The sequence below is a fragment of the Solanum dulcamara genome, chromosome 9 (assembly GCF_947179165.1).
Source record: "Solanum dulcamara chromosome 9, daSolDulc1.2, whole genome shotgun sequence".
Classification (NCBI taxonomy): domain Eukaryota; kingdom Viridiplantae; phylum Streptophyta; class Magnoliopsida; order Solanales; family Solanaceae; genus Solanum; species Solanum dulcamara.
In genome coordinates this window covers 65,457,424-65,529,512 of record NC_077245.1, presented here as the reverse complement: position 1 = coordinate 65,529,512, position 72,089 = coordinate 65,457,424, and the positions used below count along the sequence as shown (strand labels likewise).

The following is a 72,089-nucleotide window of genomic DNA, read 5'->3' as shown; positions in this document are numbered from 1 at the left end:
TACCTAAAAATATCACCACACACCCCTAGTTTACCCGACCCATCACTAAAGATTCAACTACCGGGGTAGAAACACAACAAGGGGATCACACACATAATCAACGCCTACATCAAAATAAGTTAATACATAAGAGTAGGTAGACCCTGGATCAAATAATGCTGAAGTAGAAGGATGGCAAACCGGGATACTTGTAATCACTGCATCAGATGCATCTGCCTCAGATCTACCCAATATAGCATAACATAATCTACGGTCACCATAAGCCTGTAAACTACCATGAACACCACCTCGAGCTCCACTATTGGAACCTTGGATGCCACTTCTAGCACTTTATGAAGCACCTCGATCAGGTGGGTAGGGGTAGAACGAACAACTGATTTCCTGGGATGGATAGTGGAAGAAGCACGTCTGGGCAATCCTTTGACTTATGCCCAAACTCCTCATAAACAAAATAGCCTCGAAGACCCAAACCTCATGGAGGATAACCTAAAATATTATTACGTCCTTCGAAACTCAAAGAAGCACCATAACTAGCCTAACCTCATATGGATCACGTGTACAATCAACACCATAAATCGCTGCATGCACTGGCCTACCTTGATAACCTTGGGTGCCTGGACTTGAAGACTGCCAGCCTTTGGAATGGATGGCCACTGAACTGACCCTGTCGACAGAACCTCTTGGCCCCACCTTGCCTAGAATGTCAGAAACTCTCAATCATCCTGGCATGATTAATAATACGCTGAAATATACCCTCTAATAACAAAGAGAGGTTGTAGCCTCCTAAAGATAATCGGCGAACCCCTTCACCAACTTATGAATCTACTCAAACTCGGTAGGAATACTCGACAATCAACATAGAAAAATAAGACAACTCATGAAAATAAGCCCCCTACTCTAATACTAATGGGGAGCCCCTCTCCAGTTTGTCGAACTAATCCCTGCACTGATCAAGGAGGTTATAAGGCAAAAACCTCTCAAGGAACACCTCAGTAAATTACTCTCAACTTATTGTAGAAGATAAATAGGTTTACGAGCAAGAACTGACCTCCACCACTCCTTATCCACTCTCGCAAACTAGTATAAAGTGTAAGTTATTCCATGTGCTTCTAGGATACCCAAGTTGAACAACTTGTCTTGGCACTCAGTCAAAAAGTCATATGCTTTCTCTCCGATCGTACCATCAAATATGGGAGGTTCCAATCAAAAAAACCTCTCAAAACTCTTATGCTCAAATACAAGCATGACAGCACTAGCAGAAACTGGCAGAGCTACAAATCTCGAAGGGAAATAAAGGGCACCAAAGAAGAACTAGGAGTCTAAAATCCCACAGTAGGCCCCTAAACTGGCGGTATAGCACCAACTATAATAGGAGATACTAAAGTACCTAAAAGAACGCCAAGAGTAGCGGCACCATCCAATTTACCCAATAATCGGACAAGTAGCTCTTGAAGCATCAAAGCACTTTCAGAAACCACGGGAAGCTAGCTTGGACTCTACTCCTTAGTGTGCTACTCAAAATCCTCCGCATGCTCATATAAAAGGCTCGGGTTATGGCTCCCTAACTCATCCTCGATCAAGTGTTGTTCCTCTCACTCGGCCTCGACCCCTAACTACACCATATACTTTTCCTCACTTGAGGACTAGGGCTCAAGTAGCAGGTACAGTCTCACCCTCGGTGACTCTGGCTCTAGTCCTCACCATCTACACAGAAGGAATAAATTAGAAGTATATAATATTTGATATAAATAAATCACACAAAAGAAAGGAATTTCTCCTATTAAGTAACTTGTAGCCTCTCAAAGATAACTACAGACGTCTACGTACCAATTCGTAAGACTCTACTAGAAACCTTGATCTTTAACTTATGAGACTGGCATCCTAGCGCTCTAATACCAATCTGTCACGACCTAAAAACTGAAGTAATAATGACACACATCCCAAAACCCAACCTAATGTGTAAGCCTAATAAAAATACTTATACGAGACTCTTAAAAGGGAAGTCAGTACATAAAAGAAATGAATAGAAGACAACAATGAAAAATATCTCAAAACTTGGTGTCATAAGTGTAAAGAGCATCTAGTACAATACTCGAATCTGATATACATCATAAGTCTTTGAGTAATAGTAAAGATTGAAAAGAAAATATAGACTAATGGCAACCCAAATCTTAGGATCTCACCATAAGTATGATATCACACTATCTGCTAGAAAAATCAGTTGCCACGTGGATTATCCTAACTAGTATCTGCATCAAAAGGGACACAGAAATAGGGGTGAGCCACATGTACTCAGTAGGTCTGACCAACTGAATATAAGGAATTAATCAAACTTACGCAATAAAATAAGAAATGTTTCCACATCATACAAAAAATTCTTATTCCGGCATTGGTGCCCCTAATTTAAATAGAACGGTGTGACTAAAGTAAACACATAGAGACAACTTGATATAAGATATAATTAAATAAGTCAAACAATCCAAGGAGCAATACAATTCAATGCAATAAGATAATGTAATGATGTGATAATACCGTGGAATCAAGGTTGTCGCACAACCCGTTTTATACACCTGTCGAGCTAAGGCTTCCAAACAAGGACCCATGAGGGACTCGCAATCCATATACCAAATCCAAATCTCAATATCTCATCAACTTTCCCCTAAGCTCGTGGTCAAAGATATAAAAAGGTGTCACATTTTCTTTCTCAAAAAGAATTTCCACATTTCTCAACTTCCCAAGATCAATGATATGTTGAATGAGGATGAATAAATTACAACACATATGGCATGGAGGCAATATTCAACTGAACATGTAAAATATGGTTCAAAGTTCTCAAAACATAACCTAAGCATGATATACACCCTCAAATAGATAGCATTGGGAGGCGATATATTAAAATATAACTTCTCCCTTTTTGAAAACGTTGCATTACTCATGTATGATCAAAAGCCCCAACTCAACCCATCAGGCGGGCATTATAAGTCAAATAGCATCTACAAGCCTCTTTCACAGGCAAAACATGAATCACATACTCTCAAAGTAAATAAGATAAAAAATAAGCCCCACACGGGATAAACAATATAATAAACCTCCACCAGGCAAAACAGTATAAATAAGCCCCCACCCGAGCATCACACTAAAATTAACAGTCCCAAATATATTATGAACCCATCCCAAACTCTATAATAAATGAATGACTAATTATCCAACCCAGTCTTAAAGAAGAATAGCCAAATCTACCTCGAAGACTGAAACTTCACTAGAACACTCTAACCGGAGCTCAACTCACAAATACCAACTCCAAAATGATCACCCACTATTAAAATGGAAAGAGTTCATCTAAAGGAGTCTAACGATACCCATTACGAGGTTTTAGAACTGGGTTAATATCATCCAAAATATTTTCAAAAATGAAAAGGACAAATCTTTATTTGAAAATCATGTTCTACATAACAAGTGGAGTTCATGGTTGAACCCCATTAAAATTGATCAATAAATGGACTAAAAATCATCAAATCTTTTAATTTTGAAATTTGGAAGAAAAAAACCCCCAAAACCCCTTTGAAATATTGATTTGGAATGAGTTTTGAATGTCAAATTGATAGAAATTGATAAGTATGGATTAAATACACTTACCCAAATGATTTTATCCGAAAAATCCCCTTTCAAATTGTCTCCCTAAGTTTCAAACAAAGCAAAAATTATGGAAATGAAAAAATGGGACTAATTTCCAAAGTGAAACTATTATAGGCAAAATTCATTCCCCGTGAACACGGACACTTAATTTCACAAACGCAAAGCATACTGAGGCGACTCTCCGTGAATACGGTGAACAGTGTCGCGAATGCGGACCATAAGGAAGTCCTGCATCGGAACGCGGGCTTCATGCCATGAACGCTAAGTACAAACTAGAGACCCTCCATGAACGTAGGCCTGGCCACCTCGATCGCGGAGAAGAAAGGGACTTGCACCAGAACTGCAGTCCAAGCTTTAGGAAAAAGTCTTTGAATGGATTTTCGAAATTCATTGGAGGTACGATAAAAATAATTATGATATGCTACCACACTAAATTTGATATTTTGGACTTAATAGAATCGTCAGATTTTTAAAAAAAAGGTTGTTTTGATGAAATCACTATCTCGGATCCATTTTTTACCTAAAACTCAACTTTTAGCCTAATTTTCCAAAATGAAGACAAAGGTATCGAGACTCTAAGTAAATACTCAACTAGAACAAACTTGACATTTCGGACGCAACGAAACTGACAAAATTTCTATCCGATGCTCAGAACTCAATATGTTGACAAAAGTCAACTATTTCAATAAAACTCCCACTCAAGGCCTCAAATAGCTATAATCACACCCGATCGCATTGAGAACCATGTCAACCATCCCCACATCACCCATAGAGTATGAAAATGCTAAGTGGAAGAGAAAATGGTCATTTCTCACATAAAACCAATTTTTCAAAAATTGAGACATTACACAAATATACAAAATTATTTATTGCTTCGGGCCAGAGAATCTAAGGCATATTAGATGTACCAACATAGTCAATTTAGTTTTCAAAATATGTTGATTCTTCCTTTCTACGACTCTATTTCATTTCATAGTATAAGGACAAGTGCGTTGGAAAATAATTTCTCTGTTTATGAAAAACTCAACAAGATTAGTATTAGTGTACTCTCTACTGAAATTAAAATAAAATATCTTTACAGTTCTATAAAATTATGTATGAACATACTCAACAAAATTCATAATAAGAGTCAGAACTTCAAACTTATTTTGAATAAAAAAACACTCATGTGTATCTAAATAAATGATCAATAAATAACATAAAGTACTTATATTCTATCCTTGACAAAAGAGGAGAAGGACCCCAAATATAATTATGTACTAAATTTAATGAATCTTCATAATCAGATGAACTGGATGAAAAAGGGAGCTTGTGACTTTTCGAACCAACACAATAAGAACATGCTAGAGGGAGACTGAAATAAATGCCATGTGCTACTGAAAGACATAATTTAAGCATGTGTTGAAGTCGAGAGGAATGAAGATGACCCATTCTATTATGCTAAAGAGTGAGCAACTTATTCTAGCGAGAAACATCTGTTGCAGAGATCGAAACAAAATAATGATGCAAGTGATGATGAACTGACTCTAGTTTAAACAATTTGTCAATTCTACATTTTGTGGCAATGGTTATCCCTATTTTCAGATTCTGAACAACACAATCATAGGGTAAGAATTTTTTAACACAATTTGATCAACTAGTTGATCAATCAAAACCAAATTCGCCTTCAAATTTGATAAATAAAAAACTTTAGACAAATTTTCAATAGAGCCAATAGCTGAAGAGGGAAATATATGCCAGTTTGCCAAGTGAATAGCATATTTAGAAATATTATAAGATAATAAAAAATTTGAAACAAATCTCTCGTCATATGATTGAAAGCAGACTAATCTAGATGTCAGGTAGTTTTAATAGAATTACTTGTACCTAAGGATGCCGAGAGTGAACTTGAGATGACTCTGAAAAGGGCAGTTTCTATAAGTCTCGAATAAGTCTTTCAAGATCATGGCTAACAGTGAAGGAACCAAATGGTACAGTGACGTATGTCTGGTATGCTTGGTGAGCAAGTCGTGAATAATTTAGATGATGACGACAATCTAAAATATGATGGCCAATAATGTTGAAGTAAGCACAACACTTTTTCTTTTTAGGACAATTGATTTCTATGTGACCAAAGTCGTGGCATTCATATCACTCTCACTTCTTTTAGTATTTTCATTTGAACCAACAACATTTGCTTTTTTGCAATTAATGCAGTAGTAGGTAATGCCATAGATTCCATGGTAGGTTCAAGCATGGTCTCTTCAGGCAACACGACTGCAAACACAATATCAAGAGCAGGTATGACTTCTCTGTTCAACAAACTACCACGAATCGACTTAAATTCAAGGTTGAGTTTCATTAAGAACTGCATCATTCTTGTCTTTTGTCGTTCTCCTAACACCTCTTTGAGCCTACCGCAGACATATATTTTGCTCAAAAAATTCATCTTTTCAAACCAAAGCAACTACAAGCCAAAGTAAAAGAAGCAAACATTCTTGTCCCTCTTGTGTATATTCGTTAATGTTACGTTCCACTTCAAATTTCGTTTGATAGATAGGTCGAAAGTGGAGCACATTTATGAATCAAAACTAAATAGTCTAAGTCTCATAGCGATATCATCATGTACAGAATTAAAAAAATCCAAGCGATTGCCTTTGCATTATTCAACTTTCAAAAATCCAACTCCTTTGCATCTATTGGCGAACGAGCAATTATCTTTGCATTATTTAATTTCTAGAAATCCAACTCTTTTACATCTATTAGCAGATCAGCAGAATCATTTATGTTATGCCCTGCACTTTTGATACATGGGAACATCTATTTAACTTCTCTTAAACTACTATGTAATTCATATTATCTATAACGTTATCAAGTAACTCTAAGGAAGGGAGGATGTGGTGCCCCATAATAGTGGAGGTTGGAAATAGGGTTATAAGGATTTGAAAGAAGTTAGAGGCTAAGTAATGAGTCGTGTAACTCAACTTACTTGCGTAAGCTATTAATTTGGATGTCTTGCATAACTAAGCTACTTGAGTACATATCGAGCTTACATGGCAAGAATTACATAAGTTCTTAAAGTGAGACGAGATTACGCACCCACAAAAAAAGAGTAAGTAGGTGATGCACCTACTTGGACTAAGTAGGTGATGCACCTACTTGGATACGTGAAAGCATGTGATGAAGACACGTGGAAGCAGTGACACACCTACTTGAGGTGGACCCCCACCATGCCACGTGGCAGCCTAGGATTGGATGCATGGTGTGAGGTGGCACCCCTAGGGTATGGACACGTATCACCCTTAACAGCTGTCACGTGTCACTTACCAAGGAAGGATATGTAAAGTCAAAAAATGACTAAGGATTTCATTTCTTGTCTTCAAACATGGAAAATTTGAGAGAAAATTTAGAGAAGCAAGAAAGGGAGCTACGGCCCTAGCCTCTACAAGGTAAGCCCTCCGATTTTATTCCGTAAATTAATTATATAAGGTGTTCTTCGACTAAATAAAGATGTTTAACAATGTAAAGTACTTGTTGGGGCAGCTAGAGGATCTTAACGTGCACATCACACGTTTCAGCCAAGAACTAAGTCTCCAATTCATAAATTTCAGCAAGATAAACAGCCAACTTGTCAAGGTAAGCCTTGGGTATACTCTACACCTTTTGGTAGGTATTTGGACTTGTTACCACTTAGAAAATATGAATTAAAGGCATGGAATTATATGTGTTGATGTTGAGCTGTGTGGAAGCCGTGTGGGGCTATTTTGAAGCTATTCTAACGGGTTAAAGTTTGGCTAGTGTTGTTGTTAGTGTGGTGTGGTATTTAGAGGTGATTTGTATAGGTTGCAGGGCTGGAAACATGATTAAATATGGATATAAGTGCTGCTGGTTGCAGCCACGTGGTGCTCCTTTCCGTATGGTTATGATTTTATGAAATAAAGATTGAAAACCGTATTTTGAAGTCGTAGTTTTGAGCGGGCTATTTGGGACTTGTTTTGAATAATGTTGAAGTAGTTTTCTTGTATATGGTTGCTGGTTGTTGTTGTTGGTATGTATGTGTTAATTGGAGGTTAAATTGGAAGTTTGGATTGGGCAAGTTATAGGGGACACGCTGCTCGATTTCCGATAACTTCTTAACTAGTCGACATACTAGTCGAGAAGTGTGAACTAGAAAATGATTCCTATGGATAACTGGTTATGGCCTTAGAAGCTGGAAAGTCAAAGATTATTAACATTAGTATTATTTTTGTGTTAAATAGGTTAAAAAAGTAACAAAGCAGGCTTGGTTGCGGTTGGTCTACCAAAGGTATGTGAAGCTATCCTTCTGTTCTCTTAGCATGTCTTAGCCATAAGTGGTTGATATATGAAATGTGGGGATAATTCCATTCATAGAACCCCAAGTATGATTCGTAAATCTTATTCACTTCTTGATGTTAAAACCTCTGCAATAGTTGAGTTATTGCCTTGTAAGTCTTCTATATGATGAAAAGTAGTGTATGTAAAGCCTATTCCTTCTTTTTTTGGGCATATCTTAGATATAAGTAACGAATGATATGTATATGAGGCTTGGGGTAATTGCATTCATAAGTTCTGGACATGATCCATGACTTCTGATCACTTCTAGATGTTAAAAATTCTTAAAGTAGTTAAACTCTTATTCCTCGAGTCTTCTATATGATTGGATAGTGATTGGTACGAAAAAGTTCCTTTTTGTTTTTAAAGGCTCTAAGATAGACAATGCTCGAACTTTTATAAGATGTTTCATACTATAGTAACACATGTTTATTCCTGAGACTCCTTTTAATATGATCCCTAGTGACATCTAGAGGGTACTTCAGATAATTCCTACCCTGATTTCCAGGTGAGGGGTCACTTGATGACTTCATTGAGTCTCAGATAATGATTTAAATTTTGTATGGTTTCTCACTACTCTGCTCGTGTATACTGTAACACATCATTCGCCGAGTCTCGGGCCGATTATAGATTCATGCACAATTTTCTTGCATTGTTCACCGAGTCCCATAATGGGCCAGGTATGATATATGTATAAATGGATCAGGTCGTACATACATCGGCATTATTTTACTATGTAAGGATCGGGTCATACATTCCTCGGCATATATGTATATGATGATATAATAATATGAAATTGAGGTGATGGCGCCGAGCTCCAAGTTGGGCGGGACAGATGTATGAAAAATTCACCGAGTCTATAATGGACCGGATATGATATATGATATAAGCATGCATGATTTTATTTTAAAAAGCACAGGTATAAGTGTGCACTACTCTATTCACTGAGTCCCTTATTGAAGGGCCAAGTATGATATATAGACATACGAGGATGTCATGACATAATTATAACACTGAGTCCCAAAATGGGCTGGGTATGATACATGATAACGACATGCATGATTTTACTGCACAAGATGTAGGTACAGTAAGTTATAGGTATCATACTTGTTTCCTAAACCTCTATTTCAGACGTGATCACATTTATGATATGTTATATGTCGTACTGACCCCCTCTCTTTAGGGGGCTGCATTTCATTCCCGCAGGTACAAACACGTATTTTGGAGGTCCGCCAACTTAGGATTTTCACTCAGTGATTTTGAGAGTGCTTTATTGTACCGGAGCCTAAACTGTTGGCACTGCTCTTTGATGTATATGTTCGTGTATTCAGGGGTACGATGGGGGCCCTGTCCCACCATATAATATCGTGATATTCGTAGAGGTCTGTAGACATGTGTGTGTGGATTATATGTGTAAGTTTGGTTCAGCTGTGTCTACATGATGTATTATAAGTGTTAATATGTTATGGCAGCCTTATCGAATTGCATGCCCTTTTATGAGATAATTAATGTAACTCATCATGAGACAAATAAAAGCGGCTATATGTATATGAAAATGTATAACTCATTTGGGTTCCCATGTATTGTATCACTTTGATTATAGTTTGGTTGGACTATACTTGATAGTTATGTGTATGGGGGTCCAGGTTGGACCCCAGTCACAGCCTATGAAGTTGGGTCGTGACAATTTAACTACCCAAAAAATGCCTTTTTCTTGAACAAAAATTTTAAAGTGGAATTTTCACATAGAAAAATTGGAACCATCTAAATTTGTGGAGAGCAAATCATGCGAGGATGATTGTGAATTCATTGAGAAGACATAATACAACAAAGAAAGAAAAAAAATTACAGAGTACCTGTGTAGAGAAAACAGAGAGCCAAGAGGAATATAGAAAGGTAGCAAGGTATTTATGTTAAGAAAATAAAAAGCACGGAAAAAAATTAGACGATGGCTCTTGATACCGTGATAGAAGAACATAAGATTTTCTAAATCATATTCTCTATTGATAGAATGATACAGTGGAAGTGTAATAACTTTTCCCCATTGGTAGAAATAGGTCAATGGGAAAGGATTTCGGGCTAGAAAACTTCGTGTAGTTACTTCGGAAAAACTTAGCCTAGGCCAGACTTGGACAAATTCTGAGTCAGGTGAAGTCTATGATGATCATTTGAATGATGGGAGGTCATAGTTATATTGTATATACTGATAGCCAGGATGATACAGAGCATTTAGGCTTCGCAAAATTGCATTCGGATGAGTAAAACTCCCGAAATCGAAGTTGGCGTGAAGGGTATATTTTAATACATCTTTGGAAAGGGGTGTGTTGTGAAATGGGGGCTTGGAGCACAAACTCTGATCTCACTATTTTCGCATATCCCGCCAAAGCAGGAATGTCACGACTTAAATCGTGACAAAGTCCAAAAATGATCTTTTTCGGCAAAATCAGTTTCTAGGACTTTTAAAGGCTACCTAGGGTAAATTCTATCAAGTTTTGACGGATTTCCATACTTAAGGTAAGGATTTTACTCCCTAAATTCATACTTTAATTCCTAAAACCTAGAAAGTATGGTGGGTAATCATTGGGGGAGGGTTTGAACTGAAAGCCTATGGCAGAAAATAGCACTAGGGTAAGGTTAGGATCATAGATTTAGCCTAGGGTGTGAATTTTATTATATTTCATGATAGTTAGGCCATTGTGTTTATCCTTTATATATATTTAGTATTTTCTAGACCAAGAATGAGAATAACGAACTCGAAAAGGAAAGGCTCTTGCATTATAAGGTTATTGAAGCGTGAATTTGAGATAGGTGATGGTCTAGTTTTTCGTATGTATTTCATATACTTGTTAAATTGCTTCATGATATGCATGTGTTTATATGAATAGGAAAATATGCTAGATTCTTGTGAAATAATCACTTGCTGGCCTATTTTTGTGATAAACCTATTCTTGGCAATATAAATGTTGTAAGTACTGAATGTAATTATGATTGTGGTATGCTTGGATCGGGTGTCACGTTCCAACATATAATTGGATTGGGTGTCATATTTCGATACATAATTGGATCAGGTGTCATATTTCGATACATAATTGGATCAGGTGTCATATTTCAATATATATTTGGATCGAATGTCACGTTTCGACATAAAATTAATTGTTTGTAGATCCCCTGAGAGGACTTCTGTGTGAAGTTATATTATGTGGAGGATATTGAGTTATAATATTGCTGAATATAGTTGAACTTGAGATTAGTTGACTTATTTTGTATATGTATATTCCTATTATGTTGAATTTACTTATCTATGATCCGCTTACTGGCTAACCGCATGATTCTAGCTGTACACCATTGTTTTTGTGTACTAATACTACTCTTACTCTACCATTTTATTGAGTACAAGGAATATTCAGCCGGATGCAGAGAGACCTTAATTAGAAGAGTGAGCTTGTTCGAGTTCAAGGGGTGAGCTGTTTGTTTCAAACTGTCATGCACTCTTCTATGTTCTAGTCCCTTTTCCAAGACTAAGATTTCAAACACTGTTATAGTATTATCATTTGGTTTTTGGGAGTGTTTCCCTTCTTATTGACTATTAGTTAGAGTTTTGGTACGGACGACTTTCAGTTCCTAGAGTATTTACTTCCGCATATTTTGGGTTGATAACTAGTTGGTTTCTGAGTTTATGGGAACTCAGCATTTATCTTTGATTTAAATTTGCTTTTGCATCTTTAGGCTTGTGTATACATTACGATTATTATTGATGGGCTGTTATAATTATTCTTCCACTAGAGAGTTAGAGTGGGTACTAGTCACGGTGGGTCAAAGTCATAAAAAAGTTGGTATCAGATCCTAGGTTCATTGATCTCATCGTACCAAAATGAGTTAAGTAGAGTCTTGCGGAATGGTACAGAGACGTCTGTACTTTTCTTAAAGAGGCTACCAGATTTTAGGAAAAGTTTTACTATTTTCTTTCCTTCGTGCTATAACTTGATTCCAATTAGTATCTAACCTCTTTCACTCTATTGTCTATAGATGGTCAATACTTATTATAATGGTGTCAGGCCTGTAGCTCCAGTCGATCTAGAAGAAGAGCCAATCGTTCAAGGGCGTAGCAGAAGAAGAGGCAGGAGAGGGAGTTGAGGCAGGGGAAGAGAGAGCAATACCTACCAGAGTGGAGATCTCTATTGAGGAGGTGTTGGTAGATGAGGGCCCTCCTACTCCCTAGAATGATTTAGAGGGAGAGGAAGAAGCTGGAGAAGAACAACTGCAGGCTGAACAGGAGGAGGACGCCTAAACTAGGGCTGTTGGTATTCCCCTCTAGATCCAATATTAGCTCAGCTGATCATGGCCTTCCTGAGTGGGTTGGCTGGCACTGGCGCCATCCCTACCATGCCTGTAGCACCTGCTCCTATTACTCATCTGTTTGTTGTCGCAACTCAGCCAACAGATGAGGTGGTATGCACAGATGCATTTTTCAAGCCACTAATGAGCCTTGTGATGACTGGTACTGCGCATGACATGCTCACCAAAACTTAAACCTCCAGTCTTCCATGGTACTGAACATGAAGATGCCTATGAATTTATTCTTGATTGCTATAAGAGGTTGCACAGGCAGGGTATAGTGCATCAGAATGGAGTGGAGTTTATGACTTTTTAGCTGCAGGGTGAGGCCAAGTAGTTGTAAAGGGTTTATGTGGAGTGTTGTTCGTCTGTGTTTCCCCCACTCACTTGGGTTCAGTTCTATGCTCTGTTCCTAGAAAAGTATATGCCCCATACTCTGATGGACAGAAAGAAGGATGAGTTTATAGCCCTTGAGCAGGGAGGGTTATCAATGGTTGCTTATGAGGCCTAATTTCATGCATTATCCAGGTATGCTACTCTGCTGGTCACTATAGAGAAGGAGATGATTAGGTTGTTCGTGAAGGGATTAAACCCTGAATAACAGGTACTTTTTATCCATATGACTTTGTCTGGTGGGAGTTTTAACAAAGTCACAAACTTTGTTAAGAAGGTCCAAGGTGTGAGGAAAGATAGGTAGGCCAAAGCTTTGGCTAAGAAGTCAAAGAGTGCAGGTAACTTACAGGGATCCTATTCTAGAGGGTCAGGCGGGACGGTGACTGCTGCTCGGCCAATTCAATCAGTACTGTCCATTTCTATTGGCAATTTTTCAAGTAGTCTACAGCAGCATCCGCCCCATGAGGGTCAAGGAGCATCATTCCCAAGTAGACTCCCATATTTTGATCGCGTCTATTTTAATTATATAGATCCTATCCATATACGAAGGGAGTTCCCTCACCTTCGCGGGGCAGTTTCAGCCCTACAACATCCTAGAGCAGTGGTCCCAGCAGCTGGAGGGAGAAATGGTAGAGGACATCCACAGGTTGAGCGAAAAGGCAATTTGAGATGCCGTGGGGACTAAGGTAATAGTAGTCCAGATCAAGGAGTATCCCAGACAGGCAGAGAGGTAGCCCACAAGATGATCAGGCTCACTTTTATGCATTTTCGGGTAAGATCGAGGTAGAGGCTTCAGACATAGTTATCACAGTACTATTCTTGTTTGTGACTGGATGGCTACTATTTTATTTGATTCGGGTTTCACTTATTCTTATATGTATGTGAATTATGCCTTAGGTTTTGATGCACTGTGTGATATATTGGATGCCCCTGTTCATGTTTCTACCCCTGTTGGAGAGTCAGTTATAGTCACTCATGTGTATCGTGCTTGTTCTGTTGTGTTTATGGAATACCAAACTTGGATTAACTTAGTGATCTTAGACCTGACAGATTTTGATGTGATCTTAGGCATGACTTGGTAGTCCTCCTACTTTGTTGTACTTAATTGCAATGCAAAAATTATGGCTCTAGAGATCTCAGGGAAGGAAAGGTTAGAATGGGAAGGGGGTACAAGCCTAAGCCAGATAAGGTCATATCCTTTCTCTAGGCTAGAAAAATAGTGGGGCAGGGCTGTTTGTCTTATTTGGACCATATCCTAGATGTGGATGTAGAGTCTTCTTTATTGAGTCTATTCCATTAGTGTGTGAGTTTCCAAAAGTTTTCCCGTCAGACTTGCCTAGTATGCCTCCTAATCGAGATATAGATTTCTGCATTGACCTAGAGCCAAGTACCCATCCAATTTCCATTCCTCCATATCATATGGCTCCAATAGAGTTGAGAGAGCTAAAGGCTCAAATTCAGAAGCTTCTTGACAAGGGTTTCATTGGTCCTAGTGCTTCCCCTTGGGGTGCTCCGGTGTTGTTTGTCAAGAAAAAGGATGGTTGTATGAGAATGTGTATTGACTACCAACAACTGAATAAGGTTACCATTAAAAATAAATATCCTTTGCCTCATATTGATGATCTGTTTGACCAGTTACAAGGTGCTTCACTCTTCTCAAAGATTGATCTCAGATCTTGATATCATCAGTTGAAAAGTAGGCTTGAGGATGTTCCCAAAACAACTTTTAGGACCAGGTATGGGCACTATAAATTTTTAGTACTGTCATTTAGGTTGACCAATGCACCTGCAGCTTTTATGAGTTTGATGAATGGGGTATTCAAACTGTTCCTAGATTTATTCGTGATAGTGTTTATAGATGATATATTGGTGTATTCAAAAAGTAAACAGGAACATGCAGATCACCTACGAATTGTGTTAGGTGTTTTGGAAAGACAAAAGTTATATGCAAAATTATCTAACTGTGAATTTTGGCTGCCTTTAGTTGCTTTTTAGGCCATATTATTTCAAAAAAAAAGGGTAATAGTGGACCCACAAAAGATTGAGGCAATTAAGAACTGGGCTAGGCCTAGTTCCATGACCGAGGTTAGAAGTTTTATGGGACTAGCTAGTTATTATCGTCGGTTCATAAAAAACTTTGCTTCTATTTCCACTCGCTTGACCAAGCTGACTAAAAAGGAGGTGTCATTTGAGTGGACTGATAAGTGTGAAGAGAGCTTCCAAAAGCTCAAGACTCTTCTAACCACAGCACCAATCCTGACCCTGCCGGTCGAAGGTAAAGACTTTATTATTTATTATGATGCTTCACATTTTGGTTTGAATGTTGTGTTGATACAGGATAAGAATATTGTAGCATATGGTTCGCTTTAATTAAAGGTGCATGAGAGAAACTATCCGACTCATGACTTGGAGTTGGCAGCGATAGTGTTTGCACTGAAAATCTGGAGATATTATATGTATGGCTTCAAGTGTAAGGTGTTTACTGATCATCATAGCTTACAGCACGTGTTCACTTAGAAGTACTTGAATTTGAGAAAGCGAAGGTGGATGGAGTTGCTTAAAGACTATGATATCACTATCCAGTACCATCCAAGTATGGCTAATATGGTAGTAGACGCATTGAGCCGGAAACCGGTGAGCATGGGTAGTTTAGCTTATTTAGGGGCTCTTAAGAGGCCCCTGGCTAGAGAGATTCAAGCCTTGGAGGCCAGGTTCATAAGACTAGGCATCTCAAAGAAAGGTGGAATAATGGTCGGAGTTGATCTAAGGCCCGTTTTTATAAAAGAGATTAAGACCAAGCAATTTGAGGATGAGAACTTAAATGAAATTAGAGGAAAAGTGTTGATGGCCAAGGCTCAAGACTCAACACTTGATGCAGGTGGGTTTCTTCACTTTAGGGGAAGGATTTATGTTCCTCGGGTAGATGGACTAATTCAGAAGATTTTGTCTGAATCTCACGGTTCACGATACTCTATTCACTCGGGAGTGACTAAGATGTATCAAGACTTGAAATGGTTGTATTGGTGGCCTGGTATGAAGAAAGACATAATCAATTATGTAGCCAAATGTCAGAACTGCCAACGAGTGAAATATGAGCATCAAAGACCTGTAGGTTTTCTTTAAAAAATGCTCATTTTTGAATAAAAGTGGGAGAAAATAGCCATGGATTTCGTAGTGGGACTTCCCAGAACCTTAGAAAAGTATGACTCCATTTGGGTGGTAGTTGATAGGTTAACAAATTCAGCACACTTTATTCTGGTTAGAGTGGACTATAATGCACAATAGCTGGTCAGGATTTATGTAAAGGAGATAGTAAGGTTGCACGGGGTGCCCCTTTCTATCATTTCAGACTGTGGTACACATTTTACTTCCAAATTTTGGGGTAAGTTGCATGAAGAGTTGGGTACTCAACTCACTTTCAGCACAACTTTCCATCCATAGACAGACGGGCAGTCAGAAAGGACTATCCAAGTGCTAGAAGATATGTTAAGGGCATGTGTGATAGATTTCAAGGGATATTGGGACAAGTTTTTGCCCTTGTATAAGTTCTCTCACAATAATAGCTACCATTCCAGTATTGATATGGCCTTATTCGAAGCCCTGTATGGGAGGGAATACAGGTCTCCCATAGGGTGGTTTGAAGCTGAGGAAGTGAAGCCATTGGGGGTTGACTTAGTGAGGGATGCTCAGAATAAGGTAAGAAACATCCAAGCTAATCTTCTAGAAGCTCAAAGTCGTCAGAAGGAGTATGCTGACCGAAAATTAAGGGATATGACATTTGATGATGGTGAACAAGTACTTCTAAATGTGTTACCCATTAAAGGGGTGATGAGATTTGGCAAAAAGGGCAAATTTAGTCCTCGTTATATTGGCCCTTTCGAAATTCTTGATTGTGTAGGGCTAGTGGTGTACAAATTGGCCTTACCACCTAGCTTGTCTGGGTTACACCCAGTGTTCCATATGTCCATGCTGAAAAAGTACCATGGAGATAGGGACTACATCATTAAATAGAACTCGGTGTTATTATACAATGAACTTCAATATAAGGAGGAGCTAGTTACAATTCATGATTATGATGTCCAAAAGTTGAGGACTAAGGATATCAATATGGTTAAAGTGCAATGGAAACATTGTTTGGTAGAGGAAGCTACTTACGAGACAAGTATCCTCAACTGTTCGACGAAACAGGTACTATTCTATCTTTACTTTAGCCCTGTTTTCCCTAATTAGTCACTCGGGGACGAGTGATGGGTAAATTGGTATTGTAGCAACTTGTCCCTGTCGTTAGGAATAGGCCAATGAGGAAGGATTTGGGGCCAGAAAACTTCGGGTAGTAACTTCAGAAAAATATAGCATAGGCCATACTTGGACGAATTCTGAGTCAGGTGAAGTCTAGAGTGATCATGCGAATGAAGGGAGGTCAAAACTCTAATTTGATTGGATAGGCCGATATCTAAGATGATACGGATCATTTATGGCTTTATAGAATCGCATTCGGGTGAGTAACTCCTCGAAATTGAAGTTGGTGTGAAGGGTATATTTTAATACGTCTTTGAAAAGGGGTGTGTTGTGAAATGGGGGCTTGAAGCACAAACTCCGAGCTCATTGTTTTCGTATATCCTGCCAGAGCGGGATTATTCCCACCAAAGCGAGGCCGCCAGAGCAGGATGGGTCCTGCCAAAGCGGGACAGTCGCGACTTAAATCGTGACAAAGTCCAAAAATGATCCTTTTCTGCAAAATCAGTTTCTTGGACTTTAAGAGGCGACCTAGAGCGAATTCTAGCAAGTTTTCACGGATTTCCATGCTTAAGGTAAGGATTTTACTCCCTAAATTCATACTTTGATTCCTAGAACCTAGAAAGTATGGTGGGTAATCATTGGGAGAGGGTTTGAACTGAAAACCTATGACGGAAAATAGACCTAGGGTGAGGTTAGGATCATGGATTTGGCCTAGGGTGTGAATTTTATTATATTTCATGATAGTTAGGCCATTGTGTTGATCGTTTATATGTATTTATTATTTTCTAGACCAAGAACGAGAAGAACGAACCCGAAAAGGAAAGGCTCTTGCATTGTAAAGTTGTTGAAGCGTGAATTTGAGGTAGGTGATGGTCTAGTTTCCCGTATGTGTTTCAGATACTTGTTAAATTATTTCATGATATGCATGTGTGTATATGAATAGGGGATTGGAAACATGCTAGATAATGTGTGAAATGATCACTTGTTGGCCTGTTTTTGTGATAAACTTGTTCTTAGTGACATAAATGTTGTAAATAGTGAATGTAATTATGACTGTGGTATGCTTGGATCGGGTGTCACGTTCCAACACATATTTAGATTAGGTGTCACGTTTTGATATAAAGTTGATTGTTTGTAGATTCCATGAGAGGACTTCTGTGTGAAGTTATAGTATGTCGAGGATATTGAGTTGTAATATTGCTGAATATAGTTGAACTTGAGATTAGTTAACTTATTCTGTATATGTATATGCCTATTGTGTTGAATTTACTTGTCTATGATTTGTTTATTGGCTAACCGCGTGAAAAAAAATTCTACCATTCAAGAAGGTTAAAGTTTTGAAACTTTAAAAAAAAATTAAGTGTGTCTTGTTGGGTTAGGTTGAATTCGAGCTCAAAAGATGTTGAATTTTGATATCTAGCTCGGAGCGATGCTACTATTGAAATTCAAGGCGATTTCTAAAAAATTGAAGAAGTTAGAAATTTGGAGTTTTTGGTGTTTTTCATGTGTTCTTGAAAAAGAAGAAGCAAAAAAGTACATTTGATTCAAAATTCCAATAGAAAAGTGTTATAAGTTGTTTGGCTGGTTTTGAAAATCGGAATTTTAAAATAATGACATAGGTGAGCATTTTCTCAAACTGCAATGGCATAGATGAGCCAAACTTTTAACGAATGACATAAATAGGTTTTTTCTCAAAGTTTGATGGCATATTTAAGTCTTTTTCCCTTTTTTTAAATAGTGGACAAGTAAAAATCAACAGAGAGAGTATTAGGTCTTGAAAAATAATTTTGAAAATAAATAATTAATATTAAAGGTAAAACATGAAAAAAAAATATTTGATATGTTAGAAGTGATAAATAAAAATAAAAAATTATTTTTGAAATAATGTACAAATAAAAGTGAATAGAGAAAATAATATAGACCGGATAGAATAGTTTAAAATTTTAAAATCATTGTCTGAATTCTTGAAAACAGATACATTTAATTCACATAATTCGAATATATCATTTTTTTTACGAGAAGGTACAGCTAACCTGAATTGAACCTTATAATGTAGTGATAGTCACTCTCTCTTTTTATCTCCTAAAAAGCATAGGATAAAAGTACATTTTTTCCTCTTCATATCCATTTATAAAATTATATTAAGTATATTACTAATTATTATTATTATTCTTCGATACCACAAGAATACTATTTATTTAATCGATTAATTTGAATTCGCTATTTTAAGAGAAATTTTTCTGTTAGTACAAATTTTCTTATTTTAAAACTCAACTTGGAGCTTTTAATTAAAATTAATGTAACTGTATTCATTATCCAAATTTTTTGAGCCCAAACTCTATAAAAACAAGGATATTTCATCTGCATGCATATTCTTAAGGAATAAATACTGTGATCATTTTAAAATGGGAAAGGTGTAGTGACTCTTGAAAAATACCAAAAAGTTACTCCTTTTTTTTAATTATTATTATTGAATTTAGAAAGAGAATCTAAGTTTGAAATTTAAACTCCCTCCATTTTATTATACTTGACGTCCTTAAAATAAATATTTATTTTATTTATTTATTTTAATAAATTGTGAGAAAATTACTTTAAAACTATATAAAAAATAATTAAATAAAAATTTTGAAAATATTATTATTAAAGTTATAATTTTAGCTAATTCTTTTTAAAATATATATTAAATCAACGGGACTAAATAATACTCTCTTCGTCCAATTTTATTTGTCAGGATAATGTATTACTCAACCCTCAAGAAAAATCAATAAGGGGTGCAATTTGACTAATATAATCCTACTATAAATATTCTTCAATAATTATGGGAATTAGTCTCTATTAATGGATTATTAAAGTTATACAAAAAATATCATTGATTGATGTGTTATGTATTGAATGATAGACAAAGAAAGTTTAGCAAGAAGTAATCTTGTAACTTTAAAATTGTAGTAATATAGTAGAGTTGTAGTAATTACTAAGGATAGAGTTGGAAAAAAAGTGAATAATTATTTTTTGATTGAATTACGCAATATGACCATTCGACAAAAAATATTAAAATAAAATTATCATTTATTGTATAAACATGTATAGTCAATGAATATTTTATGTATAGTCAAGCTATATTCAGTTTTTGATAGTATTATAATATATATTTAGTGTATAATTCATGTATAAATTTGTATATTTATTATGATTTTGATTATTTTTATGTAAATAAAATATGAATATATTTTTTGTAAACTAATTAATTTATTATATATATTTAAAATTATTTCATGTTTAAATTGATAATTAATTTAAGATAATTATTTTTAATATATTTAACAACTAAAATAGTACGAGGGACTATGAAACGAAGGTAAAGAAGGAGTTTGTGAAAAGTTTAAAAAGTAGTAAGGGACGAAGAAATTTGTCAGTGTATTATTTTTTTAAAAAAAAGTGAACGTGCACTATTTCAGTGGTAAAAGTTATGCACACTCTCGGTCACAGCGCGTTGTTGACACGCAACACAAAATCTTGACTAGATCTTTGGGGATGTTAAATGGATAACGACACTTGTGTCATTAAATAATAATCAATCTATTATCTCTCTCTCTTTTATTTTATGGTTAAAATGTATCAAGAAAATGAAAAGGAGGTTTAGTACTAATGGAACTTTGGACTAAAATCAAAAAGTTTTACTAGAATGAATTATCCAACAACATAATCGTGGTTTAATAAGTGATATAAAGAGAGTGAGAGTATGCAAATTTTATTTTTACTTTTATATATGATAGATTATGATGAAATTAATGAAAAAAAGAATCTCACTAATCATGTAGATTAGTAAGATAATGCAGAATAATTGTAAATTGTAACAACAGAAAATACGCCCTAAACTAGAACCATGTCCTTTTATAGGGGAAGTGAGAAATTGACAGAGTGTCTACTAATATTTCACGCTAATTCTTGATCTTCGTACTCTCTTTATTCAGCGTTATATGTGAGGTGAAAAGATGTTAAATTTTATCTAATCATATCTCATTAATTTTTTATCAGTGCATCTTTATCTTTTCTTAAATCTATCATAATTAATTTTTACCACATTCTTTACTAGAGCCTCTATACTTCTTTTCATATGCCTGAACTATCTCGATCTAGTTTCTCATCTTGTTCACAACAATGATCACTTTCATTTTGCCCAATATATCTCCATTTCTAATTTTCTCTCTCCTAATATATCCATACATCCCTTTAAGTGCCTTCACTTTTGCTACTTTCCTCTTTATTTATGAATTCTAGACTAATCAACATTTTACTCATATAACATTGTTCATCTAACAATCCCACTATATAATTTACCTTTAAATTTTAATATTTCTATCTTATCAAATAAAATATAATATGTAATATGACCTCCCTATTTTTATCGTATCAAACAAAATGCTTCAAAGTTGAAAGAAAAGAAAATGTTTGTTGGGTTGGTGGGTGGGAGGGGGGGAGGGAACATTTCCCTGTGAAGCAGATCTGAATAGTCAGCATTGTTTTGTCCATTTGCTATAAAATAGCCCCACAAAATATAAGGGGAAGATAAAGACTAGACTTGAGAAATAAAGCTAATTTACTCTCTCCCCCCAATGCTAAAAGTTGTGGTTCTTATTACCCCTGCTGCACCATCATCAAGGCAAATTATTTTTTATTTATTTATTTTCATTCGATATCAATTTTTATATTAAAATTTAATTAAATTAAAATTTATATTAAAAAGTTTTACTTGTCATTTGACCCCAAATAGTTTTTGAAAAAAATTTGATATCTAATGTTTAATTATATAATTTATCATTATTTGGCAAATGTTTAGAAAATATCTCAAGTTTTCAAGTTCTAAAAAAAATTAGAATTTGAGTCAAGCTTTAATGTTTGAAAAGTTTTTTAAAATTTAAAAATTACCCCAAACTTTATATTTTATAAAAACACTCATCATTTATTAATTGCAACTAATATTTATCCACCAACTTATTCCATTAACATCGTCAACCAATATCATTAATTAATATCTCTATCTACTAATAAAAATGAAAGCTTGTCGGAAAGAGTGTTTCTAAAATGTGGAAAATTGTATTATTTTATTTATTTATCTTAACAAATTAACAAATTTTATTATTTTTCTCATACTTTTCGTAGTACTAAATAACTAGATAATTTAATAGTAATTAAATTTAAAGTTTTTAAAATATCATTAATAAAATTAATTTAATAAATTACACCTCTAATTAAAAAAATTCTAACTAGAGTGTCAAGTCAACAGAGCTTAAGTAATATGAAATAGAGGGAATAGAATCCAAGAATCCAAAGTACTTATTGGTTCGACTAATCGAAATTTACATTGCATAAGATTTATTTAGGAGGAAAAGAGCTTGTTGCTATAAATTACACCATTCACATAGATCCAACTTGAAAAGATTAAAAAAAATTATTTATTCCACAAACCTTCGTTGATTAATTCAAAACAATTCCATATCAAATATTACTTGTTTTACCAAATTAAATTTATTTTATGATATTTGAGGTTTTACAATAAAAATAAGTAAATTATTACTTTTTCGGGTGTACCCTTACTATTCAATTAATGAAATATTAATCAAGTAAAACATTTAAAGAAAAATAAGGACTAATGAAACTTAATATTTTTTTTAATAATTGACATTAATAAACATCTTTCTTAGAGAGTACACCCCACATAGACCTTACCGATGATATATTTTAAAGTTGTTTGTTATCACTTAAGTCGTGATGATACCCAATTGTCCCAAATAGGACGAATTAAGAGATTTGATAAACATATTTAATACTATAATAACTATTGAAAACTATTTTAGTTTAAATGAAATAATTAGAATAAAACAATAACAAAATATGATATGTAGTGGAAGCCAAATCATTGTTGTGCCCCAAGGGTTGGTGCTATTGGTCATGATCAATTAAAAATGAAACTATAACTATATAAGAGTTAATATAATATCCGTTGGATAGAAAATTACAAATAAAATGAAATAAAGGAGAAAATTTGTACGTGTATATAAAGTACAGAAGTATAGTATGAATATACCAACACGTACTAACAAGTATCATAGATCACTCTCAAATGAATAATAAGTGTTATATAAAATAATTATTTCGTTCAACCTATGCAATATATCATAAGGGAAACAAGTATTTTTCAAAGTAAAAAGCATCATTAAGTTACTAATATAAATAAATCATCAAAGATAAATATGTTCAATTACATCAATGATCTATTAGACTCAATAATCCTCAAATTACATATTAGCCCCATATCGTTACATCAAAATCCACACGATTTTTCAATCTCCACATCACATCTCCATAAGAAATATTTTATCAAATGATACATCAAAGTCAAATTATGAACTTTGTGCAGAAATAGATGCTTTTCTAACATGTAAACCAACACAAATAATCAACAAGGCATAATTAATATGCTTAAATCTTCACAACATAGATATGAAAAGTAAAATTCACACTAGCATCTCAGATAAGCCCATTTAGCTATTTGATAAGTGCATATATGGTCATCATTATATAAAACTCAAAACAAAGAGTTGAACAATCGTATTGTTTGATGCCTAGATCCAAAACAAATAATACCATTAATGAGTTGTGGTGTTGTATATGTTGTTATTGTCATTTCTCGTGCAATCTTTAGCGATAGCGGAACAAACATCAACGTTCAATCATATTTAAACAAATGTCATATTTTTGAAATGACAACAGAACAGATATCAACGAGAATATTGAGTTTATATGAAAGTGCAGACAAATATTAATGGTCAACCACATTTAGACAATAGCCAAATTTTCGAGGTCAAGATAAAGAAGATACCAATCGGAACACTAAGTTTATATGGAGGTTTAGACAAACATCAATGTTTTAACTATATTTAGACAACTGTCATATCTTCGAGATGATGGCAAAGCAGATATCAACGAGAACCTTGAGTTTATATGAACGTATAAACAAACATTAATTTTCAATCATATTTAAACAAATGTCATATCTTTGAAATGATGACATAGCAGATATCAATGAGAACACTGACTTTATATGGAGGTGTATGTAATATTCTAAGCAAATAACAACTATTTATTTCAACAAGTATCAGTACTATTGCATGTTAATGAGATGTCGCTTCTTGTAGTCACCTTACAAAACACAACTATTTGTTTTAACGTGTATCATAAGTTGCAAATTGGATTTTAAACAAGTATAACAAGCATTGTAATGTTGAGATTGATAATAACTTTTAACATAATATTTCAAATACAATAATAATTCTTTATTAGAATCACTATAAAAATCTATTAGTACAAGTAATTAATACCTTAAAAAGTGTAAATTAACTCAATTTATAAAAATTTAGGAATAGAATCACATAAAAAATATTAGTAGGTACAATGTGTATAATTAAAGAAGTTGACATATTTTAAATAGTTAACCTATTAACATAATGGACATTGAGAACACGTAAATATTTTTTCAAAGTTTGAACTGAAAACGTTTAGTAAGAATACTTCATCATTTGATCAATTATAATAAATCATAATCAAATATCTAAGTGAATTTACTACACGTTCAAAAGACTGTCGATATATTAAATTATTATAAAATATAGGAAAAAGACTCATGAATACCCATCACATATGGAAAAAAGGCTTATAAATACCCTCCTCTCATGTTTTAGTCTAAAAATACCATCAATCTATTTTTTTGGCTCAGGAATACCCCCTGACCTATTGAAAATGACTTAAAAATACTCTTCTTCCACATTTTAATCTAAAAATATCTTCAATCTTTATTTTTTGTTCAAGAATACCTCATTCCACCTTTTAGTTAAGAGGGGTATTCTTCATTATTTGGTGGAAGGAGGGATATTCTTGAATTACAAATAAAGGTTGAGGGTATTTTTAGATCGAAATGTGAAAAAAAATATATTTTTTGAGTCATTTTTAATATGATAAAGGTATTTTTGAGCCAAAAATAATAGAGTGAAGAGATTTTTAGACTAAAATGTGAAAGAGGATATTTATGAATCTTTTATCATATGTAAAAATATTTATGAGCCTTTTCCATAAAATATAAGACGAACACATATTAATATTGACCTTTATATTTCAAAAAATCAAATAGTTAAACCTCATATATAACGAAATTTTACACAATATATGCAACTGATTTTAAAATATAGTTGCAAATATCAAAATTTATATAGGACTCTACTAGATATATTCAATTCTAATGGGACTCCACAAGACGTAGTCAATGCCATTTAGTGTCCTTGGAGGTTACTCAATCCTAGAGTCTAGACCATAATTCATGCCTATATAAAATGTATTATATTCCCATTAAAAGTCATCTCGAATATTCCATAAATTCTTGGGTATTTATAAAGATCAAAATCTCTAATATTCCATAAACTCTTGGGTATTCATAAAAATAAAATCTCGAATATCCCATAAATTATTGGATATTCATATAGAGATCAAAATATGATGAACCCGCCTTGATAATCAAATTCTTCATGAAGATCCACAAATCATTTCATGAAGATCAGGTCCAAATCATCCTAATTCAAGAAATACGTCACGAAGGCCCTTGAATCACGGAAAAAATCTAAAAAGAAGAATCAAAGGAACAAACAAATTTGTACCCATATTGTTTTTTAATAAAATTATATTTTTTTATATTTTATTTGTAAAAAAGATAGTTCAGTGCACTAAAACTCCCGTTATGCGTAAAATCCAGAAAAAAGTTCAACCACAAAGGTCTATCACTTTAAAATTTATTGCAAATAATAGTCTTTTAAGTACATTTCCTCTAAAATACTCCTTCAAATTATCAGACAAAATATCAGACACTTCACGTTTATCATTGTCTCATTATCTAATCCGTTTGAAAATAAGCATACCTTTCTTTTTCGAGTTGTATGTGACTAATTATTTATGCCATGATAAATCAAATTAATAATTTAACTTGCGCGCATTTAAAGGTGTGATCTAAAATTTAGTTACTTCATTTCATATTAAGTGAATTTGTTAGACAATATACATATATTAAGAAAAATATTTAAGGATATAATTTGAATTATACTTTTTACTATTATCCTTTATAAAATCATAAATATAACTTTGCAGTAGTGTGATTTATCTCTTAGAAAATATAAAACTTTAATAAATAAAAGGGAAAATATAAAAAAAAAATTCAAACATTTATCTTGAATTTTGAACAATTCAATTATTTTAAACAATAAAAAATACCTCAAAAATTCACTTAATATGAAAAGAAGGGAGTATAAAATTTGTAAAAGTTATGACTTATAAGGGTTCCATTATAATTAAAAAATATTTTTTTATTTATTTATCTAAGTTTAGCATGAAAACTATTCCATATCAATATTAGTAAATAATAACAAATATCCGATAAAATAATAACTCTAGGTTAATTGGGTTGAACACTATCGTAAAAGAAATTAACAAGTCTACTATTTCTTTATTTCAATTTATATCTAACATTATTTTTTAGTCGGTTTAAAAGAAAATATTTTTTTAATAATATTTTAATTTTAATTTTTCATTTGATAAATTTAAGATCATAAAATTAAATGGTATTTTGATTCTATAAATATTTCATTTATAGATCGTCACAACAATAATAATAACAAATTCAATATAATCCTATAAAATAAAGTTAAAGAGAATAAAATATACGTAATATCTTTCAATAAATCCTCAATCTTTAGTTTATGATCATATTTTTATTTTTTAATTTTTTCTTATCTCAAATCAAATTTAGACAAATAAATCGAGATAGAAAAATGTGATCTACTATTAAGGTCTATTATATCATTCTCAAGTATCACGTATGTAATGATTGCATAAATATAACTATCAAAACCCCCTATCATTAACTTTTGTATAAACATTGTGTTTAAATCTTGGACACCTAATAATTTCCCAAAATACACACACCATTCTAATAAATCCTCAAATCATACAAAGGTTCTTTTTTTTAAATCTTTTTTTTCTTACTCACTATTTAAAAGTCCACTATCCTCTATCACTGTCCTTTCTCTTTCTCTCTCTATTTCTTGAAAAAAGTTTCCAACTTTGGGGCAAAAACCAAAGTAGTGTAGTAGTAGTAGTGAATGTTCAAAAAATTGCCATGGATGGATATGAAGCAACAAAGATAGTTTTGTCAAGAATTCAAAGTTTGGATCCAGAAAATGCTTCAAAAATCATGGGGTATATTTTGATACAAGACCAAGGGGAGAAGGAGATGATAAGATTAGCTTTTGGTCCAGAAAACCTTTTGATTTCTTTAATAAATCAAGCAAAATCTTGTTTAGGACTTTCATCAAACACTTCATCTGCAATAACTTCAATGTCAAATGCTTCAAAGTTGTTGAACCCTTTTCATCAATCTTCACCAAGAATCATGATTCCCAACAATGGGTTCCCTTCTTCTTCACCATCTTCACCTTCTCCTTGGTCTACTAGTGGGTCACCAGTTTTCTCTAGAAGCCCTAGACCAATGGCTTCACCAGCAGCAGGAGGAGGAGGAGGAGGAGGAGGAGGGTCTAGTTCACTCTCTTATGCTGCTGTTGTGAATGGTTCTACTAATTCTGTTTCTGGGTCTTCAACTACTTCACTATCACTTCCTTTTTATGACCAAAATAATGATGAGTATGGTAATAGTGTTCAGGTTCAAGTTCAAGAACACTTGTCTTTTCTTGATGAATCATTGGATCCAATTATGAGTCCTAGTGGAAGAAGTGATTCTTTGGTTTTCCCTTATGGGAACTGTGAGGAAACCCCTCATCTTCATCGTAGGAGTTGTTCAGTCAATGATGTTTTTCTTGGTGGTTCAGATGATGGTGGTGGTGGTAGTGGGGGGTTTGGTTGGAGGCCTTGCATGTATTATGCTAGAGGGTTTTGCAAGAATGGGAATAGTTGCAAGTTTATGCATAGTGGCTTTCCTGATTCTTCTTCTTCCTCTGATGCTGTTGTTGGTTCTCCTAGTAAAGTTGACTCTTTTGATGATTTTCTGAGGATGAAGGCCTTACAACAACAGCAGCAGCAACAGAGGTTTGCTGCTGCCTCTTTTATGGCTTCTGGTGCTCATCATCATCCAATTGCTTACAACAAGTGCATCAACATCTTGAATGATAACCAAAGGTATTTCCATGGGCCTTTAGTTGAAAGTTATTGACTTTAGAACTTTACTCTACCTTGTTATGAACTTGTAAATGTTTCTCTTGCTAGTACTTTTCCTGAACTTGACTTTTTTTTTTGGTAACCATTTTCTGGTGTTCTGAATGTATTCATGGTATTATGCTGCTGTTTCTTATCTAATCTTAAGCTTCATTTGGTGTGTATTTGTGTTAAAAAACATTTCAATAGCAACTCATTGTTTAAGGCTAGGTAGTTATGCTCTAGTACATACTGCTTAGGCTTTTGGTTGGGACATCATTTGGAGGTTGAGATTCGGAATATTGGTTGGACTGGACATTTGAGGTATCTTCATGTGTATAATCTGAACTGCAGATCGGCTGCCGCAGCATTTATGATGGGAGAAGAATTCCACAAATTTGGTAGGTGCCGGCCTGATAGAAATGATTTTTCAGCAATGGCACTGGGTGGTATCTCGAATTCGAGTTCACGACAAATTTACCTAACATTTCCTGCTGATAGCACATTTAAGGAGGAGGATGTGTCTAATTACTTTAGGTACGTGCCTATTGTGGAATGGATTCTTGAAATCTTTAAATGTAATGAAAATTAATGGTTAATCATCTGTGTAATTTGTTTTTGAAGTATGTATGGGCCAGTCCAAGATGTTAGAATTCCTTATCAGCAGAAGCGAATGTTTGGATTTGTTACGTTTGTCTACTCAGAAACTGTTAAGATGATCTTGGCTAAAGGAAACCCACATTTTGTGTGCGATTCTCGGGTACTTGTAAAGCCCTACAAGGAAAAGGGAAAAGTCGCAGACAAGTATGTAAAGATGATTACCCTGTTATGTTATTTCGAGTTATTGCATCTCCCCTTACTCATGGCTAATGATGTTTCACTGTTGATTGAACTATAAAGGAAGCAACTTCAGCAACAACAACATCCAATTGATAGAGGAGAGCTGTCGACCTGTTTAAGCCCATCTGCTCTTGAATCTAGGGAGCCATATGACCTTCCCTTTGGTAAGATATATGATCTAAATTTCTATTTTTCTTGTCAATAGCAGGATGGGTTGTTTGACACTTAAAACATATCTCTTCATATATAGGAACAAGAATGTTATATAATTCGCATGAGATGATGTTGAGAAGAAAAATAGAGCAGGAGGCTGAATTACAGCAAGCCATTGAACTTCAAGGCAGAAGGTTAATGAATTTGCAACTGCTGGACCTGAAGAGTCAACATCGCAATGATCACTTCCCACCCAGCCTCTCTCCTGGTCTTCCGACGGCCTCCCAGATGCAGTTTCACTCTCAAAACAATCACAATCTTGTTCCTGTGTCGAGTGACATTGACCAAGAAATCCCTGCAGGTTTACTTTTAAGACATTTTATTTTTCTTCTTTCGCTTAATAGATCTAGTGCTTACTGATTTTATTTCTTTTTATAGAAAGCAACGATACCCATGTAGCTACCAAGGCCCCCCCTAATGCAGCTGATGAGAAGGTGCCTCAAGAAATGCTGCCTACTGATTTTGGGAATGGAAGTAGCAGCAAGGAACAGACCGCCAATACCGACTACTCTAATCTTCAAGAAAGGTACTGAACAACGATATCTGTAATGGAATTTCAAGATTATTACAGCATAAATTCCAAGTTCAAGATGGCAATTGAAAGTCGCTTATTCCTTTTTCCCGATTGATGATGTCAAATTTTGCTGGGATTGGTTCTAATGTATTGCAAATTAGTGTTTTTGGATTCTGTCTAATGTTATTGACTTTTGTTTGGTATTGAAACAGTTTGGAGCACATCCTTCCCGATAACCTTTTTGCTTCTCCTACAAAATCAGCTGCAGAACACCAGGCCTCATTCTCCACTGATTCAGCTGAAGCTGGCGTTAGTTCCCCAATAACTACTGCTACTTCTAACAATAATATTCCTATGCTACCCACAACATCTACCCTCAACATGGCCTCTCTTAAATCATGTTACTTCCACATGTCAAGGTACTTGATCTCCACATCTTTTCTTCTTTCACTATCTTTACATTTTTAAAGAAAGAGTGAAGGAACTTAATTTGAGGTGGTCATTGACCAGGTTTACTTCTGGGCAAGAAGCCATTGAAATGTAGGTGTTAAGTGTTGTGCATGGCTAGCTAGGAGGGATTAACTTAGGTTGGTGAAAGAATCTGTTGTTACTTTTGGTTTCCAACTTTCTTGCCATTTTAGCTCTAAATTAGATTCTCTAATGTTGTTTGGTTCGTTTATGCAGGATCGTTGAGTAGTCGCATACACAAGAAGTAAAAGTCCTCTAGCTGTATAGCCAAACAATACCCACAACAGAAGGAAAGATCGATCCATCGGTAAGGAAGATATCCTCAAGATTGTTGTCATCATCAATACCATACTACTTACAACAAATACATAATGTATACGTAAAGGACAGATGAACTGATTAATGGGAGTGGGGTCTCTCTCTCTATTTTGTACCCTCTTTGTAGTTGTGTGCTGGACCACACTGAACAATAACAAAAATTAAAGGCAGGCTAGTAGTAACCCTTAGTTGTGAATTGTGATAGTAATTTTCTCCCCCCTCCCCTTCCCCCTCGGTCCTCTGCTTTTACTGTTGTAACTTGCTATGATGTAAAAATTAAAGTCGAAAAATGAAAATGCCTTTTAGATCATCACTTTCTGTCAAATGGGGTTCCACATTTAGCTTTCTAGATTTTCAAGAATGCGGTGATACTGAATACCATCTACTTGGTTGAACTAGGAAACTACAACATATTCCGTGAAATCCAAGTGGGGGTCTGGCGAGGGTAGGTATATGCAGATCGTGGAGATAAAGAGGTTACCTTGTACTCGAACAACAAAGTGATCTAGGAACTCAATAGGGAATTAAAAAGTGAACACTTATGTATGTAGAGATAAATATTAGGTAATCAGAGTTACCTTTGGTAAAAAGTGGTAGGTACATGATGTAAGATGGTTTGGACACTAATCTTACCAAAAGGAAGAGAGGGTGGGGGGTTAAAGAAAAGTGTGTTCTTTTGTGCTATCAAAGGCTACTTTAAGGGGGGACTCTTTTGTCTCATTTTATGGTTTCTTTTAGGTGGACATGAGGGTTGAAGGGCCATACTATCACATGGCTACTGACACCATTTGAATGGTATCAAGGGTACCTACCCCCACTCCACTACTTTCACTTTCACTCCCCATAGCCTTGTTCATACTTAAGTGTGTCTTTGGCCTTTTGTTTTTATGGGTACTGCTGCCCCCGTTCTGTTTTGGCATTCTTTCCTATTGATCTATTATGTACATGTGCAGCCAAATTTGGATAACTGCTAGAATAATATTGACTTCTAATCAAGCATTATATAGAGTCTAAGTAGGATTTGTTTATAAAAATAATACAACATAAAAGTGATTGATGTTTGTAATTGTTTTTCTTTCTAATTTGTATTCTTTTTGGGACCCTCATTTGGAGTTGGTGGAGATCATCTTTGAGTAGATATTCATGTTTCTGTCTCTTTATTTTCTATGGTGTTAAGTCCAAGATAATAATAATAGATAAATAATAAACTTAGAAATGTGAGCTTCAACGAAACCACATGTCCCATACAATTATGTTATATGGTTTGTACATAAAGGTATCTTGGCCTAGTTGAAGTTCATATTTGGGACTTTTACTTCAGTACTTTGTGATCTTTCTATGACACTTCCAATTGATGAAAGTGACTTGAATTTATTGATAAATGAAAGAAAGGATTTATGAGCGCGAAACCTCGAAAGCCTATACTTGATATGTCATGTAATTCGTGCAAGAGACATGAAGTACAAACTTATTTTGAACCTACTAGTCGTAATGTTAAATTTGGCTAATTTTTGGATTTGACAAAGGACTATTAATTCATAGATATTATTCTGGGACACTAGGAATATTCGATTTATTAAGTGAAGTTGTTAATTTAGTAAAACCACGGGGACAATAATTGAGAAATTTCTTTCTATTTGTGGGACATCTGAAATTAAATGTATAGAACTTTTCATATGTGATCAAGTGAGTGGCACATCAACACGTTTACACCAAAAAGAATAATATTAAGTGTTGTGATTAATTGGATTAAACAAACAGAAATGTCCTTTTTGGATTTAGATGACACATCTTTCAATTTGGGAAATTACACGGTGTTGAACTTTTGATTCCTGTCTTCTTTATGAATAAACTTTTAAGGTCAAAAGTAAGAATTAAGTTTAGTTTTGCCCACGGAACAAGCCAAATTAAAGGTTATTTTTGTAAATCACCCGCGTAAAAATGTTTGATATCTATATGAGAGAAGGTCAAGAGGAACGAGTTCATTATTTATTAAACTTAGTCGAATTAGTTAATCTTTGAGGGATTTCTCGATCATCAACCTATTTATTTATACTCATATAAAGGTAAAAGCCTAACAATCAATCTTGAGTAATACGCTCATCTGCTACAATCAATCAGCTTTAAGCGAGGTGTCAAAAAATAGACATGCTACGAGATAGCATTTTCAGTACCCCAAACGTACCATCATTTTACATTGAGCTGACGGTTCAAATTTTGGGCTTATAAAAGGAGGCTTCAGTTATTTAGAGGCCATAGTACCTCCTTCTTGTACTATTCATTTCCCTTTCTACAAATTATTTACTTGTATGAAGTCACGATCTTGCATTTTAGCCAAAGAAATTTCAATTTAATCAGCCATAATCCACTTATCTTTAACTCATTTAGACAAATGCATCTATTAAATGAAATGACAACTTTTTTGGAAAACAATATTTTATTTGCTTATTTGAACTGTATCGAGATTTAAAGTTAAGTTTTACTTATTCAAATTCTTTCTTTTAAGGTTTATAATCAATACTAAAATAATCAAGTAAGAATTAATTATTAAAAAGAAAATGTTAATAATACTTAGAATAATTGCTTCTTTCTGAAGATAAATGTGAGCGGTACAAATTGAAGAAAGAAGATGAAGATGAACAGTAAACAGAAGAGAGAAGAAGCAGAGAAACGAAAGAAGAAAGAGTAAAGTGAGAGATAGAGGAGATATTTTTATTTCTTCAGCTCAGCCCTTCTAATTACAATTAGTGTGTATATATATACACTTTGTTATACTAGTTAACTCAAATCAGTTACACTAACAACTTTAACAAATTGTTAGATACACTAACTAATTTTTGATAAAATGACAATTCTACCCTCCAACTAGTTAACTTCTCACAATACTCCCCTTCTAGCTAGGAGGTGCAAATATATTCAAAACTCCTAGCTTGGATAGAAGATGTTCATGCTGTATCCTGGACAATCCTTTAGTTAATATATCTGCAGGTTGTTTTTGAGTAGGTAGATAGTCCACCTTGATCAAACCTTGTTGTAACCTCTCTCTAATGAAGTGACAATCCATTTCTATATATTTTGTTCTTTTGTGATAGACTGGATTTGCTGCAATTTGGATTGCAGCCTTGCTGTCACTGTAAACTTGTACTGGCAGCTCAATTTCAGCTCTTACTTCTTTCAGCATTCCAAGCATCCATATCAATTCTGACACAGTGGAGGCCATGCTCCTATATTCAGCCTCAGCTGAACTCTTTGATACTGTTGTTTGCTTCTTGGCTTTTCATGAAACCAAGGATTTTCCAATCACAATCATGTACCCTGTTACAAATTTCCTGGTGAGTGGGCAGGAGGCCCAATCAGCATCATAAAAGGCAGTGATCTTATGGTCTGAGTTACTGGAAAGTAGTATTCCTTGTCCAGGTTGCTTCTTCAAGTATCTTACCACTCTTAGTGCAGCTTCCATGTGGGATTTTTTTGGTTGGCTCAGGAACTGACTTAGTGTCTGAGTGCTGAAAGCAATATCTGGTCTTGTCATATTGAGATATAATAGTTTTCCTATGAGTTTTTGATAACTGACCTGATCTATTAGAGGATCATCAGTTGCTTCTTGCCTTTTCTTCACATATTGATCATACTCCCTTGATGTTAGTTTGACATTAACATCTATAGGTATTCCTGCTGGTTTAGCTTCTCCCATTCCAACTTCTGCTATAAGCTCAAGGGCATATTTCCTTTAATGCATTAGTATCCCTTCTGTGGATCTTGTAAATTCAATTCCCAAAAAATATTTAATCCCCTAGGTGTTTCATCTTGAAGGCCTTTTGTAGAGCCTCCTTTGTGTCTTCTATTAACTTCAATGAGCTTTCAGTGATCAGCATGTCATCCACATACACTAGTATAAGTATAATCCCTGTTTCTAATTTGCTGATGAATAGTGAGTGGTCATATTGGCTCTGTTTAAATTTAAGGGAGATAAGGGCCTTAGTGAGCTTATGATTCCATTGTTTTGGGGCTTGCTTCAGTCCATATAGGGACTTTGTCAATCTACACACCTTCTCCTCTTGACTGACAAAACCCTGAGGAAGGTGCATATAGATTTCAGCATCAAGGTCCCCATGAAGAAATGCATTGAACGCATCCATTTGATGGATGTACCACTGTTTGGAGGCAGCAAGAGCTAGAATAAACCTCAGTGTAACCATCTTCACAACTAGAGAAAATGTCTCTTTGTAGTCAATACCTTCTTGCTGACTAACCTAGCCTTGAATCTTTCTACTTCACCTGTGGACTTGTATTTGATTTTATAAACCCACCTACAACCAATAGGTCTTTTACCTGCAGGTAAGGTAGTGATCTCCCAGGTGTTGTTGTTTTCTAATGCTTGAATCTCTACTTGCATAGCATCAACCCATCTTGGATCCTTGATGGCATCTGTATAGCTGGTAGGTTTGGTTATATTTAGGGAAACAAAGTCCCTCAGCCATGTTGGAGATTGCTTAGATCTTACAGATCTTCTAGGAGCACTTGGACCTTCAGTAAGGGTTACTTCTGCAATGGTTGATTCCTCAGAGCCGGCACCATCAACAGCATGTATTTGATCCTCAGAATGCTCCATAGTAGTATGCTCATATCCTACATCAAGGCTTGGATTCTGATCAATATTGTTAAAAGATATGGAAGCCATAGTAGATAAACCTAGAATAGTCGTATCTGCTTCTTGTAAACTGTCTACAAATAGCTGTTGTGAATCAACATCAGCTTTATTGGCAAATGGGAAGATATCCTCCCTGAAAATAACATTTTTACTAATAAAGAATGATTTGTTAAGTAAGTCAAACAAAATATATCCCTTGTGCACTTCAGAGTAGCCCATGTGAGCTGCTAACCTTGACCTGGGCATGAGTTTGTCATGCTCAGTAAGGTTTTTAGCAAGTGAAAAACATCTAAGAATTTTCAAGTGAGATAGCCCTAGTTTGATGCCATATAGTCTTTCATATGGAGTTTAAAACCCAATTACACTGCTAGGAAGTCTGTTGATGAGATAGGCTGCAGCTAGAACATAGTGACCTCAAAATCTGATAGGTATTTTGGCTTAAAATCTCAGAGCTCTTGTCACTTCTAGCAGGTGTCTATGCTTTCTCTCAGCAACACCATTCTGTTGAGGGGTATAGGGGCAGGACCTTTGATGAATAATGCCCCATTCTTTGAACAAATTGTAACACACAGAATTAATAAATTCTGTACCATTATCAGATCTGACAATCTTCACAACTCTGTCAAACTGTGTTTTTGCATATTGCAAGAACATTTGAAGAGATACAGAAACATCTGACTTAAGTTTAAGTAAAAATAATCAGGTCATTCTTGAAAAATCATCCACAATTATAAGAAAGTATTTATTGCCATCAAAAGTAGCTGCATTATAGGTTCCCCAAAGATCAACATGTATCAAGTCAAAGCATCTACTGCTTTTAATACTGCTAGAAGAAAATACAGGTCTAGTTTGTTTTGCAAATGGGCAAACTAAACACTTAGGCACCTTACACATAGTGATTTTATTATTAGCAAACATCTTTGAGAGTACTGTTGAAGAGGGATGTCCAAGCCTTTGATGCCATAGCTCCATGTTTGACTCCTTACCATTTAAATGAATTGTATCAACAGCATGAGCAGATTCCTTGACATTATTGACACTACCTTGAGTTAAATGTCTCCATAGCAGGTATAGTCCTCCTTCTTCCTTACCAACTTCCTTCACCTTCCCAGTTAAAGCTCCTGGAAAACACAAAAGTCAGGGAAGTAGAAGACTGAGCAGCCTAATTCCCGACAGACATTAAGTTATATTTGAACTCAGGTATATGAAACACATTAGTAATCACACTTCTAGCTGATAGATTACAAGAGCCAATACGAGTAACTTGTGTAGTACCACCATTTGGTAAGCATACATCCTTGGAAGTGTCAAGCTTGAGGACAATTTTTTATAACATATCGAACTTAGATACCATGTGATTTGTTGCACCTGTATCCACAATCCACACATCACTATTTTCAGTTACAAACAAGGCTTTACCTGCATTATTTGCCTTATTACAGTCAGATGTAGAAGTAGATGTAGTAGCTCTTGGCTGTTGGTTCATCATCTTGAGTATCTGTTCATATTGTTCCTTTGTGCATGTGCACCCTTGAAGTAGTTGTTTGACATCTTTCTCAGCCTGACTCAGAGTTTTAGTTGAAGCTTCAACTGATGTTATGTCTGTAAAGTGCTGTCCTGTAATATTCCTACCCCACACTGATTCATCAGTTACATTTGTATTCAAACCATAGGAGAAATTAGCTTGACCTGATTTCTGAGTATGATTAGAGAAGCTAGGTGTATCAGCATATGTACTTTGTGCCTTCCTCTTGGATTTGAAATCTGGTGGATATCCAATAACCTTGTAGCAGAATTCTTTGGTATGGCCTCTACACTTACAAAAGTCACAAAGTAGAGGTGTATTCTTCTTGTAACTGTTACTTACACCTGAACTACTGGCACTTTTAGAGTACATAGCAACTGAGTCTAGAACAGATGAATGTAATCCCAAATTATTGATGCCTGTAATTACAGATTTTTGGCTCTCATCTCCTACTATCATGGCATATGCTTGGTTTACAGTTGGTAATGGATTTATCACGAGAATCTGACTCCTAGCCTGAACTTTTCACAGTTGCAACAAGGCGAGGGCACTAACACTTCAAATTCATCCCACAATGCTTTAAACTTTGTATAGTATACCGAGATAGAGTTAGTACCCTGCTGTAGAGTAATAATTTCTTTGTGTAAACTGTAAGTCCTTGATCCATCTACTCTATCAAACCTCTCTTGTAGGTCATTCCACACTTGCAATGCACTTGAGGCAAATGCAATTCCACTAAGTAAACTCTTTGAGACTGAGTTCATTAATCACGACAAGACAATTGCATTTATCCTTTCCCATTGACACCATAGTTCTTCACTATACATGTCCTTTATGCATGTTCCATCAACCAACCCCAATTTATTCCTCCCTAATAAGGCTAACTTGACTGAACGACTCCACAGAGTATAGTTCTCAACACCAATCAATTGAAAAGAGATGATGCTAACTCCACTTACATCTATAGGACTAAGGAATAATGGGTGATTATAGTCAAGTATCCCTTGAATGAGACTGCTACTCGAGGAGGCGGGCACACTAGCTTGTTGGTGATTTTGGTTGAGATTTTGAGGTGAACTTGCTGCTGATGCCGTGTCACCTATCATTTCTTCAAACAGTAACACAATCGCAAAATTTTAACTCAGACGAAGCTCCGATCTGTTGATTTGTCAAACACAAAACAAAAAACCTATGAATTAGTGAATCTCATTGCGATTCTTTGACTCCACATCGAGGATCAGCTTCTCATAGTGATAACTATGACGATTCTCTCTGATACCATGAAGATAAATGTGAGCTGTATAGATTGAAGAAAAAAGACGAAGATGAAGATGAACAATAAAGAGAAGAGAAAAGAAGTAGAAAAACGAAAAAAGAAAGAGTAAAGTGAGAGAGAGAGGAGATATTTTTATTTCTTCAGCTCAACCCTTCTAATTACAATTAGTGTGTATATATATATACTTTGTTATACTAGTTAACTCTAATCAGTTACACTAACAACTTTAACAACTTGTTAATTACACTAACTAATTTCTGGTAAACTGACAATTCTACCCTCCAACTAGTTAACTTCTCACAATATTTTCCAAGTTTTTGTATCAACAAGCATCCTTGTTACCATTTTCTTTGGAATGTCTGATTCCTTGTGGTCTTAAATATAGTGGGTAGAAAGTTTGAATTAAAATATTGCTAAAAAAAAGAAAAAAGAAATTTTTTTAAAAATAAATTAAAACGGAAGGAAAAATATAATTAAGAAATGTTAGCCGCTTTCTTTCGATAAAGAACAATATCAAAAATTAAAAATGCATTAATGTCCTGATTGCATAACATTATTTGTATGTTATCTTAAAGACAAGAGACATTTTTTTAAACAAAAAAATTTAAAATATGGGCCATGCCAATTTATTAACAAAAATAGTCCAACAATAAGAAATGACTTGGGTCTAAACGTCATCCAAGTCCAAGAACTAGCTAAATAAGAAAAAAAAACAAATAAATAGCCTCAAAAAGGAAACATAGGAGAATCTAGAAAGATCATCTCTGGCAAAGCACCATCTAAATTTAGAAGCTCTTCATCTTCTCCGATGAGGAAATATCGCTTCTCCAGCGGACCTCACCTGTCGTAGACGACGATCAGAAATGCAATAAGCTTGAGCGACATCCACATGGACGGTCAAAAATCTCACGAATGCCATAGATCCAATCCGATGAAAACTTCTTTAGCTCATAGCATTCTTCTATCATGTCATCCAAGGTAAGACCCAAACCTGTGATTAAAACCTTGAGTCAAGCTTTATTGAGGGATTATCGGATACAGTGGCGGATCCAGGAATTTTATGAAAGAGGTTCAAAAAAAATTAAACACGCTAATTATATCCATAAAAAACGGGTCGGGTCAAATATACCTGTTTTGCAAGAATTATGGGGTCTTTCTACAAGTTGTTCAATTTCTTTTGAATTCTCTTTAGCTCCTGAAAGTGCAAATGGTGAGCAAACATAAACTTTTACATTTAAAAAGACTTAAAATAAACACCAACTCAAAGTAAAAGTACTCTTCCTCCGGAAAAATAATTTGACATAAAATGGCTTCAAAACAATACAAAAACATCCTGAACAATAGAGTTATAGGCATTTTCTATCGAATTAGAAAGCATGTAATAATAATCCTATCAAAACATTGTTTTACAATTGAAATTCAACTACATACACTACTACAAATCTACAATTGCACTCTACGAGGTTTCATATCTTGAAATGTCTTAATAATAGCATCATTAGAAATACTATCAAATACATCTTTTTCTAAATAAGGCACCAAACAACCACTAAAAAAATCATCACTCATTTTGCTCCACAAGTCATTCTTGATATACTTCATTGCCGAAAAAGCTCTTTCAACGGAGGCAGTGACAACTGGTAGAAGTAGAGCAAGTTTCACTAAGCGGAATACCAAAGGATAAGTAGAATGTTTCTTTGTCTGAATTAATATTTTGGAAAGATCACAAAGCCCATTTATATCGGAAAACCTTTCATCAACATCACGAACATCTACAACATAACTTGCAAGTTGATTCTCAAGAGCACTCATATTAGATTCATCAAAGTCATCCGGATATAATTTTGCCATTCTCATTACTTTTTTAATGTCAAAACTTGAAAATGAGTTAATTGGATTTAAGCAAGCAATTCCATGGAGCAAATCGGTAGTCACCTCATCAAAACGACCATTAAGTTCTTGAAGTTGCCAATCAATAATATTGCAAAAAACTTCAACACGATAATGATGTAAGATTGTATAGTTAGCAAAATTTCGTCGTGATCTTAAAGAGCTAACATATGGCTCCTCAAAGTTAGGTATCAAAACATCATGTTTGATACAAAATGTAGATACCTTAGCAATAAGAGAGTCCCATTCATCATCCCTTAAAACTTGCAACCTTCTCTTTGCTACTTCAACAAGTAGCATGTCATTTGCAATATCTTGCTCCTTTTTTTGTAAGCATTTATTAAGCTCATTTGTAATTGCTAGGACATCTCTCATCAAATGCAACATGAACGCAACCTCATATGTTCGGCAAGCTTCGAGATGTCCCATTGCCTTAGCTCTTTCATCCATATTTCGTGCATCAAGAGCAAGTGATTCAAGAACATCAAGAATAGAGCCAAACATAATAATAAAATTATTAAAGGATTTATAATGAGATCCCCAACGAGTGTCACAAGCTCTTGAAAGACCAAGTTGTTGATTCAAGCCCCTACCGGTTGTAAGTTCACCCATATCTAATGCCTCTTTAATCGTTTCTTTTTGAGAATCATGTAATTCATCCATACGTTTGAAAGAAGATCCCAATACATTTAAAATATTTGAGACCAATACTACAAGTTTTCCCACTTCAACACACTTTTTAGAGACCCCAACAAGAGTTAGTTGAAGTTGATGAGCAAAACAATGGATGGAATGAGCCGATCTACTTTCTTGCCTAATCAACATTTTAAGGCCATTGATCTCACCTTGCATATTGCTTGCTCCATCATAACATTGTCCACGCACATTTGATGGACTCAAAGAATGTTTAGCAAGTAAATTAACAATTGCCTCCTTTAGAGATGAAACACTAGTATCTTGAACATGAACAATGTCAATAAGTCACTCCATCACAAATCCCTTTCTATCAATATATCGAAATACAATAGCCATTTGCTCTTTGCGTTACACATCAAAGAATTCATCAACTAGCAAGGCAAAGTAATCACCATTTAATTCCTCAAGAATAGCTTTAACGGTCTCTATTTTAAATGCACTCACAATATCTTTTTGAATTATTGGAGAAATCATTTGATCATTTTTAGGAGCATGTTCTAGTACATAATCACATATTTTATCACATTTTTTTGCATACCATGAGAGAATTTCAAGAAAGTTACCCCTACTAAGTGATGATTTAGATTCATCATGACCTCGAAATGCAAATCCCTGAGTTATGAGAAGTCTTACTACATCAACCGAAGCACTTAAGCGAATCCAATATCCATACTTGAGTTGATTAGATTGCCTCTCAAATGCAAATTGAATAGACTGCTGTTGTCGTAATAAATCTTGACATTTCTTTTTTGATTGATTATGAATGCTATTTGGTAGACCAATATGTTTGTCAAGACTACTCTTTTTATTCCAACTCTTAAACCCAACACTTGAAAATACTTCACCTCCTCCTTGATGAATGTTATGGTCTTTAAATAGATAACAATACAAACAATAGACTGCATCTTTGCTAATACTATACTCCAGCCAATCATGATATACATCATCAAACCATTCATGATTAAAACGACGCATTGATCCAGAAATATTTGTTTGAGGATACTCATGCACCGCTAGACGAGGTTGGCAAGGACCATTCAAAAGGTATGTTCTTCTAATAACATCACGATGATTTGGATGATAGTTCAATATTGAGATTCTTTCACCAGGATCAAACTTTAAAGAATCCAAATCAAATTCTTGAGAAGAGTGTAATGATACTTCCGAATGATTAGCATTTTCTTCTTGGTTAGATTGACTATGACTATGAGAGGCTAAACTTGATTTCGAAACTTTGGTGAAATACTTCTTCATTGAAGCTTGATAGTTGAGACTAAACAGTAAAGAGCACATAAATAAGACAATAAATACCATTATACCAAAGCCAAAGGCATATATAATTCTGAAAATTTTTAGAACACACAAAAAAGGAAGAAGAGCTAAGAACTTACAGCAGGTCAGCAACGAGCAATGAGCAGGCGCAGCGAGCAACGGCAACGGGCAGCAACTGGCAGTGGCGAATGGACAGCAGCAGCAAAGACCAAAGAGCAGCTAGGAGAAGAGAAGAGTTGAGGAGAAAAAGAGGGCTTTTTTATCCCTAGAAATTAGAAGAAGAGGGCTTTTTTATTTGTTAAGTTTTCAATTAAAGATTTAAAATTAAAAAAAATTAAAATGTTAAGAAGTCATTTTTTAATTTAAAAAACGCCAAAAAAATAAATCTAAAAACGCACCTAAAAGCAGAAGAAAAAAAAAGTGTGGCTATTTTTGGATTCGAACCCGCGACGCAAGGGGCATGCAAGCGAAATATTGAACCCTCTTTGCCACTGAGCTAGTACTTTGGCTTATGCTCAAGGTGTTCAACATTAAATATATACACATAAATTAAAAAAAATATTTTATATATACAGTATAATTTTTTAACGAAGGGGGTTTGGATGAAACCCCTGGACTCAACGTAGATCCGCCCATGATCGGATAAACCCTCAATTTGTGCAGGTCGAGCTCGAATGACCTGATACCACTACATCAAATTAGAAATTCACCAGGTACACCTCTCAATACTGATTTAATTAACTTCAGATGCAATCAGTTGGAACAAATTTCATGAAATGTGGTTACAGTCGACTGATCAGTATTCTTTCAAGTAACAAATAATTCCCTTTGCATTGTTATTATAATCTTATGATCTTGTCCTCCTTTTCTTTGACTTATGCTTCTAGTAGATCCAAAATATATTATCATGCATCTTTTAATTCAACCGTGCTTCACTGATTGTTGAATTTTTCATTTTGGTAATTTTTTGTTTTAAGATTTGGTATTCCTTGTTTATCAATTTATAACAATTATTTTTGCCTGTGCTGGTAAATCAGTTCTAGATAAGAATTGAATATGTGTTGTACTTGCAAAACTAAAATCCTGGTTAGTTAAAAAATCATCCACAGTGTTTCGTTCTTTAAAAATATATTCTACCACCATATTCTTGCCCTTCAATTCCTCCTTAACACACCTTATGTCCACCGAGATGCTCCAGGGAATTTTCCATATACCATCGATGATTTTCTTAAGGATAAGAGAGTCTTTTGCATCACCAGAGGAAGGAGATTGTTATGAACTAAATAATGCAAACCTTCCTTAAAAGCTCTCACCTATGTTTCTAAGGCATTGCAAAGTCTCACACTCCCTGTCTCTGCATAGACCAAATCTCCATTAATATCTCTTACACAAAATGCCTTTAAATTAAGTGTGAACTGATCTTTACTAGAATCATTAAAGTTGCACTTAAAAGTCCCTACAGAAGGACATGACCATCTCACCACTTTACAAGATAGAATATGAGTATAATCTTCAAAGAATTTAACAATCAAGGGCCAATAATTAGGAATATTAGTTAGTCAAGGGTATCTAAATTTAGCCATTAAGAAAATATTTCTATTATTGTCTCTCACCATAGCATGTCTAGACATACTTCCTCTATTTCTAAGTAAATACCTTCTTTTTCAAAGCTTCCATATAATGAGGATAGGAATTGATCTGAAAAAAAAGTTTCAGCTTGACGTTACAATCTGCTTCCCACCATTTATTAATAGTCTGCCTCACCTGAGTAAATGATCCATGAATTTCAGCTTCCCCTAAAAATGTTAACCATAAATATTTAGCATCTGGACATGGTATAACGAGGTGGTCAAACGTTTCTAACTCATAGATGTTACAACAAACATAATCAACTGTGTCTGCAATTCTATACCTAATCAGTACCTCCCTTATGGGAATTCTTTGAAACCACATTCTCTATAACAAAAATAAAAATCTAAAAGGAATGTCTTTTTTCCAAATGAACATAATATCCCGTTGAACTTTCTTTCTCTATCTTATGATGTGCCAAACACCCCCCTAACTGTAAAGTTTTCTTTACTATTTGGCATCCACCAAGGTTAATCCCTTTATCAGATGATATACCCTTATCAAACACATTATTTATCTGTTCATAGACTTCTTCATTGAACAATTCTTGCAACTTAGTCTGATTCCAGCCATCTATATCGATCACATGATTTACGTATGCAAACTCATGAAATCTGGTATGAGAGAGAGGCAAGACATAGTGTAAAGCTCATAATTGGGGTTCATTTTTTATGTCAAAGACTAGCATGACCACATCTAGATTTTCACCATATTTCTTGATCTATGCTAGCGATAGCTTAAAGATTCAACTTTTAAACTTGAGATCCACCTTTTCATTATACTTTTTGTGGTCCCTACTTCTTACAGTATTTATTCCACATGAAGTTAGACCACAAAGTGTTTTTGATCCTGAAATTCCATCATAGTTTAGGAAATAGAATTTTTGAAACATTAAATTACAAGGACCTAAAATCAAGACCACATTCCTCCTTGCATAAACAAATATCATCTCAAGAAATTCAATATTTTGCTCTCCCTTCCTCTTTATTTTTTTTTAGAAATTTAGCAAATATCAAAGATGATACACTTAAGAGGGACAGTAACAAAGAGGAGGTATATGGTCATACTTTACAAAACATGATTAATGAGAACAACCTTAACCCAAAGGATAGTAATTTACCTTTTCAAACCTGAAGTTTACTCTATATTTTTTTAATCAAGTCTATAAAGTCAAATTTTCTTTTCTTGACATATTTAATTGGACATCCAAGATACATGAAAGGAAACTTATCTCTTACAAAATTAGTAGTATCTTTCACTATCTTCACAGATTCAGTTTCAACTTTATCAAACATATAAAATATGCTCTTCTCCTTATTAATTTTCTGACCAGATTGCCTTTCATAATCTTGCAACACCTTCATAATTAAAGATAATTTTTTTTCCTGCAGCTGCAAGTATGATAGTATCATCTGCATAAGCCAGATGATTTAAGTTGCTACTCCACTTAGGCATTTCAAAGCATTTGAATTTATTGTGATCAAACAAATAATTCAAAGGTTTAGTTAGAACTTCAGATGTCAAAGAAATAAAGCAGGAGATAGGAAATCTCCCGACTTTACACCTCTTGTAGAATGAAAAACATCTTGTGCTTCTCCATTAATGAAAATAGAGTATCAATTATTTGCCACAATTCTACGGATCATATCAATAACTGCATCATCAAAGTCCATATGAAATAAAACACTTACTAGAAACCTCCAATTGACCCTATCATATGCCTTGGCCATGTCCAGCTTGATCACAACATCATCAGGTTTCCCCCTCTTCTTAATATCAGAAATAATTTCTTGGGCCAACAAAACATTTTCATCAATATTTCTTCCTTTTACAAAATCAGATAGGTTTTGTGAATTCATCCTAGGAAAAAGTCTCTCTAGTCTGTCATAAATAATTCTGAAAATAAATTTGTTAATAAAATTATTAAATTAATTGGTCTTAAGTCTAAAAAAGTTTGAATAAACTCTTCTTTAGGCAATAAGACCAAATTAGTATGAGTAATTTACTTAAGCAAAGTAGCCCTGAAAAAACATGAACAATATTAATAACATCAGAACCTACTATTGACCAACACTCGTGGAAAAAGTGACCTGTGAATTTATCAGGCTCACAAGCACTATCTCCACTCAATTTAAACACCACTGATTTTAATTCCTGTTCTTCAGGCATGTTTTTAATCAAAGTATCCTCCCTTCTAGTAATCATTGGCTCAATATGATGTAACAAATTGAATTCTTCACTACTATCAGTCCCAAAAAATTGATTAGAAAAGAACTTCAATGCTCCACCTGATATCTCCTTCTCACCTTCTGCCCAAGTACCATCATATTTAAGTATCCTCTTCAAAGCTAACCTTTTCCTTCTTCCTTTTACCAAACAATGAAAAAATTTGGTATACCACTGAATACTTGCTTTTTGCCTCCAAAGTTCTTCTTTATAATGCAAGTATAATTTGTATTCTGTCCGAGCTTGTTGCAGAACGATTCTATTCACAGAGGTAGTATGTTCGTCAAATAAATCTTCTTTCAATCCAACAATTTCTTCTCTATTCTCCAAATGTTTAAAATTATTTTTAAATTTAGCTTTACTCTACCTAATCAAAGCTAATTTAGCCTATTTTAATCTCAATTTCCAATGTACAAATACATCATCTGAAAAATTAAATTTCCAGCTTTGCTTGACCACCTCCATAAAGTCATCACTTTCTGTCCAAAACTTCAAGAACCTAAAAGGTTTGATGTAATTTTGAACAATGCATCCACAATTCGGTAATAAAGAAGCATGATCCGATCCTGTTCTAGACAAATGTTGAATCTCCAGGTTACCAAACAAATCTTGTAAATCCTGGTTCATTACCACCCTATCTAGCCTCTTGAATATGCACTCATTATCTCTATCATTTCACCAAATAAAAGGACTACCAGTGAACTGTAGATCAAAAAACTCACTTGAGTTAATTGCCTCGATCTTTTTAGGATCGGCTTGAATATCATCACTAGAGATAATATACCAAGAAAAGCCACTGACCTCAATCAAAACTCATATTTTTTAAACTTAGCAAAAAACTGACGATCCTTGAGAACTTGCAAGACAATCCTCAAATGGTCGACATGATTATCTTCACTCCGACAATAGATCAAGATATAATTAATGAACACAATGACAAACGTATCCAAATATTGCTTGAACACCCTGTTCATCAAATTTATAAATGTTATAGGAGCATTTTTTAGTCCAAATAACATAACCAAAAATTTAAAGTGACCATATCAAGTTCTGAAATCCTTCTTTGGAATTTTACATTCTCTAACTTGAAACTGATGATAACTCGATTGATGATTAATCTTTGAGAAGTAACTAGCTCCTTGAAGTTGATCGAACAAGTCATCAATCCTTGGGATAGGATATTTATTCTTGATTGTGACCTTGTTTAGTTATCGATAGTTAATACATATACAAAGAGAACCATATTTGTTTTGAACAAAGAGAACTAGAGCACCTTAGGAGAGATAATCGGTCTGATAAAATTCTTATTCAAAAAGTTCTTTAACTGATCCTTCAACTTCTTAAGTTTCGTCGGAGCCACTCTATAAGAAGGGATAGAGATAGGTTAGGTATCGGGAAGAAGATCAATACCAAAGTCTATTTATCTTTTAGGAGGGATACCAGGAAGATTATTTGGAAACACTTTTGGAAACTCATTCACCACCAAATATGACTCAAGAGTAGGGGCTTCAAAATTCGTATCCCTAACCCATACAAGATAATAGATGTAATCTTTAAAAATTATTTTTCTAGCTTTAAGGCATGAGATGAATTAACCCTTAAACACGAAATTACTATCCTTCCACTCTAAGACTGATGCATTTGTAATTGAAACTTAATCACTGGGGTTCTACAATCAATGGAGGTATAACATGCATGAATCAAATCCATACTAAGAATAACATCAAAATCATTCATATCAAGCTCTACAAAATCAACTGAGTTAAGTTTATGAAAAAGAAAGGATGGACAATTTCTATAGATCTGCTTAGCCAAAATTGAATCGCCAATGAGGGTATAAACTGAAAAAATTTCTAACAAGACTTCAGGACTAACATTTAACTTTATAGAAAGATAAGCAATCATAAAAGAAAGATTTTCTCTTGGATCTAAATAAAGCATAAATATCAAATTGAAAGACTCGTAACATACCAGTGTCCACATCAGAAGAATCCTCCAAATTCTGTCGAGTCTGAAAAATATAATTTTTTTTGGCACTGTCCATCACAAGAACATGATGAGGTACCCTGCTAAGCCGAACGACCGAAAGTAGTAGTCTGAGTCTGAGGTTGAGCACCTTTACCTCTATTACTAGTATATGAGGGGCAATCTCTCATCCTATGACCCATCTTTCCACAACCATAATAAGCATCAAAACCTGCCAAATAATTTCCTCGTTGGTTCTTCCCATACTTCCTACATGTGGGGAAAGTCTGATAACTCGGAGCATGATACACTCAAATTGCACCTCTCTAAAGAAGTATAAAGCGATCATTGATCAAATATAGAATCTAACAAAGGTTAAGGTCAATCCCACGAAGAATATAATTTAGACTTTAGATTAATCATTTATTATTTTCTTTAGTAATTAATTAATTTTTGTAAATAAAGGGGGAATTTTTATAAAAACTAATTAACAAATCAAATAACAAGCATTAATGAACAATGTAACAGGTTAATGTGGTTTAAATCAATATGAAGTGAAACTAGGGTTTTATGTGTTTCCCACGAATCCTTAACTAAGTAGATATTTTTTTAAAAAAATTAGTAATCCTTTCCTAGTGTGTTATATGTAGAATCGGTAAGTTAATTTCACCTAAATCCTTGATCCGGCAAATAGGTGAATTTCAGTACGCAACTTAATCTATCTACGAGTGTATGCTTTACTAATCCTTACCAATGATCCAAAATTTTTCTATTCCTTGATCCGTTCAAGCTAATTAAATGAGGATGATTAGCCCAATTTCATTGTTTAATCTCTTTTACCATCCGTTGCCTTCTTGATCCAACAAGTAAGGATAAGGCAAGTTCTAACGTTGTCCACCGCTAAAAAGAAATCAAAATAAAGTGAAAAATAATACATGCATGCACACTATTCAAGAATTACTTTTTATTAAATTCTACACCATTTGTTCTTCATAGTTCCCACAACCCTAGTTATGGAATTAGCTACTCATAACTATGTGATAACAAGCAAGAATATTTGATGTAAAATAAATCATGCACTTACAATACCAAATATGAGAATCCAAAATCTTCAAATATATTCTGAATGTAAATATCGATAACAAAAGCCAAAATTCAAGAATAAAAGCCCAAAAATAGTTCAAGCTATATTCTCAAACCCAAAAATATGCATAAAGTAAAATAATCCTAACAAGTGTATTTATAGACAAATAATTCTAAGTAAATATGAATTTGGAAAATATAGGAAACTATAAGTCGGTTTGGGTCTATGACTCATTTCTACGAATCGTCATGAGTTTGACGAGTTGTAGACCCAACTCATAATCCAGCACTTTGCACTAAGGGACTTTTGTCCTTCACGTAATACTTCTACAAATCGTAACATCCAGGACGACTCATAATCTTGAGTCCTTAACCCATTTCTGGTTTCATCTCCTACAACTTCTTTTACGACTCATAGGATTGTGAATGAGTCATAGAATTGACTTGTCATATTCACTTTGACTTTAGTATTTCACTTCTACTTGAAGACCATAAATGACTACTCGTAAGGCTAACAATGAGTCATAGACTTTACTCATCAACTTCAACTTTACTGCATTCCTCTTTTCTGTTTAGACGATTGATACCTACGATCCGTAGAAGTAACTACAAGTCGTAGGATGAACCCGTAATCTCTAAAAACTCCTTTTCTCAGTGCTGTGATTTCTCAATCAATTCGCTGACTCAATTTCCTGCAAAATAAATACAACTAACATCAAATATGCTAACAATCACTTTAGACAAAATGCAAATTCTCAAGTTTAAAGTATTAAAAGTACCGTAAATCCATGGTACATCAGAGCACTCCATTGAGGCTTAGAGTTAGCCACCCTATCCTTGTTGAATTTCGGAGCCAGAGTACTAAATGAATTTTGACCTGAGAACTTTTGGCTAAACTACAAATGACCCCCATTTTCGAACCTCAAATGTGAAAAGTCACCACCATCGGTCCTTGCCCTCTTTGACTCTTTATCCTTCTCCTTGAGATTTTCCTCCCCGATTTGCTAGGAATGATTAATCAACCTTGAGATTTCCATATCTTTAATCAACATGGAGATTCTACACTCTTTGAAAACCAAATCCAAAACACCTGAAATAAACTTGCTCAAACGAGCTCTACAATCGGCAAGCATGAATAGAGCATATTTGGACAATTGAGTAAACTTCAAGGCATACTCCTTTACACTCATGTTACCTTGCTTCAAGTTGAAGAAATCTTGGATTTTGGCCTCCCTTACCTCAAGGGGAAAGAAACGATCAAGAAAGACATACTTAAATCCTTTTCGGTCCAAGGGACCCATATCCCTAGCTTTTTTCTTCTTTTCATTGGTCAAACCAACTTTGTTCCATACCCTTCAATTGATATGAAATAAAATCTAACTTTTCTATCCAGTATACACCCATGATGTCGACGATCTTGTGAATCTCTTCAATAAAATCTTATGGATTGTTATCCACCTTAGACTCATGAAAATCTGAAGGGTTCATCCTCGTGAAGTCACGAACTCTAGTAGCCGCCATACCCACATTTAGGTTCATGGGAGATATCACCTCATGGTTAGTTTATGCCACCATAGCTTGGGCAAGTACTTGGATACCCATCCTAAATTTTGCATGAGAAACTCGCTGGGCCAAAGGGTTATCTGGAGCTTGTTGCTCCTCATCCACTTTCGCATTTGCATTCCTTCTCACTTGGGCTTTTATTAGAGGAATGGTTTTGTATTGCAAAGAACAAGAATTAGAAGGAAAACCTATAGAGTTCAACTCTATTGCATGACTCATGAATGATGGAAGAAGTAAAGTTTTCTAAATGCTTCATAACCTCTCTTTTATAGATGTGACACATTTTACACCCATGAACAAGACTCTACTCCATGCGGCTTTGTCAGACATCCTAGGATACTTGAACCTTATACTGTCCAAGTTTTTCACGACCCAAGCTAGATCCTTTATGTGACACAACTCCTAGGATCCCGAAAGACCCTAAACAAGCCTCTTAGCATACATAGAATGACCTAAGATTACATGAAATCAAGAGTAAGCTTAAATATAAAAGATAAGTATCAAAATAGAAATCTCAATAAAAAGGAAAATCCAAACCTAACATCCGACATATAGGAAATACATGCTAAGTATGACAAACCTCTACTACATAGATGGGGGGGGGGGGCGAGGACTAGCCCTAGCTCACCCTAAACATAAGAAAGTACAATAGTCTGAAAGTAGAGAAATGACATAATGGTTGTGCCCTCGAATCATAAGGGCACACCAAAATAAGTAACACCAATAGGAACTCGTACTAGCCACGAGGATGGCCAAGAGCGTCATGACTCGTGAACTATATTATAAAATAATATAGGTAATAAAGTATGCATTAGTACATGAAATGTACTAAGTATGTGAGAAATATGCATAACTTAAAATATGATATCATAATAGGCATAAACAAGAAATGCATGACCAAGAATCCTTTAAAAGCTTGAAACAAATCATAAATCATGTAATAAGTCTAATGCATTACTTGAAACATGTGGTAAATGTGACCCTCAACCCCTACATTATGAGACAATGTAGGAAACAATATGTGTTATGTTTGAATGTACTATGTGAGGGCATGACATGCAATATAAATTATAAGATGCAATGATTAATCAACGTACATGATAAGAGAGAATAAATAAAGTCATGAGAAAATCATAATAATCAAAGCATTTAAAAGACATGATTAAAATCATAAAGATCGTAAAGAGCATGTTAATATGTGGGATAGAACCATAACCGACAATAAGACTATGCGAGTTATAACATGGAATCCCAATGTCTCCTCATACAATGGAAGAAAGGGGAATCTACTTGCCAATGTAGACTCTACCTCACTAGGTGGGTCATGTACATACGCTATATGTGGACCCACTAGCTAGGCCATAAGGCAAACCTACGGTGACACGTAGTTATGAGACAAGATACTTTATATAAGGACCCCGTAAGTCGAGCCTCCACCTCAAGTCATCATTCGGTGCTAAGTCAAATTCCATGGAATACATTAGCATATATCATAAACTTGTTCATAAACTTCGTAATTCATAGATTAGCTCATTTTCATGTCATACTTGCAATGTGAGTATAAGCCTTTCAATATCACAATATCATACTTGCATAGTTCATGTCATTAGGTTTCTAAGTCACCAACATAGAGCCCTAAGTCACATTTCTTCATAACTTGCATGTAATTCATAGCCTGAACATAATTGTAATTCATGATCATAATTCATACTTGAATTTAGAGTAAAATTCATATACATAGTCAATTGAGTGAAAACCATGAGAATATTTGGAACTCATTGAACTTCATAATCATAATTCATGTATATCATCATTGAAAATAGATTCATGCATGATCATTCATAATTCAACTTAACATAATGCAATTCATATAGGAAAATACTTATAATGATTGTTGATAACAAATAAAAACATAATTGAAACATCCCAATGCAATTCATCAAACTAGGGTTACCAACCCAATTGAAATTCATGAGATTTTGAGTAAAAATCTTGGGACTCTATAGGTAAAAGGAACCCATGGATCAATCCATACATACCTTGACTGAATTTGAACTTAGAATTGAGAAAAGAGACTTTTTCTTGAATAAAACCTAGCCAAACTTGAAGAAGAAGATGAACTCTTGAATGAACCTTTGAAGAGAAGTCTTAAAGTTGTTTGAGAATTAATGAGGGAAAATAATAGACTTAGGAGTATTTAGGACAATTACATAATGAATCTAGTTCAAAAAATGTCCACATACATTAATGAAAGAATATGGAATGGCCGAATTGCCCTCCATTAAAACCAAAAACTGAGGCTACACAGAGGCCCCATCAGAGTCCATGGTGTCACCACGACCCTTGGGGGTATCCATGATACTTGAATTGAACTTTAAATCTCAGGGGTTGTAGAGAGGAGTTTAAGGACTTCCTCCATGGAGATCTTCACGATCCATGGAGGTCATCACGGTCCGTGAAAATCGGTCATGGTGCAAGAACTGCAGGAGGATCTGCAGGGGGCTCACCACAGAACACACCACAGTCTGTGAAGGTCTACATGACCCATGGTGGTGAGGCGTGGTCCTTCTTTGGGAACAGTTTTTGAGGCCTTTGGAGAGGGGTTACCACGGAGGGCATCACGGCCCATGGTGCTCACCACGGTCCGTGGTCCCTTCCCTATAGGGCTGAGTTTTAGAGACTCCACCACGGTGGCATACCACGAGGAGTGGTGTGGACCACGACCTGTAATGGCCTTCGTGGTAATCCCCTGGTGCCAAAATCTAAAATTTTCTAGGATTGCACCTTTAGTTCCTCATTTTTCGACTTTCCAACTTTCGGGGTCTTACACCCTCATTAGAACTGTAAAACTTCCTATGATCCATAGGCCCACTCGTGGAAAGTTGCACCAACAAATTTTCTATAACTTTTCCTTTTCATTTTAATTTTTCAACTTTCGGGGTCTTACACCCTCACCTATGATCCGTAGGCCGACTCGTGGAAAGCTGCACCAACAAATTTTCTACAACGTTTTTTCTATTTCAATTTTCCAACTTTTGGGATATTACATGAACATCCTTGCCTTTGTTTGATTCTCATCATCCGCAATAGGTTTCTTTAGCTCAGTGTGTAAGATCCTATATTCTTCTTTCTCATGTCCTTGCACCTTACAGTATGTACAATATTTGGGTAACATGTCATAATAACTCCTCATTATTTTCATTCACAATTTCCATCTCATAAACTTAGAGAAGTAGAATAACAAGTCTACCTGCAACTTTACTCTTGCACAACTTGGCCCTGTTTTGTTTATTGTTGCCATGTCTAAATGTAGAGGTTTACCAATTGTAGTAGCCAATGAAAGTTTAGATTCTTTCACAAAAAAATTTGGCTTGAGATCGAGAAAGGATATCCCAATCATAGCCTGTCACGCCCCGGGAGGGTACCCTAGGCGTGACTGGCACCCGAAGGCCATCTCTAACCTCCGAGCGAACCACGTAGTCCAGTTACACATTCATTCAATCACATTTTCTTAGTGGAAACTCAATTAATGAAATGTTATTCACAATATGAGGGCCGAAGGCCAAACATTATCATCTCAACAAAACAAGTATAATAAGGTTCCTCAAAATAACAGTCCAACCTCCCTACATTTCAGTCTATGAAGCCTCTATCAAGATCTAGAAGGTGTCAATGACAAGTCCATGGCTACCACTAATCAAAATAAAGGGAGCGACGACACACTATACAAGTAAGCTCAATATCCTCCGGGAACTAGGAGGACTCACCAACTATCTGAGAGTGTATGTGGATCTTCAACGGAGCGCCGGTTGATGATCTCTAGTACCTGTCTTTGCATCATGAAACAATGCAGGCCAAATGTCGTTAGTATATGGAATGTATGAGTATGTAAAATGTCCGAATACAACGAACATCAAGGAAGAATCAAATCAACTCGGAATCTCAACTCAAGGGAAATAACAACTCAATCAAGTGTCCTAAGTCTAAACAAGAACATGAGTTAGACGGGACCAATCACATACCATTCAACTCACTCTGACTCGGAGTACTATCAAGACCTATTTGGGAGTTTCTCTTAACCGACAACCATAACTTATGAGCCAGTGAAGGTACAACAAAACGACGTTGTTGCCGCGCCCGTTCATACCTTGCCAGGGTATGAACGAATCAAATACTCATGAATCCAATCCAACCAAGTCCTATAATATCAAGACAAATCTCTCGGGGAAGAATCTGACTTAACGGTTCAATCCCCCCTACGTTTGGCAACACAGGTATTGGGTTCGAGTATGGACTATACTCTTGCCCAATTCAATGCTCGATACTCCTCTCAAAACTCAATGCTCATAAAACTTCATCCAATCAACTCAATCAACTCCTATCGACAAGTCTCATTACAACCTTGTCAACTCATAAACTCTATTACAATCAAATCTCTTCCAATCGTACTATCCGATCAATCTCAATCATCTCTTCAAAGGAAATTTAAATGCACATTTATAGCAACATATGGATATAGACAATCATTACCTCCATCCATTTGAGAAATCTTTGTGACTCATCACAACTTCAAGACTTTAAATCGACATTTTAGAACGGACAACATTTTTAGGCAAATCACCTCCTTTATCACAATCTAAATAAATTCAATGGTCAATAAAACATATTTAACAACTCATCTTTATCAACTCATACTCACATAAAGGCCCATTTTAAGGACTTTTTAGCTCAACAAAATCAACACATTTAGAGTCAAATAAATGGGGAACAAAGCTCATACAAACATAACCATATCAAGAAAACTCCACTTTTCATGAACATCTAACCTCAAAGCAAGAGTAGGGCACATGGGTGGACTCAACCCATGTTTTGGATAGCCTTACATACCTTAGTGAAGACTTGAAGAAAACCTTGTGGTTGGGTCTTCAATGGAGAACTCAAACCTTGAAGCTCTTGGAATTTTTCTTGTTGGGAATGGAGAAGAAGAAGAAGGTGAAGAAGAAGAGAGAGCTTTCTAGGGCTTTTCTAGAGAGAGAGAGTGGGGCTGCAATTGTGATCCCAAAATGCCTAAGGATGATACATATATAATTTGGGTGGATTCCCAAATTGCCCCTTCTTAAAAGTTCTGAAAATAGGCTAAAAATGCACCTGGTTCGATAGTGGCGCATCGCGCCAATGCAGCGCCAAGTCAATTGGGAGTAAAAACCCTGTAACCTAGTAGTGGCGCATCGCGCCAGGGACTAAACTACTGAGGCATGTTTCTGGTGCGATAGTGGCGCATCACGCCCCTACAGCGCCAAAACCTGCACAACTTTTAGTGGCGCGCCGCGCCAGAGGCCAAGCTACTAAGGCATGTTTCTGGTGCGATAGTGGCGCGTCGCGCCCTTACAGCTCCAAAACTTGCACAACTTTTAGTGGCGCGCCGCGCCAAAGGCCAAACTACTGAGGCTGTTTTGTGGCGCGATAGCGGCGCATCGCGCCCTTACAGTGCCAAGGCCATTTCCCAGCAGTTGCAACCAAGGCCCAAAAATGAAATTCCTGCCGTGCTGGCTCGTCTTAGGATCGTCATATCTTTCGACTCCGAACTCCAAAATTCACGTTTTTGGTGGCATTGTAAAGAAGAATCGACGACCTTTAATTTGATAGGTCATGGGACACCTAGATTATCGTCTTTCAAAATATAGGGTCGTTAGAAGTCGACCCCTTATATGAACTCACCCCAAGACCTAGCCACGACGAATCTCTTGGATTTTATTTGGTTTTGGGACCCCTCGTGACCCCACATCCCTCCAAAATCCTTAAATTCTCGAGGACTCACCTTAGCTCATGCATACACTCCTTAATACTCGGGTTCGACCCCACCCGTATACAAGAAGGGTCCGAATCTTAGGGAAAAATTTTGAGGGGTGTTACATAGCCTACGTAGTTTCCTCTTCAACTTTAAACTTGCATCATAAATAAGAGGCCTCATAATGTATGCTATCCATCTTTAGCCAGAATGTAATATATGTTTTCTGACATTAGATTCATAAAACCTTTTTGTTGATCAAGTTTTATAAGAACATGCCTATTGTGAAGCAGACCTATCTTGCAATCTCCTTGTATATTACACTGCCTAAGTATAAGAAACAAAAGTTTTTCTAATTCAGACCAATCATATAAAAATTTACCAACTACCGCTAATTGTAAATTTTCAATGGTGTTTATCCTATCCGCTTTCTCCTCCATCCACTGAATTCTAGAAACTCTGTTTGTGTATGACATTTTCTTCGTAGAAATTGGTTCAAACCCCTTGGTGAGTACCATTTTATTAGTCGGACTCTTCAAAACTAAGCATAATGTTCTTGTCTTCTTACAAAATTATCGATAGGCATATAAGGCTCATTAGGCAAACTAGGGTTAACAACAACAACAACAACCCCATGAAATTCCACAACGTGGAGTCTGGAGAGGGTAAAGTGTATGCAGACCTTACTCCTACTAAGGTAGGACAACTGTTTTCGAAAGACCCTCGGCTCAATAAAAGCATAAAAAGAGGTCAGATAAGGCTAAGAAATTCAAAGCGGTATGGGAAAACAAATAACGAAACCGACACAGATAAAATAGAGTAATCAAAGTACAGAAAGCAATAGATAGTAATATATAAGAACAGAAATCAGAGAACAAGAAATTATAGTGCGCTAATGTGCCTACTAATAAGAAAGAATAACGAGACTATGTACTGACCTTCTACCCTAATATGAGTCCTCCACACCCTCTTATCTAAGGTCATGTCCTCGGTAAGCTGTAATTGCGCCATGTCCTGTCTAATCATCTCTCTCCAATATTTCTTCGGCCTACCCCTACCTCTTCTGATATCATCCATGGCCAACCTCTCACACCTCCGCACTAGGACATCTGTGTCTCTCCTCTTCATATGCGCAAACCATCTCAGTCACATTTTTCGCATCTTAACAATACTTGAATTATTACGATATATCAAAGGTGGAAAAGCTTTCTCTTGTAACACAGGTGACTGGTCAGCCCCAAGAGTAGGCTGGCTAGTGGCCGGAGTGGCCATAATTGGTGATTCTAGGTTGTAAAAGATGGCAACGAAGGGTTCATAGAGAGAGCGTTTATGAGAGAAAAAGAGTTGTTTCTTTGTGGTTAGATATGCAAAAAATTTACAAATTAAATAGCGTTGTTCAAACTAACCTGTCCGTTGAATTTTTGAATTAAATTAAATATATTTATTTCTGTATTGATATATCTATTTTTTTTTCAAAAATATTATATTAAATTAACCGCCGGACAGGATCGAGTTGGTATAATATTTTTTGTTCTTATTTTGAAAAATTGACTATGTCCATTGATTTTTCCAATTTTATGAGGGTAAATATTATTCGTGCAAAAATGTGCATTAACAACTGAGGGCGTAACTGGCGGATAGGGACCATTTAGAAAAAATAATTATAAATAAATAAAATAAAAAAAACTTGAGGGACATATAGAAATAAGTTTTTCTGGTCCTAATTAAATTATGTTTTGTACTATATATTAGAAATAGAAATGCTACTAACTGTTTTCAATAGAGAGAAATATTCCGGAGAATTATTTGTGTTTACGAACAAAATATTCTCCTTCAGAGTAAGTAATTATATTTGTCACTTATTTTTCAGACTATATTACTAATTAATATTAATATAAATATAATTTGTCCATAGCACTGACCTGCAATATTCTGATTCGCCCTACACTATTATTTTATATGTCTAGTCACATGACTTTAACACTTGCATGTCTATGGCAGAACAAATCTTTGTACTGAATTATACGGCATGGATATTGTTTCCATCAAAGGGAATTTTTCTCTATTTGTACCTAAAATAAAACAAAACAATCAATGTTGTCTTTAATATCATCAAATATTTGTTTATAAAGAGATGAATTTAAATGAAAATATATATGCGGTCATGAAAATTCATATAGCCGATCCTAGTTAAGGCGTTGTAATTGACTATAGAAAAAGCGTTAACAAGATCCTATCACATGTGAAATCCGTACCTTTGTTATTTTACTTAATGTGTAAATGCATAGTTTTCATCAATAATAATAATAATATATTCAGTATAATTTTATAAGTAAAAGCTGAGAAGATAAAGTTATGCAAAACTTATTCCTATTAAACAGAAACACAAAGACCGTTTTTAATAGACGGTAGTCTCATATTTCTCAAAAACTTGTTGCTTATAAAAGGGTTCTCATAGTTGATAGTAGTGCAGAACACAAGGTGGCTAAAAAAGTTTGACACCAAATTAAGGTAAGTTGTTATATATAGTGTTTGCATGACCAAATTATGAATATTTAGGATCCAGAATTTTAATTCCTTTATGCAAAACACACACTTAATTTGATTAACATCATTATATTTTAAAGTTTCTTCAATTTTCCTAATTTTTTGTGAAACATTTTAAAAAATAAATATTTTTATTGTCTTTTATTTTTCCTTAAGATTGATTTAAGAAAAATAAAAACCAATTTTCTAATATCGACATGATTTTTATTTTGACAGAAATTATGGAGGAAGGCAACAGCTCATTCAAATTTTCAGGTATGTGCTCTATGAGTATAAGGGCTCAATTTAATTTCCTCTTCCTCTAGCACCTAACAGTCACTTAATGGCATTTGACATGTTGTAAACGTGAATTATTTCTAAATAATATATTAAATGACTTATCAATAAGAATTGTGGTAAAGTAATAATTACTTCTTCGATCTTAATTAGAGATTTCGGGTTAGAGTCTCTCTGGGTACGAAATTCTCTTTATTAAGAAACACTTTACCCCAATGTGAGACTTTAATTTTTGGTGTGAATCCGAATTATAACTCGTTAAAGAAGATGGACTGATCCAATGTATAAATATTGGATAAACAATGTATATGATGTATATACATATTTAACACATAATTATATATTATATATATACGATTATACACTATTTATACAATATCAATACTTTAATTACATAACTATTTATACAATATCGATAATCACATATACATACAGTCATTTTTGTAATTAAATCAGGTAATAAAAAGAAATCAGATCTTGCAAAACTACAAAAGGAGCATGATGAGAAAATGGAAGCCATCAAAGAGCTCAAGAAAAAGAGAGAAGAAATGAAGCTTCAATTGTCAAAGAAGAATATTTCTGAGGAAAAGAAAGAGGCTTTCAGAAAATTGACCGATAAATATCAAAAAATGAAAGATGAATATAATTCCCTTTTGGGTTACCAATCAAAGGGAAAAGAGTAGTATCTTACTAATAATATATTTTCCACCGGTTCGTAATGTATCGTTTTATATTATAATTATTATGTTATATTGTATTGTATTTTCGAATCAATATTTGAATAAATAAAACAACAATAACATACTTAGTATAATCTTATATATATGCATTATGCAATGATATTTTTTTAAATTTAATTTGACCGTGTTATACTTCATAATAATTAATAAGTTTACTGAAATATCCTTAATTATGATGAATATTGAATTTAGCATCAATTTTAAACTTATGAGAAAAAGAGGGATCGTAAAGTGAAAAAATGAATAAAAATATGAATAACCGTGAAATGGGAGTGCTTTATCTGAATTTTGTAAAAGCTCTAATACGGAAAGTGGCGAAGAAGGAGAATCTTTGTTTGAAAAAAGAAAGAAGAAATATTCAACTTTTAAAATTATTTAGTGTTTATCAACTATTCTTTTTCACACCTTTGGGTCAATTTCAGATCGAAAGTTTGAAACTTCATGTACATTGGTATGAAGTTAATTCTTAAGCAGCTAAACTTTAAACTTTATAAATCTTAGCTATTTTTAAGGGAGAACTTTCCATATGTATAAAATTATATTCATATTTATATAATGTAGCAGGAGATTTTTGTTTATCAAACAAAGAGGGAGAATTTCAGAAAACAATATATTCGAAATTTTGCTCATATTTTTCGAGTTAATTCCCTAAATGATCATTCATGTTTTGAAAATTTCCTTTTAAATATCACTTTTATTTTATTTAGGACCAAAATATAATTCAATTATCACTATTTTTCCTAAAATATATATCTAACACTTCGGAAACCTCATTCTCTCTTAATTGGCATAGCATGTCATTAAAAATTCATTTTTTTAAATAGTAGACTTATTAAATTCATCAAACTCATTTAACTAAAATTATAATCTTATTATTATTTTTAAAAGATACATTAGTTTATTAAGAAGAAATTTTCATACTTAAAGAATTCTTTATCATATTTAAACTTTATGTTTTTTTTTCCACTATGAAGAAAGTTTTTGAACACTTACTATAATGCCATCAATTTTGAATAATTATAAATTATATATTCAAAAAAATTACAATTTTAAAAAATTCAATTGAAGTTCAAACTGAATCATGATATACAAATCACTTCATGAACGTTAACTTATATTATTGGCATAATACATAAATATGATCCTTAACTTGACTTCACTTGGCAACCATGATCTTTAACTTTACTAGTGCACAAGTAGACATTTTAACTATCCAAAACTTGAATAAATAGACACATTCGTCCTACATGACATCCTACATGACAATTTTGTGACCTACGTGACATCCTACGTGTACTGTGTCACATAGGATACGTGTGTTTACTTATTCAATTTTATACAAATTTAAATGCCTACTTGTGCACATCCAAAAATAGAGAACACAAATATAAAATAATACTAGGTTAAATGGCATATTTATGTATTATGCCTACATTATTTAATTATATTATTGTATAATAGATCACTAATATCAAATGCGTTAATCATTAAAAAATCAATTCTATACTTTGAAATTCATACTTACAACATCTTTTTCTGAAAAAAATAGAAAGTGAATAATATTGGTATTAAAATATAAATTTTTGACCTTTATTAATAATCATATTAATTTCGTATCATGTGTGTATTATTGAATTAAAATAGACAACCTACTAATTATTACTTATGTTTCGTGAATTTGGGATGAGAGGATATCAATTGATGTTTAATTGTATGATAAGATAAATATAATATAATAATCATAAAAGAATAAAAATGAAGAATTAAATTTAAAATAAAAGTTAAATAATAAATTTCTCCTTTTTACCAATTTTTCTCTATGTACCAAAGTCTTTTTATTTTCTTTGTAGCTTCATATTCAATCAAATGTCATTGTATAAAAATAATTTTACTATCTTAATTTATGTGACGCAATTTTTTTTTAGTTTGTCCCAAAATAAATATCACTTTCCTATAATTAGAAATAACTTAACTTAAAAATTTCTCTTTTATCCTTAACGAAACGATTTACATCCACAAAAATCATTAAGACTTGTTTTAAACCACAAAATTCAAAAGTATTCTGCTTTTTTTAAACTTTGTGCCTAGTCAACGATAATTAGGGGCGGACCCACGTACGAGCTAATGGGTGTTCGAGTACTCATTGACCCCGACCTAAACTATATATAAAACAAACGGATATATAGAATCAAAAGCACCCATAAACACAAAAGCTTGATGGGTGAGTTGATTGGTAGAATAACGTTGTTTTTGTGGTGGGAGATGCACGGTTCGATACAAATGTGGATCAAATATTTAAAATATTATTCTCCACTACATTTTCTTCTTTCTTTTAGTCTCCTTTTGTTTTTCACTTTCTTTATTTAATTACAGTTTAATTTATAATTTTCTTTACGTAATTTCTTGTGACAAAGAAAGAGAGTAAAAAAATCATTGTCCAATCACTCTTTTTTTTTTTTAAATTCTTGTCATTGGCTAAAAAAATTTCCTTCAAACTAATTCATTTTATTTTCAAGAAGTGATTTTTTTTTTGTAATGGTAAATATTACGCGGTCCAAAATTATATTGGAACATTACATGCAATCCAAATATATGTCGTATTATGACACCCAATCCAAGAATACAATTCAGTCACAATCATAGTGAATAGACAAACTATCATAGCTACCAAGAATAGGTTCATTACACATCATGGCCAATAAGTAATCATTTCACACAGATAATGTGTGATGGATTTTGGGGGACATTGGGATAAGTTCTCACCCATGTATGAGTTCTCCTACACCAATATTTACGACTCCTGCATTAAGATGGAACCTTTCAAAGCCCTATATGGGAGAGGATGTAGGTCTTCCATAGGGTGATTTGAAGTTGGAGAATAGGAGTCTTTGGGGGTAGACTTAGTAAAGGATGCTCAAGAAAAGGTAAGAAGCATCTAAGCTAAACTTCTAGCATCTCAGAGTCGTCACAAGGAGATGCTGACCGCAAGGTAAGGGACATGACTTTCCAGGCTGGTGAACTAGTGCTTCTAAAAGTGTTATTCAATAAAGGGGTAATGAGATTTAGTAAGAAGGGAAAGCTCAGTCCTCACTATATTATACCTTTTGAGATTCTTGATTGTGTAGGGCCAGTGGCTTACAGATTGGACTTACCACCTAGCTTGTCTAAAGTACATTCAGTGCTTCACATGTCTATGTTGAATAGGTACCTTGGAGATGAAGATTACAGGATTAAATGAGACTCCATTTTATTAGACAATGATCTTCAATACGAGGAGGAGCCAGTGGCAATCTTAGATAGTGATGTTTGAAAGCTGAGGACAAAGAAAATTAAGTCTATGAAGGTTCAATGTAAGTATCATCCAATAGAGGAACTTACTAGGGAGACCGAAAAGGACATGCGAGACAAGTACCCCCAATTATTCATCGAGTCAGGTACTACTTTATCTTTGTCTTAGCATATTTTTCCTAATTAGTCACTCGAGGACGAGTGATAGATAAATTGGTATCTATTGTAACGACCTACTTCCGCCGTTACGGGTGAAACAACAAAGAAGGAATTCAGGCTAGAAAAACTTGGGCAGTGACTTCAAAAAAATTGAGCCTAGGCTAGACTTGGTTAAATTCTGAGTCAAGAAAAATCTAGGGTGATTCAGATATGTATGAGGAATTGAACCTATAATTTAATTTATTTAGTTGATATCCAATATTGACGCGACAAATTCAAGGTGAGGTGCCATGGTGTATGCTTTTTGCGGACGACATAGTCCTCATCGATGAGACTCGTAGCGGAGTTAACGCTAAGTTGGAAGATTGGAGACGCACCTTAGAGTCTAAAGGGTTTAAGCTGAGTAGGACCAAGACAGAGTACCTAGAGTGCCAGTTCAGTGAGACACCTCAGGAGGTTGGCGCGGAAGTTAGGCTCGGGGACCAAGCCATCCAAAAGAAAAGTAGTTTTAAGTACCTTGGTTCTATAATGCAAGGCAACGGGGAGATCGACGAGGATGTCACACATCGTATTGGGGCAGGATGGAGGAAATGGAGGCTTGCCTCCGGTGTGTTGTGTGACAAGAAGGTTCCACCACAACTTAAGGCAAGTTCTACAAAGTGGTGGTTAGACCAGCTATGTTATACGGGGCGGAGTGTTGGCCAGTTAAGGTCTCCCACGTGCAAAAGATAAAAGTTGCCGAGATGAGAATGTTGAGATGGATGTGTGGGCATACTAGGAGCGACAGGATTAGAAATGAGGCTATTCGAGACAAGGTAGGAGTGGCCTCGGTGGAAGACAAGATGCGGGAGACACGACTGAGATGGTTTGGGCATGTGAAGAGGAGAGTCCCAGATGCACCAGTGCGGAGATGTGAGAGGTTGGCCATGGATGGTTTCAGAAGAGGTAGGGGTAGGCCGAAGAAATACTGGGGAGAGGTGATCAGACAGGACATGACGCATTTACGACTTACCGAGGACATGACCTTAGATAGGAGGGTGTGGAGGACACACATTAGGGTTGAAGGCTAGCACATAGTGGCATTTCTCCCCCTTATCCGTAGGCGTATTGATGCACTATGATCCCTTGTACTTTGATTTATGGTATTTATGTTACTATCTAATAATACTTACTACTTTTTGTTCTTTGATTATTTCATTATATATTTATCTACTTTTAATATTCTTGTCTGGCCTTTTTTTTATGCTTCTATTGAGCCGAGGGTCTTTCGGAAACAGCCGTCCTACATTGGTAGGAGTCAGGTCTGCGTACACTTTACCCTCCCCAGACCCTACGATGTGGGATTTCACTGGGTTGTTGTTGTTGTTATTGTAGTTGATATCCAAGATGATACGGAGCCTTTACGGCTTTACAAAATCGCGATCAGGTGAGTAAAACTCTCAGAATTGATCTTGGCGTGAAAGGTATCTTGGGACAAGGGTGTGTTGTAAAAGAAGAGACTTTGAGATTCTTTACAAGTTCTCTGTCTCCGTCTATCCCGCCAGAGCAGGACTATTCCAGCTAGGGTAGGGCCGCTAGAGTGGGATGGTCCTGTTGTGGCCAGAAAGAATGTGACTTAAGTCGAGAAAAAGTCCTAGAATGGTTTTATTCATTCCCACTTCGTTCTTAAGAGAGCAGAAGAGACCTAAGGTGAATTCTATAACCTAGAAGTTATGGTTGGTGATCATTTGAAGAGGGTTTTAGCCTGAAACTAATGGTGAAAAATAGTGCTAGATGAGGGTTAGGATCATGGGTTGGTCTAAGAAGGGGAATTATGCTAAATTTGTGTAAATTAGACCACTATATTGATCCTTTGTATGCATTTACTATCATTAGACCAAGAACAAGCTGAATGAATTTAGAAAGGGAAAGCTCCTGCACTTTAGAGTTGTCAAGCTTGATTTTGAGGTAGGTGATGCTTTGTTTCCTATATATTTTTCATGTACTTGCTAAATTACTCCATTGTATGCATATGTGTATATAAATAGGGAAGCATGCAATGATCTGTGTGAAATGATTACTTACTAGCCATGATGAGTAATGAACCTATTCTTGGTAGCTATGATACTTTGTGTATTCACTCTGATTGTGGTTGAATTGTAACCTTGAATCGGATGTCACGTTCTGACACACATTTGGATTGGGTTTCACGTTTCGACACAACCTTGTATTGGGTGTCACATTCCGATATATAAATAGTGATTGCAGGTCCCATGAGAGGACCCTTATATGAAATTGCATGGTATTTAGACTGATGAACAATGATAATGTTGAGTACTGGTTAGGAGATGATATTGGTTAAGTCTGTTCTTTATATAAGTGCTTATGGTGCTGTATTTACTTATTCATGACTCACTCTTACTAGCTTGCCGCCTGATCCTATCAGTACACTATTAACTTTGTGTAGTGATACTGCACTTGCTCTATTTTTGTTTAGTACAAGGCATCTTTCGGCGGCTATTGAGAGACCTCGCTTAGTAGATTGTTGATCTATCAGAGTTCAAATGGTGAGCCAGATTCTTTCGGGCTACCATGAGCTCTTCCATGTCTTTTTCCTTCATTTAGGACCTAACTCTTAAACACTGTTTTACTTTGTGACTCTTCAGAATTGCATTCCCTTTTCCTAGACTTGATGTTTGCTAAAGTTTTGGTACATTTAACTTTCGGTTTCTAGGAATCAATTTTCGCATATATTGGGGTTTAAACTAGACATTTCTGAGTTTATGGGAACTCAGTATTATTTATTAATTAAACTTGCTTCCGCATCTTTAAATATTTTATATCTTGCGATAATTGTTAATTTGGGTTGTAATAAAGGTTCTCCCACCCAAGGGTTAGTGTGGGTGCCAAACACGATGGGTCAAGGTCGTGACAATTTTGATAGTTTAAAAATTATATTGATAGGAGGATCAAATCAACTAATAAGAAGCGATCCTTAATAAGTCTAATCAATTAATATGATTTGTATGAAAACTATAAAATCTTAACCATTAGTTTAAATTATATTTCAAGTATTTTGAGCTCACTATTAATTATAAATTTAATTTAAATAAAGAGTGGCAACTGCTGGAAACAAGGCTGATGTATATATAATTTGAGAAAATACCCAAATTGCCCTTTCTCCAAAAATCTGGAAAATAGGCTAAAACGGTCCTAGCGTGATAGTGGCGTGTTGCGCCACTGCGGCGCTAATTCGAATTTAGGCTTAAAACCTACACATCTGATAGTGGCGCGTTGCGCCAAGGACCAAATTACTGAGGCTGTTTTATGGCGCAATAGTGGCGTGTCGCGCCCTTACAACGCCAAGCCTATATTTTTCGGGTTCTGAAAAAATAGGTCTAAAACCCAGCACATCTCCTAGTGGTGAACCGTGCCAGAGATCAAACTACTGAGGCTTGTTCCTAGCGCGATAGTGGCGCATCGCGCCACTGCGGCGCCAAGCCTAGGTTTCCAGCAGTTGCCACTCAGACCTGAAATTCCTATAGTACTAGTCCATCTTAGGAGAGTTATAACTTTTGACTCCGAACTCCAAAAATTACAATCTTTGCGGCGATGGAAATAAGACTCGAATACCTTTAATTTAATAGGTCATGGGCCACCCAGATTGTCCTATTGCAAAAGATATGGTCGCTAGAAGTCGACCCCTTCTATGGACTCATTCTAAAACTTAGCCAAGACAATTTCTTTGGGCTTAGCTTGGTTCTAGGGGTCCTTTATGACCCCACATCACCTCTAACGCACTTCAATTACTTGAGAACTCATCCTAACTCATGCATACACTTAACAATAGTTGGGTTCGATCCTACATGTATACGAAGAAAGGTCCGAATCTTAGTGAAGAATTTTGGGGGGTGTTACAGTAATATAACAAACTAAGCCCTATATATTAATGATTTAGATATAAAATAATTTTTAAATTAAAGAAACACTGATAAATCCATGTGTGAATACGTTGATATAATTAGTAGGTAATAAATATAAACTACTATAATTGATATGTATATATATATATATATATATATATATATATATATATATTAATTAATTAATAAAACTGACCTCAAAAACTAGGTGTGTTAAATTTATTTTTTATTTTTTACAACACCAACCTATTGTGGTTGGTATTCATTAGACATTTTAAAATTATTATTTTATTTAATTATTATAAATAATATTGACTTTTCAATGCCAATATTTATTAAATTTATTTATAATATAAATTGATAAAACCGACCTCAAGAGGTCGATATATATATTATAACTTTTTTTTAAAAAAAATACCGACTTTCATAGGTCAGTATTTTTAATGTAATAGACACTCTCCCCATTTCAGTCATCACCTTTCTTTCTCTAAAAACAAACACTAAGCTAGGTTAAGTTGTCGCTGCTCCATCGTCGAAGACCTCCATTCAGTCATCGACCCTCCATCGTTGCTTCATAAGTATATGGTAATCTATTAAATTTGTTTTTGTTTCATTTGGGATGTGTTTAGTTTTGTACATTTAGTCGGTTTTATGATAATGTGCTAACAAAATATAGTCTTCTTTATTTATTTGAAATCTTGATCACCATATCAAAGGTAAATGCAGCGCTTTTGCTCGCTTAATTTTGATTGAAATCCTTTTTGTTGTTTGTTTTTTTGTTGAGCATAGATGCACATCTTGCTCTCTTTATTTGACATCATCGAGTCAACTACCGCCAACCTCTCCATTTCTAGCCTTAATTAAGAAAAATTGAGGTATTATTTTCTAGAGAATCGTAATCATTATATTCTCGACTACCTTTTTGATTCAATACTCTTACATTTTGATTAGAGTTTGTTTGATTTTTTTAGAGTGTGATTTAGTGATAATGCGTTTGTTTAGCATAAGTGTTAACAATATTTGATTTTATTGTTGAAAAAATTATTTTTCTTGTAAGATCGATTTGTATCCATCTAGTGTTGATACTTGACTTTAATTTGGTGATATTGTGTTAAGCATAAGTACCAACACAAGTTTATATATTGATGACATATATATTCTTCATTTTTTTTACCAACATAGATATATATTCTTCCTTTTAAAAGATACTATAGTTTTGATGTGTTTTCTTTCTATTGAATCTTTGTTAGTTTCTGATTTCTAGTATTATACTAAAAGAGCTTGTTGAATCCTAGAGATACACCTATACCAGGTGAAATATCCATAAGGATAGTATTTGACATGCCTCAAGCTTTGATGAATTTCATACAAGTGTTCATGAAGAAGGTATTTTCTGCTAAGTTGCTCGAACTCGGGTGCGGGTGTCCGAGACGAATGCGAATTTGAGAGTCGGATTCGGAAAAATCTAAATTTTAAAATTCGGGGATATGAATTCGAGTATGAATACGGGTGTGGAGATTTGACTAAAAATATTCAATATTATAAAAATATAGTTTTAAAGATATTCTAAATTTGATTGATAAGTTGTGATAAACTTACATGTATTTTGTAGAATTCAATCTTGCATTCTCCAAGATGATATTGCTCTTCTATTCTTCCTATGAACACAAAAAAATAACAACTAAATATTAAAAGCATATTACAATAGAATAAATATAATTAAAAGAATAAAAAAATTAAAAAGAAGAACTTACCTTAGACCAAGAATAGTAACTCTTGAAACAAAGTAAAAGTGGAAAACTAGAAAAATTTAAGATTTAAGTGTCACGATCCAAATCGGGCCATGAGTGACACCCACACTAACCCCCAACGGGAAAACCAATGCTATACCCTAAACTAAACATCCTAATACGAAAACAAACATTTAAAGATGTTGGAACAGGTTTAACTAATATTTTTAAAACTGAGTTCCCATAAACTAAGAAAACTAACCAAACAAACATCAACATGCAGAAGTTATCTCCTAGAACCTGAAAGTTATCGTACCAAAACTACTGAGTAACAAGTCTAAGATAAGGGGATGCAACCCAAAAAAATAAATATAAAATAAGTCTGAATGAGATAGCCTAAGTTCGAAAGCATGTACTAAGAGTTAAGATGGATCGAAAACAGGCTGAAAAAACTGGCTCACGCTTAAATTTGACAAGTCAGTGATCTCCTAGTTGAGGTCTAACATTAGCCACCTGAAGATGACCTTCACTCAACATAGAAAGAGTAAGTACAATATCATTACACACAACAATAATGATCTGGTAGGATCACGCGATCATTCTAGTAAATGAAATATATACAAGTAACCACAACATAGTAAATAACACATATACAGAATAGATTATCTAGTTATCAATTCATGATCAGTACATAGTTTCACAATGTCAATAACAAATGCAACAATCAAAGGTGGCCTTCTCATGGAACCCATACCCAAACTGTTAGTGTGCCGGCATGACACCCGTTCCAATAGTTAGTGTGTTGGTGTGAAACCCCTTTTAATATATACTAGGGTGGTACCCGATCCAACAACCACAATCACAATGAATAGTTTACCCAATTGCACAATCAAGCAACAGATTCATTGAATGCAATTGATCATAAATAGTCATTTCATTAGGTTCATTCCATCTTTTCCTATTCACATATATGCAGAAAATACTAATGATGTAGTTAACCGGCATACATAATACGTATGGAAAAGTAAACCATCACCTAACTCAAAACCAAGTCTGAATACTCCTAAGGAACTTGAACTTTCCCTTTTCAGAGTCTCTTGCCTTGTTCTTGGTCTAAAACAAATAAATAACACAAGTAATCAATGAAAAATGACATAAATTATCGAGATTATATCACAATACTAACCCTTGGTGAAGTTCATGATCTTATGTCATGACCAAAGCTAGGCCCTAGGTGTGACATGATGATCGGAATCTCGAAGGACCCCAACCAAGCCTCTTAGCATATCATACATGAGCATACATACAGTAAAAAAAACAATATGACTAAATCATGGATGCGGAAGTAAAGTCTCAACATGAATAGTCTCAAAATAGAATAAGTCTCAAATGTAAAGACGATATAGACTCTATGAACATCCAACCTTCCTCTACTAATCTAGATAGGGGCATAAGATAAGCTCCTAGCTCAACCAAAATAAAACATAAATTCATAAAATGATGAAAATAAAAATGTCTCATCCTTAAAGCATGAGGACTCACAAACTATGAGAAAGTAAAGCTCAACTCCAGCCACGAGTAGGAGGTGCGCGATGATCGTCGGTCCCTGCATTATAATACAATATAGGCAAAAAATATGCATTAGTACATGTAATGCGCTAAGTATGTGAGAAGTATGCATGAACAATAAAAATATGACATAATCAATATGAGTATGAGATGCATGACCAATATCGTGAAAACATAAGTAAAACTTGAAAGTATTTAAATATCATAATCATGTGGTCAATACACCAAGACATCATCATAAGAACTTATACCATTTTATATACCTTGGTGTGGGATAGGACTTTTAACCAACATATAAGACCATACAAGCTATAACATGGAATCCAATATAGTCACACATCGAGAAGAGAGAGGCTACTTTGCCAAGAGTAGACTTCGTGAGAACTTTTCTTTAATATTTGGCTATTTGTGGATCCACTAGTTAGGCCATATGTGCATAAGAAATCTACGCAGGCAACGTAGTTAGGGGCTAAAGGTTGCTACTAGGATTTCTTTGGAAAACTACTTGAGCTTCTTAACCGAACCCCACCATAAGGTCCTCTTGGTGCTTGGTCGTTATCCTAACAAAGTTCATAAATCATTGTCATTAACATTATTAGAAAATACAATAATAGATATCAATCCTCATCATAAAATAATCATAATAGTATCTCATTAACATAATTGATTCATAAGAATCCAAGAGTCGGTGAGAAAAGCCTTTCACCTCTTTAACATGATTGTTTGAGGAAAATCCTTCAAACCTTTATACTTTGCTTTGAAACATCATTAAAATCATAGTTCATCATCATTCAATACTTTAATGAGTCACTAATAAGCCTTGATAAACATTCATAGATCATTCATAGAAATTCCTTTATAAGTAATGATCATAAATCCTTGATTATTTATAAATTATGATCATAAATTCTTGAAATCATACTTGAAAATAACATATATTATGGGTCCATGAAAATCAAATTGCAATATGGATCAAATTATGCATAATTTGATCAATAATCATAAGATAAATCATAATTAAGATTATCCAATGCAATTCCATGAAAATTAGAGCTTAGAAGAAGAAATTTCATGAGGAAGACCACGCCAATCATTTGAGGATTATGTTGCAAATTCTCAAAGACTGATAGTTGTATGTAAAGTTTAGCAAATGTGATTTTTGGCTAAGGTCGATTGCTTTTCTAGGTCACATTATTTTCGAAGAAGGAATTATGGTTGATCTAAAGAAGACTGAGGTAGTTAAGAATTGGCCTAGACCGTTGAGTCCTTTTGATATTCGAAGTTTCTTGGAATTAACCGATTACTATAGACGGCTTGTCGAAGGTTTCTCTTCCATTAGATTGAATTACCCAACCCATGACTTGGAGTTGACGGTGATGGTATCTGCTTTGAAATTATGGAGACATTATCTCTATGGTGTACATATAGATGTTTTCACAGATCATAAGAGTTTGCAATATGTGTTCACTCAAAAAGAATTGCATCTTTAATAGAGGAGGTAGCTTGAACTATTGAAGGATTATGACATGATGTACTATACCATCTGGGTAAGGAAAATGTAGTTTTCGTCGCTCTTAGTAGATTGTCCATGAACATTTTTGCTCATATTGAGGATGAAAAGAAAGAGATAGTTTAGGATATACATAGGTTAGACTATTTGGGTGTACGATTGGTTGATTCGAACGCTGGTAGAATTATTGTACAAAATGGTTCCTAATCATTTCTTGTGGCAGATGTAAAAGCAACGCAAGATGATGATCCCGCTTGGATTGAATTGAAGAA

General features: G+C 34.7%; 1 protein-coding gene, 1 long non-coding RNA gene and 1 pseudogene across 4 annotated transcripts; all 3 read left to right on the top strand.

The window, feature by feature from the left end:
• The first annotated feature begins 12,306 nt into the window (after window positions 1–12,306).
• LOC129903728 (uncharacterized) lies at window positions 12,307–65,634 on the top strand (annotated as a pseudogene).
• LOC129902539 (zinc finger CCCH domain-containing protein 46-like) lies at window positions 27,024–30,842 on the top strand. 3 transcript variants are annotated; one of them, XM_055977844.1, is made up of 9 exons: window positions 27,025–28,164; window positions 28,534–28,716; window positions 28,804–28,983; window positions 29,080–29,183; window positions 29,270–29,533; window positions 29,611–29,758; window positions 29,959–30,165; window positions 30,257–30,333; window positions 30,431–30,842. In XM_055977844.1, the coding sequence occupies exons 1-8, from the start codon at window positions 27,152–27,154 to the stop codon at window positions 30,288–30,290; spliced, it is 2,133 nt and encodes a 710-aa protein (XP_055833819.1). In that variant the 5' UTR covers window positions 27,025–27,151; the 3' UTR covers window positions 30,291–30,333; window positions 30,431–30,842. The 3 variants fall into 3 exon arrangements, with proteins under 3 accessions (XP_055833820.1, XP_055833821.1, XP_055833819.1); XM_055977845.1 differs by lacking the exon at window positions 30,257–30,333 and having other exon boundaries at window positions 27,024–28,164; XM_055977846.1 differs by having other exon boundaries at window positions 27,024–28,164; window positions 30,277–30,842.
• Window positions 58,458–59,697, top strand: LOC129902540 (uncharacterized). Its single transcript, XR_008770111.1, has 3 exons — window positions 58,458–58,607; window positions 58,860–58,898; window positions 59,355–59,697. It is a non-coding gene; the product is annotated as an uncharacterized LOC129902540 (long non-coding RNA).
• Window positions 65,635–72,089: the final 6,455 nt, after the last annotated feature.

Coding starts and splice junctions, on each gene's coding strand:
- LOC129902539 (XM_055977844.1), top strand. CDS start 27,152: ATGGATGGATATGAAGCAACAAAGATAGTTTTGTCAAGAATTCAAAGT. Junction 28,165..28,533: donor ATCTTGAATGATAACCAAAG/GTATTTCCATGG, acceptor TCTGAACTGCAG/ATCGGCTGCCGCAGCATTTA. Junction 29,184..29,269: donor GCCATATGACCTTCCCTTTG/GTAAGATATATG, acceptor CTTCATATATAG/GAACAAGAATGTTATATAAT.